A 72,089-nucleotide genomic window follows, 5' to 3' on the forward strand; every position below is an offset into this window, starting at 1 on the left:
GATGGAGGGGGAGCAGCAGCACCCTCGGCGTCAACTCCACCTTCAGCGAAGTCCGACCGCCTCGGACGGCAACGCGGTCGGAGGATCTCCGCTCCAAAGGACGACATCAGCACCACACCCGGGCCATCACCGCCAGGGTCTCCTCCAGGAATCCTGCCCGAGCAGACGGCTCGACCGGCCGCCCCGAGGCCTCAGCCAGCTGTCCCCCGAGGACACCAGCCCGGCTCATGGCCTCGGCAACCCGACTCCGGCGCTGGTCCCGCCAGTGGATGGCCCGGCTAGGCTCCGGCCGACGAAGTCTTCTTTTCGAGCCAACTCTGCCTCTGTCCACGCTGACACCGCTGCCCTCGGCTCCGGCTCACCGCAGAGCGGCCGAGGGTTCCTTTAACTAAGCAAGAGAAGCCTCGGGTGGCAAGGCCGACCGAGCCGAGGGACTCCTACGCCTCCAGGATATGGATACCTCACTCGTCACCTTCGCACGAGGCAACTCACACTTGGTTAAGCGATTCAGTTAGCCGACAGACGAGTCCTAGTGCTCGAAATGAGGAAAAAACACGGCTCCGTGCCAAAAATACATACATGTTCAGGCCCCGACAGCCACAATGAACAGACACCGGCATTCAAGGTGCCATTACAAACGGAACTCCGGTTCCGCCCCCGCGGCACCAGAGAGCCTGCGGGGCGACAAGCTCCGGGCGACTCGCCAGCAACCTCTGCCGCAGCAGCGATGGTCCCAGGACGGACGCTGCAGCTGGAAGGCTCTCGTTCGCGTCCCCACTCAAGGGACGCGAACCAGACATTAAAGCCAAAGAGCCGGAGGTCGGTCCGCGGGTAGCGCTGACGGGCTTGTCGGTGGAGAAGCTTTCTCCAGCTGCCACCACGTCAGCACTGACGGCGGCGTCCACCTGTCCACCAGCGCCACACCAGCGAGCGCCGGCCACCCCAAAGCGCACCGGCAGGTCCTCACTCCCGTCCTCACCACGAAAGCGAGGACAGAGGACGGAATGTTGCATCCTAGCTAGGCAGCAACAGTTCGCCTTCCCCGGCATGGCTAGAGAACGCCTCCTCCGCAGAGCTGGAGGATGGTTTCCACCCCCATAAGCTGGAAGAAGAGGTGGCCAGCCGACTCGTGCAGGAGGTAGAGCTCTGGCTCACCTCGCTCTCCGCCCCAGCAAGGATGATGAAGATCCTTGAAGCTGAGGGCGAGGCAGAGGCCGCAGCCCGGCTCGCTTCTCCCCACCATCGAACTGGTGGTCACCGTCTTGGGTGAGCACCGGCGAGGGGATGCGGCCGGGCTGCCTGATGAAAATCCTTGAAGCCGAACGATGGCTGAAAGGTACCAACTTCCGCGAAGTTGCGTTCCTCCAACGACGACAAGACGAAAGCGACACGAGTGTTCCCCATCCGGGGGCTCGGAAGGTGGAAGGATGCGATGCATGAAGGGAGTACGAAGACATGGTTGCCTTCCAAGGGGGTCACCCTCCTTTTAAAGGCAACTCTCCCCACTTGCGTCCTCAGCCGTCGCGGACCGAGTCTTCTCCAACACGCTCCAAGGTCCTCCCCCTACGACACGGGGGCTGGGCCCCACGCGTCATGCAAGCTGGCCCAAGGCGGAAGAAGCCAAACCGCCGCGCGCGGTGCGCGTAACTGCCCAGTGGTTACAAGCGCTTCTCCACTTTCGCCCAGACCAGCGGGTGAAAGAGCGGACCGCCATGCAGGTGGCATGCAACCGCACCAAGGGGGCACACCCTTTCGACTTCGACGCGTCCAACATGGAGGCCCAGGCCCACGCGTCATGTAACCGGCGCGCCGGTTACTACGTGCGAGAAACTGCACTGCCACTCGCGCCAGTACCGCGCCTCCTCGACCGCGGAACCGGTGCCACGACTCAAGGCGACTCTGCGCATGGCCCGACAGTGCCAACCCAACACATCGGTCACGGGTCAGTCAGCCGCGGGAGAAGGCGCGACGGTCGATACGGCCAGAAACGGGACGGCAGTAATGGCGGTGACAGGCGGGCGGAAGCAACAGTCAAGTCGTCAGCAAGCTCACGCCCCCTCCTGGGACAGCGAGAGAACCCTCTCCCACGGCGTGAAGACGACGCACCCGTGTTCCATTCCTCGAACGGCTCGCGCACGCACAACGGCTACCCCGCGAACCACTTGTCCCGTCGCATTAACTCTGCGGCAGGACAGGTGGCACCTTTGGCAGGTGAAGCAGGCGACGCTTCACCTCCGCCATAATGACCGCGTCAAAAAAGGTGTGCCACGTCATTCGATTTCGTATCCTTTTCCACTTCCTCTTTCTCTCTCTTGCCACAAGGACTGGGAAAGGGGATACTCCGAAAGGGATCCTTCTCCGCGAAGGAAGCGGACCCCGAGCCCCCTACTGATCAGAGGTTCGAAGGCTAGCCCCTCGGAAGGGTTCAACAGCCGCCTCGGAGCACTCGGGCTCCGCGCCCACTACTGGTCAGAGGTTCGAAGGCTGGCCCCTCGGAAGGGTTCAACGGCCGCCTCAGGCCACTCGGGCTCCGCGCCCACTACTAATCAGGGGTTCGTAGGCTGGCCCCTGAAGGGTTCGACAGCCGCCTCAGACGCAGAGCGAGGGATGAACTTGGGTACGTTCGATACATAACCAAGGCTCGGGCTACGCTCCCGAGGTACCCTAGGACATTTCCGAGACCAACGGGAACGATTTTGTAACGGAATCCCACCAGAGGGAGGCATCGAGCCCTCGGACCCCGTCAAAAGGGGACCGGGTCCGGCAAATCACCCGCAGGTACTTTTGGAGCGAGCCTCCGGGCCACTAGACGACCCCTAACGAATGGGGCACGGGCGTCCACTCGGATTACCCGTTAGAAACTCACTGGAGACACCATGTTCGGCGCCCTCCGAGGGCAACATGGCGCTTTCTCCCCCTCCTCCTTGCGGGAAGGCGACGCAGGGGCGTATGAAAAAAGCCGAGTCTGTCCTTGACCGTCCTCTCGCTCTGTGCGGAGGCTCGGGGGCTGCTCTCGCAAACCCGGCTCCGGCCAAACCATTGACAGCGTCAACATACCAGCCCGAGAACTTGGGACTCGACTATGCACCCGGGCTACGGCCAGTTCGCATGAGGGAACAACCAGACCGGTCGAAGCATCACGAAACGCACTAAGACCTCGAAGGAGTCAAACCACTCCTCCGAGGCCTCGGGGGCTACACCCGGCGGGTGCGCTCGCGCGCACCCACCGGAACGAAACGCAACCGAGAAAGGCCGGTCCCCTTGCAAAAAAGTGCGACAAAAGCCTCCAAGCGAGTATCAACACTCCCTTCGAGGCTCAGGGGCTACTGTCGAGGACCATAAATAGGGGTACCCCCAAGACTCCTAATCTCAGCTGGTAACCCGCATCAGCACAAAGCTGCAAAGGCCTGATGGGTGCGATTAAGTCAAGGCTCAGTCCACTCAAGGGACACGATCTCGCCTCGCCCGAGCCCAGCCTCGGGCAAGGGCAGCCGACCCCGGAGGATTCACGTCTCGCCCGAGGGCCCCCTCAAGCAACGGACACACCTTCGGCTCGCCCGAGGCCCAGTCTTCGCCGAGAAGCAACCTTGGCCAGATCGCCACGCCGACCGACCGTATCGCAGGAGCATTTAATGCAAGGATCGACTGACACCTTATCCTGACGAGCGCTCTTCAGTCGACAGAGCCGAAGTGACCGCAGTCACTTCACCGCTCCACTGACCGACCTGATAAGAAGACAGCGCCGCCTGCGTCGCTCCGACTGCTGTGCCACTCGACAGAGTGAGGCTGACAGCAGCCAAGTCCGGCCTCGGCGCCATAGGAAACTCCGCCTCGCCCGACCCCAGGGCTCGGCCCCCGTCTCGGCCTCGGACGATGAACTCCGCCTCGCCCGACCCCAGGGCTCGGGCTCAGCCTCGGCTCCGGAAGACGACAAACTCCGCCTCGCCCGACCCCAGGGCTCGGCCCCCGTCTCGGCCTCGGACGATGAACTCCGCCTCGCCCGACCCCAGGGCTCGGGCTCAGCCTCGGCTCGGGAAGACGACGAACTCCGCCTCGCCCGAGCCAGGGCTCGGACTCAGCCTCGGCTCCGAAAGACGACGGTCTCCGCCTCGCCCGAGCCCAGGGCTCGGACTCAGCCTTGGCCTCGGACGACGGTCTCCGCCTTGCCCGACCCAGGGCTCGGACTCGACCTCGACCTCGGAAGACAGACTCGACCTCGACCTCGGAGGAGCCTCCGCCTCGCCCGACCCAGGGCTCGGACCGACCACGTCACAGGGGGGCCATCATTACCCTACCCCTAGCTAGCTCAGGCTACACGGAACAAGACCGGCGTCCCGTCTGGCTTGCCCCGGTAAACAAATAATGATGGCGCCCCTCGTGCTCCATGACGACGGCGGCTCTCAGCCCCTTACGGAAGCAAGGAGACGTCAGCAAGGACTCGACAGCCCCGACAGCTGTCCTTCCGCAAGGCTCCAGCGCTCCTCCGACGGCCACGACATCACATGAACAGGGTGCCAAAACCTCTCCGGCTGCCACGACGACATGTACTTAGGGCTCTAGCTCCTCTCTGCTAGACACGTTAGCACACTGCTACATCTCCCATTGTACACCTGGGCCCTCTCCTTACGCCTATAAAAGGAAGGTCCAGGGCTCTAGCACGGGAGGGTTGGCCGCGCGGGAGGACGGGCCGGCGCGTATAAGGCTCTCGCTCTCTCCCACGCGGACGCTTGTAACCCCCTACTGCAAGCGCACCCGACCTGGGCGCAGGACAACACGAAGGCCGCGGGCTTCCCCTTTCGCCTGTCTCCTTTTTCCCCCCCTTCGTGCTCCGTATCGCGCCGACCCATCTGGGCTGGGACACGCGGCGACAATTTACTCGTCGGTCCAGGGACCCCCCGGGGTCGAAACGCCGACACTCCTTTTGTGATATATTTGACATGCGAGGATTACCAATGATGATATCTTTGCTTTAGTCTTTATCGGCCATTTTGGGCCGAACTAAGATCTTTTTGCATGCGATATCTATTGTATTAACAGGAAATGACTGTGTGTCCACTTGCATCTCCAGAAAAGCCAACCGGCCCTATTGGGGACTTGTTCTCAACTGCTATGAATTAAGAACAAGGCAACACAAAATGTTAAACGTTGATGTCCTTCGTCCTTCAAAGCATTATTTCCCTTAGGATATAATGATCTTTAGACGAAGGTTATGAACGACATACCTTCATCAACATTATATATGCTAATAAATGAAGAAGCATATGAAACATAAGAGGCAAGATAAGCAATCACATAACATTATTGATTCATTCTCATTATATTATTCCAAAACGACAGAGACAATATTGAATTACAGGTGTACCTTTGACTCGATAGAAGGCAAAAAGTACAAGCGTGATGCAAAAGCCAATACAAGTCAGCGTGAACAGTACGGGGGTACTGTTCATCTATTTATAGGCACAGGACGCAGCCTGTGTGAAATTACAGTCATGCCCTTTACATTTATTATTTACTTATAGATAAATCTATGAGGACTAGATAGCCTTTTCCCCTTTAAGTCGGTTCCTTTTTCCACGATTGACCCGAAGCTCCCTTGCGTGTAGCTTCGGAGCAACGACAACCTTCGTCACGATCATGCTCTTCTCATCATGTATGCTTTTAACCTGAGTCCGAAGGTACCTATCCATAAGCCATGCTTGGAAGAAGACATTGTTAAATTACGTTTTTGAGGACCTTCGGAGGACGAAGGCCCCCAATAGTAGCCCCTCGCAGTATTAATTTGTTTAGGATAACGAATTCAGACTGCGATATGGACAAAGGCCTTAAGCCGAAGGTCCGAAAAAACACCTTCCCTTTGCTAGAATAGCAACAGTCAATGATAGACGGGACCCTCCAATTTGGAGCGTGTCGAGCGTATAAATAAGAACTCGCACCAACCACATTTGGTACGCTGCTTGCCATTTGCTTTGTTTTCTCAATTTTATAGCTCTTGCTCACTAACGCTTGCTAGTTTCTCAAGCTTCCTGAGCTTTGGTTTAAAAGACACATTTTCGTTATTTCCGAAGGAAAAAATGTCTCAAGACAAGAAGATTGCTGCTGAGACGAAGCTGACTGAAGAGGAGAAGCTCTTTGAAGAGAAGAAGGCTGTAAATCCTTATATAGATGGGTTTATTTAATCAATTGCAAAATCAAATACAGAGAAGATTACTAAGGAAATACTGGAAGGCCTGTCTGAAGATACCAGTGACAGTGATGATTATGATGCTGAAAGCGGGGGAGAAGATTCTGAGGATCGGCCGTGGAGGCTGAGTCATACAATTTTTGGGAAATCAATGATTAAACAGAGTCATCTTGACAATATGAGAGGAAGGTACTTTCAAGATATGTCTATTGTGAGAGTTGGTGGAGACAACAACGTCCCTGCCCCCGAGGAAGACGAAGTTGTGATTTACCGAAGCTTCTTCAAAGCTGGGCTTTGGTTTCCATTGAGCAGGTTTGTGGTCGAAGTGTTGAAAATTTATCAGATTTACCTTCATCAGATAACCCCCGAAGCTATTATTAGAATGGGGATTTTTGTTTGGGCTGTGAGAAGCCAGGGACTGGAGCCAAGCGCAAAATGCTTTTGCAGTATGCATGAGCTTGTATACAAGACGAAGGCCATGGGCAAAGAACAATATCATAACAATTTTGGCTGTTATGGATTTATCGCCCGCCCTAACGCAAGCTACCCGGTGCCAACGTACCGGAAAAGGTGGCCCGGAGCCTGGATGGAGGAATGGTTTTATGTGAAGAATGACTTGAGGGCAAGAGAAGATATTAAGTTATTATGCACCCCATCTGGTCCCGCTTCGGCCTCCGAAGGCCGAAGGTTCAAATTGACGAAGCCGCCGAAGCATGTCAGAAGGCATATGGTACTGTCTGCTTCTTTATTGGTACGAGAGATGCTGGGAAATGCCGAAGGAGACCATCACCGAATCTAATGAAGGTGAACTAGTCCGACTGAAGTACACATTCAGATACAGGGATAAATTCGATGAACCAAACGATGACTGGCTAAAATGCATCGAAGTTACCAGTGATGAGCTGCTTGGATCATATTCCAAGGCGAAAGACAATGCATTATCCACAACCTTTGGAGGTCGGGAAAAAAGAGATTGAATAGAGTTTTTGATGCCATTGGTTTCGTCTACCCTGACTACCGCTATCCACTGCGAGGTCAGGGAAAGAAGAGGAAAAGTGTTGCTTCGGCCACTCCAGACGAGCCTGCGCCGAAGGACAAAAAGTTGAAGGTCCTTACCCACCGGTCACGCTATATTGAACCGGCCGTGGTGCCTGAGTTTGGTGGGGAGGCTTCTTCAGCTGCTGAACCAAGAGAACCCATTCCTCCTACGCAGAAGGCTGAAGAGCCGGCTATAATGCCAAAGGCACCTTCGGTTGATCTAGCTAAGTCGAAGACTGATAAGGACAAGGCTGAAGAGTCAAATATTGGAGAAACAAAAGTGTTAGAAATTTTAAGCCCTTCATCAGAAGTAACAGCGCCGAAGACACAAAAAAGTTCTGCCGCAACTCCCAAGAGGAGAAGGATGGCTAATGTACTAGATGTGTTAGAAACGGTAAAGACTTTGAATTCCACTCCTTCAAGGAAAACTGTCGAAGCGTCGAAAGCACAAACCGAAGCTGAAACAAAACCGGCCAAAATTGAAGCTGCAATAATCCAAGCTGGTACCGAAGCTGGGCCTTCAGAGCCCGCTGAGAAAAAGCCTGCGGAAATTGAAGAAAAGGCAACAAAAGAAGAGGCCACAGAGCAAATTTCGCCTGAAAAGGTTGTCACTCCTGCTCCCGAAGCTTTAAAAGAGAGTATTGATTACATCATCCACCATGCTTCGGGAAAAGGACTCTCTAAGGAAGAAGAACGAGAAGCTCAACATTATGCCCAGAAATTGAAATACCCGAAGGGGGCATTAGTGTTTAATGGCAGCGAGGAGGAAGATTTTTTGTACTGTCTCCCGGATAGTAAAGAGATATCCATCTGCCGGGAGATGGGTAGAAGCTTCGGATTTCCGAAGCTAGAAGATGGCCTTTCAATACTATCAAAGGATGAACTGGCTGACAGCTTAGCATATAATAGCATAAAGGTATAAAAGTCAATTTTGTATTTGAAAACGAATTACTTCATTTGTTTATACTTAATCTTGTCCTCCTCCTGCAGGGCTTAATCCTTAGCAATGCCCTTAGAGCACAGAAAAACAATGAAGATGAAGGGTATACAATGGCTCTGAACAACCTTCGTTCAGAGGTGATTGAACTAAGGAACGAGGGCCTTGAAAAAGACAAGATATTAATTTCATTGGTAAACAAAGTAAAAGAAGATGAAGCTAATTCCAAAGCTCAAGCTGAGGTCCAAAGAATGAGATCGAAGACCTTCGGAAACAATTAGCTGAGGCCAAAGAAAAATGCTCTGTCGCAGAAGCTAACCGGGAGGCTAGTGAATATTGGAAAAACTATTTAGAAAAAACAGTTGAAGAACTTCGCGCATCCAAGGAAAGATGTTGTGAAAAATCTTTGGGATGCATGGAGAAGATAAAGGCTAGCTTCGCCAACGTGGGCGCCTATTCAAACGAAGATAACTTCATACGAGGCGACCCTGAGGGTGTTATCGAGTGGATCAGCGGAGAAGCAAAAGCTTTTGAGGAAATTTTAAGTGATCGTGGGGATGTCTGCGCATTTTCTGGTGCAAGAGACGTTTCAGCCATCTTGGAGAAGGCGAGTTGCAATCATGTTAAAACCGTGGCCCAGGCTGAAGCTACCTTCTACGTGGATGACACGAAGGATCCCTCGGCCGAAGCAAGTTTAATGGGCGAAGAAATTTTCACTGACATATAGGAAAATGGCGGCCGAGAAATGGCTCACGAAATAATGAATAAAAGTGAAAAAGATATTCATGACGCTCCAGAAGCGGCGAAAAAAGCTGAAGAAGCTGCCGAATGCGAGAGACAGATATGTATCGTTTAATGGCCTCTAGCTTCGTCGTTTGTTTTCATGACTTCGAACTAATTGATGTTTTCTACCGCAGTTGAATTACCTCCTCCATCGGAGCCGTTCGACCCACTGGCCGACCCAGAAACAAAGAAAGCAATAGAAATCATCAATATGGCCGAAGCTATTGTTGACGAAGTTGTTAACAAATTGCTTAACGAAGTTGCAGAGAAGGTTCTGAAGGAAGAATAGTAGTTATTATAAAAACATTTTAGGCTATTAATGTAACATTTGCTGAACTAAGTGTGTAATATTTGATGTGTATAGTTTTGAATCTAATATGTAAGTTGTTTGTAATTTAGTTCTTTGCGATGCATGAAACTTTATGTACATACCGTTTTTGAGCCTTCGGCGAAAAAACACCTTCCCTTATTTTCATGCTTCGTAAAGAAGAATGTTTAGGCTTCGTGAGAATATCCATACTTCGTAAAGAACATCCAAGCTCCATAAAAACATCAATGCTTCGTAAACAATAGATCTCTTCTTCCATATCAGAGCTGATGAAGCTGTACTTCTCAGCTTATTTTGTGCCTTGGCACCTTTTCATTTTTGTAAAGCATTCTCCGAAGATCGTGTCATTGGTGTGATATGATGTATGATGTGATGCTATGCGAGATGATGCGATGATATGATGCAAAGAATGATGCTAATGCCAAAGACACACACCCACACTGAAACACACAATCTCTGTGTCCCCTTAGGAACGATCAAAATCTCTTTGCCGCTTATTTTTCGGCTTCACCACTTATTTTTTGGTGTAAGTTCTGCATCCCCTTAGGAACTTCTTTTGAACTTCTTTGCCTTCTATTTCAGCGGTATTTTTCGCGTTGACTTTTTGCGCTTCGCCTTATATTTCGGCGGTATTTGGCTCTGCATTCCCTTTGGAACGACTTTTGAGCAGAAAACTTACACTGCGCTCCCTTAGGAACGACTTTTTATAACTTCGGAAAACTTACACTGTGCTCCTTAGGAACGACTTTTTGTAGCTTCGGTGAAACTTGCACTGCTATTTTTAGCTCTGCATTCCCTTAGGAACGTCTTTTGAGCTTCAGCAATTTTAGAGCTTCATAAGTCTGTGAAGAAGATATATTTCATTCTGACAAGAGCGAAGCTATTACAAGAAATTAAAACTAGGTTTACATTGATAGTTCCTTATTAAAAACAAAATGACAATGAATGTAAAAATGTTCCAGAGGTAGGATATCTCTCAATAGATGTGCTTTGATTCTGGCACAGTACTGTTGACTGTACGAGCTTCATATTCCTCCCTGAATTCCCGTTGCTGTTGAGAGTGCTGGTGCCCTTCTGGCTACTGGCTTCAGGAATAGGTCGGTTGTAGTGGTGGTGGAGGCAGAAGTTGTGGCCAGGAAGCCTATGAATGGCTAGCCGAAGCGACAGAAGCTGCAGGATGATTGTTCACATACTCTGGTATGTAAGGAGAGTGACACGAAGTAGTGTGCAAGACCTGCTTCGGCTGATTCTGCCGAGCTTCGGCTTCTGCTATCTCTTTTTGCTTCTGAATGGTGACGTGGCACATTCTTGTATTATGGCCCTTGTCCTCACCACAGAATAAGCAGTAGATCTTTCTAGGCTGATCCCCAAATCTTCCTCCGAAGCCCCTAGCGCCTCTGCCCCTTGGAGCTGGTGGCCTGAAAGAGCTTTACTGTTGCCCCGAAGATTGTGAGGTATATTGTGACCTCTGAGACTGACTTCCTTTGTCCTCACTTCGAGTGGAGTTATGGATTGACCTGACATGCCTTGGATGAATTCTTCCTCCGAAGCCCCTGGTCATTTCGGAGAATCTGTAAGCTTCCTCCCTTCTTTGGCGAAAATCATTGTCAGCTCGGATGTACTCATCCATCTTCTGAAGTAGCTTCTCGAGAGTTTGTGGGGGCTTCCTAGCGAAATATTGGGCAGTAGGTCCTGGACGAAGACCCTTGATCATGGCCTCAATAACAATCTCATTGGGCACCGTAGGCGCTTGTGCCCTCAATCGCAAGAACCTTCGTACATATGCCTGAAGGTATTCTTCGTGATCTTGTGTGCATTGGAACAGAGCCTGAGCTGTGACTGGCTTCATTTTAAAGCCTTGGAAGCTAGTAACCAACATGTCCTTAAGCTTCTACCACGACGTGATAGTCCCTGGCCGAAGAGAAGAATATCATGTTTGGGCTACATTCCGGACTGCCATGACGAAGGACTTCGCCATGACTGCAGTGTTGCCCCCATACGAAGATATAGTTGCTTCGTAGCTCATCAGAAACTGTTTTGGATCTGAGTGCCCATCATACATGGGGAGCTGAGGTGGCTTGTATGATTGGGGCCATGGGGTAGCCTGCAGTTCTGCTGCCAAGGGAGAAGTATCATTAAAAGTAAAGGCATCATGATTAAAATCATCATACCATCCATCCTCGTTGAATAAGCCTTCTTAACGAACCTCCCTGTGTTGGGGCCTTCGATCTTGTTCATCCTGAACAAGATGATGCACTTCTTCAGTGGCTTCGTCGATCTTTCTTTGGAGATCAGCCAGTCGCGCCATCTTCTCCTTCTTTCTTTGTACTTGCTGATGGATGATCTCCATGTCCCTAATCTCTTGGTCTAACTCCTCCTCCTCCTGGAGTGTTGGACTGGTGGCTTTCCTCTTCTGGCTTCGAGCCTCTCGAAGAGAAAGAGTTTCTTGGTTTGGGTCCAGCGGCTGCAGGGCAGCGGTCCCTGGTGCTGAAGCTTTCTTCGGCGGCATGACGAAGGTCAGTGCTTGCCGAAGGTGGTCGAAAAGGGTTCACCGGAGGTGGGCGCCAATGTTGGGAACTTGTTCTCAACTGCTATGAATTAAGAACAAGGCAACACAAAATGTTAAACGTTGATGTCCTTCGTCCTTCGAAGCATTATTTCCCTTAGGATATAATGATCTTCGAATGAAGGTTATGAAGGACATACCTTCATCAACGTTATATATGCTAATAAAAGAAGAAGCATATGAAACATAAGAGGCAAGATAAGCAATCACATAACATTATTGATTCAATCTCATTATATTATTCCAAAAAGACAGAGACAATATTGAATTACAGGTGTACCTTTGACTCGATAGAAGGCAAAAAGTACAAGCGTGACGCAAAAGCCAGTACAAGTCAGCGTGAACAGTACGGGGGTACTGTTCATCTATTTATAGGCACAGGACGCAGCCTATGAGAAATTACAGTCATGCCCTTTACATTTACTATTGACTTATAGATAAATCTATGAGGACTAGATAGCCTTTTCCCCTTTAAGTTGGTTCCTTTTTCCGCGATTGAGCCGAAGCTCCCGTGTGCATAGCTTCGGAGCAACGACAACCTTCGTCACGATCATGCTCTTCTCATCATGTATGCTTTTAACCTGAGTCCGAAGGTACCTGTCCATAAGCCATGCTTGGAAGACATTGTTAAATTACGTTTTTGAGGACCTTCGGAGGACGAAGGCCTCCAACAGGCCCTCAATTATGGCCGATTGTACCTGTCGACGAAAAACATTACAGTCATTGTGGCATGAGAAAAAGAATTATGCCACTTACAATAAGCACGTCTCTTTAATTCATCTATAGGAGGGATAGTATGGGTTAATTTAATATTGCCATTTTTAAGTTGCTCGTCAAATATATTATCACATTTGGGAACATTAAAGGTAAATTTAATATCTTCTTGTCGATTCTTTTGAACCGGCTGTAAGGAAGAACATGCCGAAGATTTGGCCTTTGTTGGCCAAATAAACTCAGCGGTATATACATCTCCGGATTCATCATTTGAACTATCACGCTCTATTAGGTGTATAGTATGGGCCGCCGATTTTGACGTCTCTTTAAATCGGCTTTCACAGGCTAAAGCCCGCTGATGTAGCTGCGCTATCGAAAAGAACTGGGTCCCATCTAATTTGTCTCTTAAGTAGGATAGCAACCCATTAAAAGCTAGCCCTTCTAGCTCTTTGTCTGCGACATAGATCCGAAAGCATCAGTTTCGAGTGTCCCGGAACCTCCGGATATAATCATTAACCGATTCTTCGCGTCCTTGTCGGACTGAAGCTAAGTCAGCTAGTCCTAATACATATTCCCTGGCAAAGAAATGTTCATAAAATTTACTTTCTAACTCATTCCAGGAATTAATGGAATTAGGAGGCAGGGTGGCGTACCATGCAAAAGCGGTACCAGTAAGGGATAAAGAAAACAAACGAACACGAAATGCTTCTCCATCGGCCAATTTGCCTAGGTGTGCTAGGAACTAGCCTATGTGTTCGTGTGTGCTTCTTCCATTCTCACCAGAAAACTTAGAAAATTCCGGTACCCTTGCCCCTTGTGGATATGGGACAGTGTCAAACCGATGATTATATGGCTTTTGGTATGATTGCCCCACTCTGGCTACACTAACTCTGAACTTATCTCAAAATAGTTCAGTCATCTCTTTCCTAATTTTTTCCATTGCACCCGGTGGCAGACCACCGGATCCTGGGCTCTGGGGCTCATTTGGTCGGGCATTAGCATACCGACCTTCTTGCCGTGATCGATCGATAGTGTTGATCGGTCAGTGATTGTATGGTGCGTTATGGTTTAAATATGTAAAGGGCGAAACATACTGCTATGGTGTGTAATAATTTGGTGCATGGTGTGCAACAGCAGGTTCTACATATGTGTATTCGGTTTGTTCGGTGTTAAATCCGAACTGATCGGTTGTGTTCGCCATTATCGGGACGCCACGTGATAGTCCTAGTGCGGCCCCGGACTGTCTGCAGGAAAAGCTGGACGGTCCGCGTAAGTGCCGAATGGTCCGAGCAGAAGCTCGGACGGTCCGACTGCGTCCAGGGTCACCGATCTGCCAATCAGGAACGGCGGTGGTCCTAGGGCGGCCCCGGACTGTCCGGTAGAGCAAGCCGTACGGTCCGTGTATGGGCCGAACGGTCCGAGCAGAGGCTCGGACGGTTCGACCGTATTCAGGGGCGCCGATCTGCTAAGCAGGGACGACGGTGGTTGTATTTGCCCTGAATATGAGTTCATCGGCATACCATACAAAGGCTGGGGTTGCGAATCCACATTTATTGCCGATGCATCAGACATAAATACCCTATTACTAGTTTCGTAAGATGGAAAACTAGGAGCAACATACTTTTCCAACGTACGCGTTAATTTTCTAATTGACTCTTCTAACCCTCCAATCTGTTGTTTCATTTGATTTTGCTGATGATCTACATACTGTTTAATAGATTGGATGTCGTCGGGTTTACTTACGTTGGGGACTTGAAGCGAAGATAGAAGAGATGCGGCGTCGGTCTCTCCATGTTTGATAACTTTCTGGTGGCGATCCACCGTGTATTGTGATAAGAATTTCCCCTTCGCTTGACGCATGTAGTCCTCGTATTGCTGTTGCTCATCGGCCATCAGACTTTCAACAGCCGGCTTTAGAATATTGTCCGGGGAGATTTTTAGTAGATCTAAACACCTGTTCCCCAGCGGAGTCGCTAAATGTATGTTGACACCTTTTTCGGCAGCCAATCACTCAACACGAACCGTGGTGGTGCTCTCTGCATAGGGGCGGACGGTCCGCGGCCTGGCGCAAGGCTAAAGTTTCCTGCCTGACGACCGAACGGTCCGCGCGTGCGCAGGGGCAGCGGAAGTCACCGGCGGCGCCTGGATCTCGCTCCTGGGAGGGACCCCGTCGGGGAGGAGAGATCCTAGGAGATGTCTAGGCTCGGCATGCCGACCTAGACTCCTCTAATCGACGTAGAGCCGAAGAGAAGCGGAGAATTTGTGGATTGGAATACTAAACTAGAACTAAACTAGAGCTACTCCTAATCTATACTATTCCTTAAGGGCGCAAGGAGGGCGTCCACACCCACCCTCACCGTGGCTCCGCCCCCACCTACCCCCATCCATGATGCTACTCGCCCGAGTCCCGCTCCGCCATTCCCGCTAGGAAAGGACTCAGTGTCGCCCCTTCGATGCCCCCATCCCTGCGATGGCCACCATCCCCACCCCTCGCGACGCCGCGATGCCCGCGCCCCCATGCTCCCCAGCGTCGTCATGCCCGGCGCTGTCGGACACCCCCCGCCCGATGCCATGAGCTTTTCCTCAGCCTTGGCTTAGCACCCCACCCCTCCCCCCAATACCCATTGAGGCAGCGCACGCCCCCTCCCCCATGCCTCTCACGCCGACTCTTCATGGCGGTGGTCGCAAGGGCAACCCAGTCGCGCCCCCGCCTGCCCCCGCGCGCCCCCTCCCACGTCCGTATGCCGTGATAGCTACCTTCGCCTCCGCCACCCCCGCATCGCCCCACTCCCGTCTGCTGCCCCGCCAGTCATCGTGGGCTCGGTCAAGCACCTCACGCCTGCATGGGTCAGTCGCCGTTCCGCTAATCTCCTTCGCGCAGGCACCGGAGTCACACCATCCTCGCTGTCAATCTCGTCGCAAACCCTCCGCCCCTCTCTGGTCCAGCGCCGCCATGAGCTTCTAGACCCCCGCCCGAGAAATGTTGTAGCGTCTTATGCTGGGATGGGCGGCATCCGCGCCGTCTCTCTCGCCCTGCTGTGGTTCCTCCTCCTCTGGGTGGAGTCCTGCACTCTCCATGGTATCGACACTTCTTTATTGTCCCGTCTTGCTCGCTCGTCCCCTAAATCATGTCTACGTTGCCCCCTCCATTTTCACGAGTTTGCTCGCGTTGGCCGGGGGACGAGGGTCTCGAGCCTCGTGCCGCACTCCATCAGAGACCCCACAACCTTTCCGTGAGCGCTGTTGTTCCTGCTCCTGCCGGCGGCCTTGCTACCAACCTGAGCGTGCATGTGTTGGTGGAGCGAGGCAATTCCATTGCACGGTGTGGATTCAGCTTTCGATCAGTGAATTGCACATACAACTACCCTTGAGTCAAACTGACTGTATCCGCTTGTTTCTAACATCTCCCTTCCACAGTTCCACCTTGGCGACCGGTGTGACGAAGCAGGTTAGTCTGTAAGTTGTTGGGCTGTGGAGCAACCGTTTCCTAATGGGGAATTCAATCTGGTATGGTCCATGGACAGTGGTTAATTTAAGTCTGCAATGAACAACCTAATTTAAAGCTGCAATGAACAATACATTTTCCTTGGTTCAGAAATTTCAAAGGACCTGATGGTGGAAGTAAATCGTACCTATGCAACCTATATTCAACAAGCCCTAACAATGTGCAATTGCAAAAAACGCCAAAGTCTTAATTCAGGAATTTAAAGAAAGGCGAAGTTAACTTTCAGACAATTGGAGGCGTGTGTTCGATGGGGGGGTATTTTGTGCTGACCACTCATCACACATATGCATGGTACATTGTGTACTAGAGTGTTCATTTAATAGATGTAGAACCCAGTAGAATAATCAATTGCTTAGCAATATAAGAATGGCTCTCACACATCTATCTCATGCGTCGAGAATATTTGTTTATAAGGAAATGGTCTTGACGTTAACATCAGATCTACAAGTCTGATATGCTAATTGTTCGAACAACAACTTTAGATTATTATGTCATGTGTTATCTGTGCTCAAGTTTTTAAGCTTTCATGATACAACCTATCGTTGTTGAAGGGAGCATTGTGCTATTAGGATTTATTGTATCTAAAATTATATTATCTAAAACATGACGTCTGTCAGGCGCGCAAAGATATTATTTGAAGTTTTCGCTTTTCTTAGGTCGATTGCTATCACAGGATAGGCAGATGGTTGACAACGCCTGGATGACGGTGCCGACGTTCAGGGATTGGAACATGAAGAACAGGGCGCTGCTGGACTACTCCATGCACTTCTCCAAGATCCACGAGATGTGCAAGTAGAACAAGAGTCTCGGCAGCGGCAGCGACCTCCTCGCCCACGCGCAGGCCTAGAAGCCACGTCACAGCGACTAGCCGTAGGCCAACAGTGCCCAGCCCAAGCACAGCCGCCCCTACCCCGACCGACGACCGCTGGTGCCGCCCGCTCCACGCCTGCGACCACTCCACAATGGTAAAACTCTATTGTCCCGTTCTGTTCCAGAATCACTAATAAACAAACTTCTTTCTTTCTTTTGGGTGTAAATTCAACATATTATTTCTTAGATTTGTCTGGTCTTGGTTGAATTTTATAAGCATAGGGTAATAATTAGTGTCGAGGATTGAACTTGTTAATTATGAGAGTGACTAGAGTAAAAAGCCAAATTAGCAAAGCTGACAACAGAATAAAAAAACTGCAACTCATGAAACCATTATTTTAGTGTAACATCACAACACGTAGTAAAATTACCTCACCACTTTAGTAGGCAGCATCGCTGCAGTCTTTAGAAGCTCAATTTCCTACTATTGTCCTTCTGAAGCAGATTCCTGAAATGGCATAATGGTTTTGCAGGTTTAATTTAGAAAACTAAGTGTAGATCGGTTGTCCAGTACATGGACTTGTGAAGCCGAGAGCCACCCATTCCAACTCCATGCATTATTATTTTATTTGTTGTAACTGATAGGCAAGGATGGATTTTCCTGTTTTCTTAATCATATTGTCCATATCTATAGGCTTTCAGAAATTCGCTTAGATGCATTGATGTGGCACTGTCCGTAGAAGAATCTTAGGGAAACTAATGATGGGGTTTTGCCAGTTGAGGGGTTGTTAATTACTTTTTACTATTATAAAGCATTAGTCTCGACAGTTCTACGGTCGTCCAGCGTAATCCTTTTACAACCATGGTTAGGCTCCTAAAGTTTTTATTACGGATCTCACTACTCTAACATGGGAATCATTCTTCATTTACATGCTTAGGCTCGAACCATTTACATATCTGCATCTAAATTTTTAGGTTGTCACTTTGCTCATAGGTATCATTGTTTCCTTAAAATTCGAGCACATAGCTATTATTTAAACCATTATTCACGAATTTGTCAATACATAATTTCTCTTGTCGTATTTCACCACAATTCAAAATAAGGGATCTTGTCATATTATTTACATTTATGTTTGTCTGACACTTGTGCAGGGTGGCAAGTTTGACCATGTAGATCGTTTGTTCCAAAGCATGGAGAGCGCTTATATAAATAGCTTATCAAATACAAGTGACGTCAAAGAGCTTATTCCAGAATTCTTTTACATGTCTGAGTTTTCCGAAAATTCAAATTCATATCATCTTAGTGTCCTATAATAAGTTTGGCCCTATCCTCGCAATGAGGTGAAAGCTGGATAATTGGTTCCATTGTCTAAAAATATCATCTTGGTGTCAAGCAGGATGGGGAACCTATAGGCGATGTTGCTCTCTCTCCATGGGCAAAGGTAATAGTTCCTCTTCATGTTAGTTATACTTTTAATAATAGTTTTCTTGAGGATTGATTGTTTGTCCACCAGGATAGTTCTGTTGCTTTTATAATGACGGTTAATTTAGCTTTGCAACCGCATTAGTAAAAACCTGTACTGTTCTCAGATACATAGGGTATATCTAGCTTTCTTAATATAAAATAGATTTTTCTCAAACATTCCAAGCAAATTTACTTCACATAATGTTTTATTTATATTCTGACTTTGGCCATCTTCAGTTCGCAAATACAACCCTAATAGGTTTAGCATTGCAAAGAACAACTTTTGCATACTATTATGTAGCCCAGCTTCATAACTTGAAGGTGATGATGTACTATCTTTCGCATATATGTTACATTTTCTATCCCATTTAATGTTTTCCTTGTGCTATATGATTAATCCATACAAATTGTAGAGTTAACCTGAAGAATCCATCCACATCAACAGAGAAGCTCTTGAAAGTGGATATGTGAGCTCTAATCTCCATAACTGGATTGACCTCATAGGTGTGCGGTTGCTTTCAGTTTAAAATCACTATCTGTCTACTCATGGTGAGCAGTTGATCATCACTTGTTGGTTTAGTTTTCACAAATTCACCCAAAATCTATTTCAAGTCCCCCCTTTGACCAACTCATTATTGTTTCTATTGTTGTAATCTAGATCAGGAGGTGTTGATCAGGAGCAGCTAATCAGGAGCCTCATCAACCAAACTGCAGGGAAAGCATTATAATACCATAGCAACACTATGTGACATGTATGCTTTCTTGGTGTTCCTTTTTGTCATTTTTATTTGGTGTTCTCATCTAGCCATATCTATCGTAACAACACCCAAGAGGTCCGTGAATATGATGGGGTAGCGTTTAGTACTCTATACAAAGTATTTAATCTCAAACCTATTCTGAATTTCTGATATTAGAGATAATTTTATTTTTATTTTTAATTTATTCACCTTATATAGAGTACCGGACTGCAAGCCATTGATGAGATTGTCCCCAAATCTATGACGAGTTCCTCAAGCTCTACAAGTTTCTGGATGGATTCAGTTTTGGTTACATCGGTGTGTGGCTGCCTTCAGTTTTAAATCACTATCTTCTACTGACGACGAGCAGTTGATCGTCATTTGTTGGTTTAGTTTTCACAGATTCACCAAAAATCGTTTTCAAGTCCCCCTTTTGACCAACTCACTGTTGTTTCTATTGTTGTAATCTAGATCAGGTGTTGATCACGAGCCTCATCAACATACTGTAGGGAAAGCATTGTAATATCATAACAACACTATGTGACAGGTATGCCTTATTGTTGTTCCTTTTTGTAATTTTTATCTGATATTCGTTCTTCTGGTATCACAGCGCTGACAACATTGGTCTGTGAGAGGTAAGTTGATAATGGAACTCAAGCCTCCGTAGATGTTAACGGTTGTTTCAGTGTTGTGATTTAAACCATTCTAATATTCGTTCATATCTTGCAGGCAAATGTTGGGGATTGTCGTGCAGTCCTGTGTTGGAAAGGAATAGCAGTGGAGATGTCAAAGGATCACAAGCCGACATATGACGCAGAGCGTCAAAGGCATCAAAGATGGCTACCTCAACGGCGTACTGCCTGTGACCTAGGCTTTGGGGGACTGGGACTTGAAACTACCTCAAGGCTCGCCATCGCCTCTTATTGCTAAACCAGAGATCCGCTGGATGATCCTGATGGAAGATGACGAGTTCCTCATCATTGGCTACGATGGGATATTCGTGATGACTAGCCAGAATGTTATGAGCAATCCGCAAGGGACTCCGGAGGCATGATGATTTGTGTTCTGTCGCAACGTATGTGCACTCTATTATCATATATATAGAAGTCTGCATGGTACTAATGGTTGTAATGTAGTGGTGAAATGGCTAGATTAAGGGCCCGTTTGGTTCCTTTAGTTCAGGGATTAAAGTTTTGTTAGGAGACTAAAGTTTATTCTCTATCCTATTTGGTTCTAAAGACTACAAGTATTCAAAACATATTACATGAATCATAAGAGAACCAAAATACCCCTTAACATTCTCCCTTCTCCCGTCAGTAGTGCAACTAAAATAAAGGAGGGGTAAAAAGTGGAATTTATATGGTTTAGTCCCTTTTAGTCACCTATTGAGAAACTAGAGACTAAAACCGTTTAGTCCCTGTTTTATTCCCATCGTTTGGCAATTTAGGGACTAAATGAGACTAAAACGAAGGGACTAATCTTTAGTCACTCAAACCAAGCGGGGCCTAAAATAAAAAAAATTATGTATGGCTAGAATTACAAATAGACAAAACTTTTTCTCATAACAGTATAACACACATTTGTATAAGTTATCATGGTATTATATATTTCCGTTGCAACGCACGGACACTCACTAGTACATAAGGTAAAAACGAGAAATATACTTTATTTGATCGATTGTTTGGGGTTCAATCGGCCGTAGCCCTTCATATATATAAAGGGGAGGTCTGGATCCGCTTCAAACTGTTTACCGAGTTAATCCCATGGTTTTCGGTAACAAATCATGCGAGAAACTAGGAACCCTAACTGACTCTGTGCACGCGCGGACCGTCTGTGCCACCACCGCCGACTGTCTGGACCGCGGACCGTCCGGCCTGAGGGCGCGGACCGTCCGCGAGGCTCTTTTTAGCTTTCAACAAATATGATCCTCACTTGACTCAAGATGTTAGATCGTACTTTCGTATGTTGGGTGGTCGCAGAAGCAAAGCATCGCGAGGATCTGACAGGAGTGAAGGTTGGACGACTTGCAGAGCACTCTGTGAGACGAAGAAATCGCTAATCATGTACTCATATTACATGAACGACAAATCGTTAATCATGTGGTCATATTGCTTTATCAACCATTTTTTCCGTACAGAAATATCTACTAGTCGGTTGTTTTTGAAACCTTGTTCCATATTGTTGTTCCAAAAATTTATGGTTCACGCTCCAGTTATGGAATAAACCATATAAGGTAAAGTATATCCCTTCGTTCCATGCCTAAAAAAATTACGAATCCTCCCGTCTCTCGATTCCTTCATCTCGGGAACATGGCCTTTTAGGGCAATTGGATGTTATTCCCAATGGTTACAAGATTATGTACACAAATTCTAAGACACAGATTTTAGGCAGCGCATGTGATGAGGATGTCTGACATAATGCTTCCAGAGGCGGGCAGGCAGCCTGCACCACGGAGAGGGCCACTAAAAATCGTCACTAGAGGCTGTCCCGAGACACACAAACAAATAAAAATTTAAAAAGATGGGACCAAGGGAAATTGAGACTCTAACTTGTGAGACATAACACTCATTTACTTGCCGCTCCAGCAAATTAAAAATGAACTGTAATCTTTTAGTGACAATGTTTTGGTGCCAGTCAATTAAATATGCCGACTGCTAGCCAATCTTCCATGAAAGAAATGATAATTATGAAGAGTAAATGTGTGCAAACCAAACAAGTAATATGCCAGCCATCAATACACACCAGCTGTACTGTGATTAAAAAATATGAGCTCCGCTGCAACTGGTAAGTATACCGCCTATATATATAGCGTTCCCACTTCACCCAAATAATTCGTCAACGCAAGCTGCATACCATCTTGTATGATGTTCTGTAGAGTTGGGAAGGAAATGATCCATTCTATTGGGAAAGGGAGACAAAGGAAAAATACACATCAGAGTGAGGAAAACCTAGAGTGTGGTGCCACAGTTGTATGCTAAAACAGTTTTTCTGTATCAGTTTTTCTGATATTGTGTCATTGTATTGGCTGTTGTCATCTTATTTTTTTTATTCTTTTGTCTGAAATGTGACATTAATAAGTTTATTTCCTTCAAATTAATGTCTGACGGCTCGGTGGTTGTATAAGAGCAATCCTCCGTGTTAGAGACATTGGGACAATATAGTGACATTACGAAGAAACTGACTAGTAATGCAACAGAATTACAAGAGTAACGTATGATGTTTGTTAATTGGAATTTGACTAGCAAATAATTAATTGTAAGGATATCAGCAACCCGAGCACGGCAGTCATAGATGATGGGTGATTCAAAAGGTGTCAAACGTGGATCATGCTACGTTAATTATATAAAAAGTATTGTTTAATTACATAAGATGTCAAGTACACTATGGCGCCTGGGTTATATTTGTGTCAATGTAAATGTTTATGAGCATTTCAGTCACACAGATCAATTATTAACTAGATCTTTTCTACGCACTCCAACTGATGATGTCCTCGAACCTCACCACAGCGTGCTACAGTAGGATAGCCTCAGCTCCCCTATGACAGCTTCACGAAGAATCGTTGTTAGCGTATGCCCTCCACACTCAATTTCCGCTACCTTTCGATTTCCAGCACGAGTGAAGCATCCTCAGTCAATGAAAGTAGAATTGGCAAGCACCAGTGGTCGGTTTTACTGGCCAGCATATGGATGTAGAATTGGCTACGGACTACATAATTGCTTGATGCCCCACCAGGCACCAGTTGGGCCTTTTCTTTATACTCCCGCCATCTTCCTGAAGGATCCGAAAGGACTGCTAGATGTTCATCTGTCACCATGATTCTTGTGGTGGGTCTGCTCAATGACTTTCGGGCTCCAAAACCATATGTTCACAGGACCCTATTTCACTACTGGAGCATCAGGCTTCTGTCCAGCACCATATGTTCTGGTTGTCTTAAAACTGGAGTACCGGATTTAAATGTGGAGTTCGTATAGAGGACATTAATACTGGTTGGTGTCCCGAACCGGTATAAGTACTAAGTTTTTAGTATCGGTTGAAGACACCAAACAGTACTAATTTAATGTGCACAAATGTCATTAGTACCGGTTCTAGTAACAAATTGGTACAAAATTTTAATTAATTCCCAGTTGAAAATACCAACTGATACTAAAGATCTTCAAGCTGGCGCAAAAAACAAAGATGCTTTTAGTGCCGGTTCTAGCAAAGTACCGATACTAAAGGCTATTTTCCATTTCTGGCAGAAGTTTTGGGTTCCTGTCCAAATTACTTTAGTATCAGATCTTATAAAGAACCGGTACTAAAAGTGAAGGGTTTAGTACGGGTTCAGTACCAGTTCTTGCCTAGAACCGGTACTACATATATTTTGATTCCCGTCCAGAACTTTCACTTTCCCACTCAAATGTCTTTAGTATATGTTCTTAATTAGAACCTATACTAAAGTTTGCCCCTATAAATATGACCTTCTCCAAGTCGTTCTCAATTGTGACCAATTGCGACCAATACCACTGAGTTTGACATAGCATGTAGAAGATATGCCTCATCCCCCGATGAGTTTTATGCATCATTCTTATGTATCTTTGCTATAGAGTTTTATTTCAACACACTCACGAAATGATGTTTGTCCATGTTTTTCCTTTTTGTTTGTTGCCTATAATACTTTCATCATTTATTTTAAAGTCTAATTTCTCTGTTTTATATAATTTTCATATGAATCCTCCTAAAATTGATTTAGGTGAAATGGAGAAGGGTGGAAGAAGGACAAAGATGAAAGAAGAAGAAACTGAGATGATAAAAATAGGGCCGCAGAAAGAAATAAGACGAAAAAACTTTCTTGTTTATTTGTACTAAAAATATGTAACACTTTTTGGATTTAATAAAGTGTGTCAACTTTATACGAAGAAAAAAGGAACTACTTGTACATTTGGATATATGACCCATTGGAAATATGTGCACATATTATTTAATTTACTATTCAATATCCATAAATATCAATTTGTATGTGGGAAAATAAACATTCCAATTTAGTGCCGGTTTTTTGTTAGAACCAGTACTAAAGGTCCCTCTTTAGTAGCTGTTCTTGCCAATAACCTGTACTAAAGGCTCATCTTTAGCATCCGTTCTAGGCCAGAACCGGTAATAAAGAGGAGACCATTAGTACCGGTTCGAGCCAAGAACCAAAAGTCACTTTAGTACAGGGCCCTACAACCGGAGCTAAAGGTTGATGTCTTTAGTCTCGATTGCTCAGTACCAGATGGGAATTCGTTATTGTAGCCATTGATCCAGACAAAACAATACAACATGGAACTGATCAAGTTCCATAATCAAATTGAAGGTTCTAAATATATGTTTTTTCGATAAGGGAAATTTTATTATCTCAAGATTGTCATAGTCACAACACACCTGAAAACCAAAACATGAAAACTACATCACACAAGATGCACACGGTCTAAACAAGAGTAACAACCTAAACACTCTAATAGAAACAATCCTAAGTCTGAAAGATAGGATTTTATAGCACAACCCGGGAACGGAGCCAGTGGACACCCAAATAAAGAACCTGCAAAGAATGGGTCACATATTTTTGTTCAAACACAACATCATTTCTGTGTCACCAAATGGCGCAACAAACTAATACCGCCCCTAATAGAGCAAACATTTTGAAATCTTTACTAATCCCCATAGCCATGAATCAAACATATTGGCCATGCTAGAGGGAGGGTCAATACATGTATTGGAGGAGTATATATCGATGGACAAAAGAATAAAAATACTTGTGCTCTCCCTCACCAATGTCGTTCTTACAGGTTTGTAAATGCATGAATCAAGCATTAGTTATCTGTTCCATAAATCAAAACAAACATTAAATGCCATAAATATATGGTCTCAATGTTCATATGCTTAAGATGACCTACCAAATTTCCTTGTTCTCGACTAGCAGTTCTGCTACAAGTTGTAACGTGTCTAGGTCGGAAGCACCTTCAAGGCTGATGGTCTACACCTCTTCCTACTGCTGGTATCATGGGTTCGCATCTTAGTTCATGCCCACAGAACAATGATCAATAGCTGATATTAAGGATTCCCATGTTAGTGCATTCCCACATTGTGTCGAACAACTTATCAATTAAAAAAACTCACGGAAATCATTGGCAGCTGCATGTTATGCGAGCACGATACTGATAGTAGCATAAGCATGACATGCTGCTGAATAGACATGGGCGGTGCAAAAAGGTAGTCCAGATGCAGTTCCCGATGCTTCCCATGCTCACACAATGTGATGGTTGCTCAAACGATGTTGTACCAATATTGTTATAGTAAAATGGGAATAGGTAGGTGTGTGCTGATTAAATAATTCACCAGGCTCCATGCTGAATAATACTAGTATAATATATAATACGTCCAACGAAGAGATGTAGCATACGTGGCAAGCATTTAAAGAGGAAAAATCGAGTCACTACTCACGTGACATTAAACTTCATATGCAAGTAGAAGGTTTTGATAAGGAAACCCAATATAGGATTTAAAAGGTGGATACATATATTGGACAAAAAGTATTGCATTTTTTAGTATTTGAATGTAAAATGCCCAAAATCTGTTACAACACTATAATCCATGAAGTTAATGGTAATTATATATAATTGGACAGTCCATGAACCAATCTTGTAGCATTTTTTAAGGAATCACGAGGGGTTGCGCCCTACTATTTTCAGCTTCGTCATCGAACTCCATCTCATCCCCCGCCTCCCAACAAAGGGATAACATCTTCAACAAATTGCTCATCCAACATATCATCATAGTCATCTTAATTCAAACAGTGCCACATCAGAAGTCGATGCTAGGCAATGGTTCCCTGCGTCCCAACTCCCACGTGTCCTATCATCATTCAAATTCATAGCACTATTCCTCTTCTTTGCCATGTTATGCAGATATGATTCTCATATTTAGCTGTACGACAATTCCTGTTCACCAGCCACCTATTTGGTTCCCTGTATCCAACCGTGCAAGGCCCATGGGATGCAAAATTCCAACAGTTCCTGTTGCTTGGTTACCTAAATACAAGTTTGGGCCAGACTGGGCGTGTGCAATACACTGACCTCAGCCAGGCCTGTGACATACGCACGAAATCCACGTTCGTGGGTAGCTAGGCTGGGTGTGTGCACAACCCATTGGCTCTCCTCATCCCCGTTGCATCCGCAAGGCTGCCTCCCCCGTGAGCTAGGGTTTGGGATCCTCAGCCGCTGTGCGCTAGGGTTTGGTGTTGGCGCCCTCAGCCGCCCCTGTCGAGCTCTTCCTTTCTTGTCTCCACTCGCCCTCAAGGTCTCCCACTCCCATCTCCACTCGCCCTCAAGCTCTCCCTCTCCCATCTCCACTCGTCATGAGCTATGGTTTGGTACCCTCAGTCGCCGCTATCGAGCTCCCCCTCTCTTCGTCGAGCTCGCCTTAGTTCCCGTTGTGGAGCTCTCACACCCTCCCCTTGCTGTTGAGGCTTGCTGCTTCCAGGTTTCTTCAAAGGTAAGGAGGTTTGACATTTCCCTCTCCCCTAGACACGAGCTCTTCGTCTAGATCTAAGAATCTTGAGTACTATATCTTGGCCTCTTCCCCTGACCACGAGCTCTTCGTCTATATCTAAGAATCTTGACTACTACTGGTAGCTGTGGTTGTGTATATTCTAGTTTTTTGGTATTTATGCGGTTTTTAGCTCTGGTGTAGCTTGAGGTCTGATATAGCTTGAGGTCCTAAAATACTGCTGCTTTTTGCTAGATAAAGCCACCTTTGAACAGATCTGGTATAGCCATGCTACTTTTTAGCTCCCTCTCTTATTTACTCTGGTATAGCCATGCTGCTTTTTAGCTCACTCTCTTAACAGAATTGGTATTGTGGTAGATTTAGTTCCTCTGATATTTTATGCTATGAATCCCATTCTATGTATTATTTTCTTTGTCAAACCATATGTTAACATATCACTCTCATAACATATCTGGTATTTACTCTAGTATTGATCTTTTGTGGTTATGAAATCAAGTTCAATGCACATTTTGTGGTAAAAAACCCTTTTGAACTATTGATTTGAACCAACCTACATTATTTAAGATGACTTGAAATTGTCTAATTTAAATCTGGTGGTGTCCTGAAGAATGCATTTAATTTTAAGTGCCATAGAAACTTCATTTTATTTCCCATTTTGCTTTGAAGAAAAAAGAAACAATGGTAACAACAACATGGAACTTCATTTTCTATGGAGGGGGGTATGTAACTTCATTTTATTAGTCAGCTGATGTGCATTTAACTTGTTCCATGTAAGAATGGTAAACAACCTGGTGCGGTACATCTGGCGTTTAACTTTATTAGTTAGCTGATGTGTATTTAACTTGCTTTTGTGTTTCTATAAGGGCAAGTAGAAAGTTAATTTCTAATTGATAGACCTGCTCTTAGGTGGAGTGCTGGAATGTCTGGGTTTGTTCTACACTGTTTTGTTGACTTGATAGGTACTAGGGTTAAGACTGACAAGGGTTTTAAGGAAATCCACCTTAACTCTATTCCTAAAATGTCTCTGAGTTCTATGGCCAAGAAGTAACAGGTCAGCGAGTGTACAATGACCTTCGTAAGTGGAGGTCTAGGTGGGTCAAGGTTTGCAAACTGAAGGACATTTGTGGTGCTCTTTGGGATGAGGATACCTTTGTCATAAGCTTAGAAGATGGCCATTATGTTGTTTACATCAAGGTTAGGACCAACACCTTCCTTTTTCTAACTTGTTCTAACTTGAAATTGCTAACCTAGGTTGCTAACTCAATAGGATCACCCAAAAGATGATGATTACCTCAATAGGCTCATAGAGAACTATATGCCTATGCAAATCATATTTGGAAGTGGGGTTGCCACAGGTAGGTTGGCAATGGGTTCAAATGAGCCTTTGGGCAAGCCAACTGACATGGTTGACATCCTAGATGATGGCATTAAAATGACTTCAGAGTTTGTTGAAGGTTCCAATCTAACTGGCAAGGGGAAGACTGTTGACAAGGGCACCCCTGGTGACTCCAATGATAGCAAGCCTATGTCCAAATTAGGGAAGAGGAAGAGGTACATGACTGATGAAGATGTTGTTGTGTTCAATAGGATGAAAGAGGTTGTATCTGATGTTGCTGCTGCTGTCCGTGAAAGCATCCATGCTGAAGCAGCACCTAGGATCTACAATGTTGTAATCATCTATCCTAGGTTATCTTGGGAGGCTCTCATGTATGCCCTGAACCATATGATGGAGCACAAGGCCACCTCCCTGTGTTCCTGGACATGACTCCTGATGATCGTGACCTATGGCTCAAGACTTTCCTAGCCAAGCACTACCACATCTGATCTGTCTATCCTATATAATGCCTAAGAACAGATATGCTACACTTTCTCGGATCTTTCTATCCCTTTATGTTGTTTAAGAACAGATATGCTACACTTGTTGTATTTTGTCCTTTTATGTTGTTTAAAATAGATATGCTACACTTACTGTATTCTGTCTATCCTATATGCTACTTAAGAACAAATATGCTACACTTGATAGAGCAATGATGTTTCCCTGAGTTAGATTAACCTGAGTTATAGGCATTTCCCTATTTGAGAATAGATATGCTACACCTGCATAGAGAATGATGTTTCCCTGAGTTAGATTAACCTGAGTTCTATGCATTTCCCTATTTGAGAATAGATATGCTACACTTGCATAGAGTAATGATGTTTCCCTAAGCTAGATTAACTTGAGTTCTATGCATTTCCCTATTTGAGAACAGATATGCTACACTTGCATAGAGCAATGATGTTTCCCTGAGTTCTATGCATTACCCTATTTGCTAGCTTATTTATTGGTCTGCTTGTAGACTTGTTTTGCTGGTCTGTTTGTTGATATCTGTTTGAGAACAGATATACTAGTTGATGATTAAGAACTGATATTCTACTCTTGTTCTTACAATAATTGACGAGTTTGGTATATGCCTATGATGCTAACCTAGTATGCAAAGACATTAGTCAATGAAAGTTGATGCTAATCTTATTTGCTGGTTCAAAGAAACAAGTGTAAATTGTGTAGACAGTAGCTATTACTACTGTCAAGCTTACTGTGTCAAGCTGTTAAGCTGGTAAATTGTGACAGCTTGAATCAAGCTATCAAGCTATCAAGTTGTCCATGTTGCTATCTCAGCAAATAAGACTACCTTTGTCAAGCTGTCAAAATGGTAAATTGTGTAAATTTTTCAAGCTGTCAAGCTGGTATATGCCTATGATGCTAACCTAGTATGCAAAGACAGTGGTCAATGAAAACTAAGGCTAGTCTTATTTGCTGGTTCAAAGAACCAAGTGTAAATTGTTTAAACAATAACTGTTACTACTGTCAAGCTTACTCTGTCAAGGTGTTACTACTGTCCATGTTAAATTGTGTAACTTGTCAAGCTGATTCTACTCTGTCAAGCTCGTAAATTGTGTAAGCTGTCGATGTTACTATCTCTGTCAAGCTAGTAAATTGTGTAAAATTTTCAACTTGTTTACTGGTAAATTGTGTAAGTTTTCAAGAATTCATTTGTTCCTGTCAAGCTGTTCATGTTACTATCAAGTTGTCCATGTTTAGCTGGTAAATTGTGTAAATTTTTGAAGCTGTTTAGCCGGTAAATTGTGTAAATTTTTCAAGAATTCATCTGTTACTATCAAGCTATCCATGTTTAGCTAGTAAATTGTGTAAATTTTTAAGCTATTTAGTTGTTACTATCTCTGTCCATGTCAAACTTGATAGTTACACACGTCCAACAACCGATCAAATCGTAGCTCATTCGATACAGACAACCAAACATACACCCATCAAATCCTGACTCATTCAATACAGACAACCAAACACACATCCATCAAATCCTGGCTCATTCAATACAGACAACCAAACAATGAAACTAATTATTACTTGCATCCATTTGTTCAAGCTGGGCTCAACCTGCATCAAGATTTCAACCAGGCTCTCCCCAGCCAAGGAACCAAACATGCGGTAGATTAACAGCAATGGCGACCCTGGCGCAAGGCTCCGCATTCCCATCATAAAAAACATCATCTCCTCGCGTGCAGTTATCATCAGTTCGTTGTCACATGACGCCTTCAGAGACCCTCTCCAAGCGGAGGCCTCAGGCCTCCACCTCTGTTTCCCCTACCAATTCGCTGCCGCACGCTTGTGCATTAGTAGAAAAAAGCTTTATGTCTGCATTAGGGTATAATTTTTTAGGCGGTTTTAATTATTGAACGTCAGCTAAATAAAATGGTATGTAAAATCAATTTCTACTCGCGGTTTTACTGCCAGTAGAAATAATTTAAAATCAATTATTTTTAGTTTTTTCAAATGACCTCGCATGAAAAACCGGTAACGTGTGCTGTTGGCTTGCCTTAACAGAATCACAGGTGAAGAATCATGATGTTATATAACGGAGATAAGCTACCGTGAGTGCGGGGTAGCTATTTGAGGTCGATACAACACACAATTTAGCTTTATAGCTCACGTGTGCTGAAGTGGTCAAGGCTTCTTATCATACACGCACAAAAACAAGAAGCCACTTTTGATGAATGGGATAGCCAGTAGCTAGTTCTGCTGGAGACGACTTCTGATCTCAATACAATAGAAGCAATGCTGCTTTTCAGATCACACCGGCATCTATTTGAACACGTTTATCTAGAGAGTACAGAAGATAGCAACACCATTATGCTGGAAGAGAACACTGTAGAAAAACATGTTATGAAGACTAAACATTAAATTACACTTCCTCCGTTCATTTTTATATATCGCCCGTTTGTATAAATTTGAACTGTGCTGCATCAAATAAATAAAAGCGGACTAGTATCTTCTAAGATGACATAAACAATGACCAAACATGAGTATTAACTAATGACTCTAAAGTCAAAGCTCTAACATTTAGAACATTATTATAATATATGTTTATTTGAATCTTATATCAAACTGCACGTTATGCTCTCATGCTGCAAAGCATTCTCGAAGCTCATGTATGTCACTAACGGAACAAAGTTCTTTAATGAGTGCCGCAGACATTTGGCAAAAGCACTAGTAGAAAAGAGCTCTAAGGTGGTGGCACGCAGAAATTTATACTAACGGTTTCAGTTGCAGCACGGCAGTGAAAAAACAGGTGGACCCGTCTTAACGAACCGCCAGTGTAAATATATATACACTGGCGGTTCACTTAACAGAACCGTCTGTGAAAAGGATCAATTTCCACTAGCGGCTGAATTAAGTACACCATCAGTGGAAATATAATATATGCTGACGGTTCTCTTAAATGAATCGTCAGTGGAAAGGATGTATTTCCACTGGCGGATGTATTAAGTAATCCGCCAGTGGAAATATAAAATATACCGGCGATTCTCTTAACTGAATCGTCAGTGGAAAGGATGTATTTCCACTGACGGCTGTATTAAGTAACCCGCCAGTGGAAATACATATACACTAGCGGTTCACTTAACTGAACCGTTAGTGGAAAGTCGCTTAGGGGGTGTTTGAATGCACTAGAGCTAATAGTTAGTGGCTAAAATTAGTTGGAGACATTCCAACACGTTAGCTAATAGTTCAACTATTAGCTATTTTAGTAAATTAGTTAATAATTAGCTATCTATTTGTTAGCTAGCTAATTGCACTAGTAATTTTTTTACCTAACTAACTATTAGCTCTAGTGCATTCAAACACCCCTTAATCTACGACATTACGGGAGATTGTAGATTCTAATTGAAAAATGGAAACAGATAAATACACCGAGCCAACTAGTGAATTACATTAACAAAATGAGACTTCTTTACAACTTAACTATCGCTACAATTCTGAATAAATAACCTACGACACTAAGGCAGCAGCTATTGCATCTCAAAATGCACTCATGTCTAACTCATCAGATGTGCTATTGCTACTCTCACCTAAGTGTACATCATTAACAAGGTTAGTAGGTACAAATTGGTCAAAGTCTCGATCGTGTATAGCACTGTCTCGAATGAAGTTATGCAGTGACATACAAGCAATAATAATCTTCGATTGTTTCCTAAGCGAAAATGAAGGTATATTTAGCAGGATTCTCCACTTCATTTTGACGACCCCCAAACGATCGCTCTATAACATTACGGAGGGAAGAGTGTGCAAAGTTGAACACTTCTTTTCTACCTACCGGTCGCCTCGCATTTTGCCATTCAGAAGTATAGTACCTATGACCCATATATGGTGCAAGGTATCCCTTCCTGTTGGGATAACTAGAATCTACAAGGTAGTATTTACCTGTATCAAAACAAATTTGTACTTCAATACATGTGATACACATTAATAACGTATGGTACAAAACTAAAATATAGTTTTACCTTCAGGTGGATGCGGGAACCTATCTCGATAAGTGATCAAAGTATCCTGTAATACTCTAATATCATGCACTAATCCAGGCCAACCTATGACGACAAATGTGAACCTCATATCGAAGTCACAACCGACCATGACATTTGGTGATGCATAACCGTGTCGACCAATATACTTCGGCTGCTCAGAGGTCGGGACAGAAGCGGGAAAGTGGCTTCCATCTATTGCACCTATGCAATCCTTGAAGTGTGGCCAAAATCTACTCTCTCGCAGCCTAGGATGAATCTCATTGAAATGTATGTCCTTAGGCTTGATGACGTCCGAAGACATCATATAAATTGCGTTAAGGACTTCACTAAATTTGCGGCTAATTGTTTCCAACGAGTGACCAAACTTGTTCCTAATCTGTCTAAAAGATTATGGACCCCCGCATGCCCACAAGAAAATTGCAACCGCTTCCTTTATACTTACTCCACGACTTGGTTGCAGACCATAACTATGCACCAACGTATCATGCAAACGACGAAACACAGTGCGGCACATGCGAAACATGTCATAGCAATCATCACTATTCTCCAATGTACGCTCAACCCATTAGATACCTGTTTCGACCATGCTTCTTCTGGGTACCCTACTTGACGAGCTACCCCAAATATCCAAAGTCAATGCTGCCACTAATAATTCCTCATGATCCCTATCATCATCACTATGGCCGGTATCAGGCTGAAACATCTGCACAGATACAAACAATAACTAGTTTTCTGCAATCAGCAATTTAACATACAACAACTTGACGGTTGTACATTTATCATAAGTCCAACATAGTTCTCACACATATACAACAGTTATTATTGTAAATACTACCTGAACTCGAATATTTGAAATACTTTTCCGACTCAAAAAAATACTCATAGGACTCAATGTTTGTAACAGCACTGGACGACATAAAAAACGACAGATTGTTTGTAAAAAAACTGGACGATGGAAAAAGACTCGTAAGCCTGACATTTTGAAGCATAAGAGGGCTACCAACACCTAATTTGACTTCTCATTCTTCTCGTAAGCACGACGCAGCCAAGCGTTCCTTCCTTCTTTGGTCTTGAGGGTAGCAAATACATCTCTATAACGTTTCTCCATTAAAAGATGAGTCGCAAAGAAATGTAAGTCGCTTCCTTCCTCTGCACCATCTTTGATCACTTGTTCCAATTGGGCAGCAACCTTTTTATGCACGGGGTCGTTTTCAGATGAGGTTATGGACTTGTAAGAGCCCCTGGACTCGAAAGCATCGACAATCCGTTTCATGTATTCATCCCTCATATCCTTTTTCTTCTTAGGTTTAGGAGAGTCATGCAAAACCTTATGCTTTCCCTTAATTGTAGAGCTAGGGTTAGGTGTGCTGTTTTCACCCGCACCAAAAATGTCTTCTTTGTGACCATCAGATGATGAATTAGCATCCTAAACTCTAGGAACAAGGGTTGTCTCATTGGTGCACACAATGGGTCCAAACATTATCTTAAGGTTGTCCTCATTTTTAAGCGGGGCAGTTTTGAGCATAATACACCCTGTCATTGCCTGCAGTAAAATGGAATTTCCTACTTTCAGATGCCGATCAGTATTCCTAAACTAGAAAATAAAAAGGCTAGTTACTTCATTTTGCTTAGCCCACCACTCATCTTGTGCACTGATTGATCTAGTATGAGGGTCTCGACCAACACCTGTTGCCCTTTGATTAAGTGTTTTCCATTGCGTGTACATTCTCTTTAAAGAGTCCCACCTATTCTTCATTTGATCCCAGGTGTACGTGCGACCAATGCGTTCCTTAAACTTCCTAATGAGGTCAGCATACCCTTTTGCATCTAGAAAGTTATGCGGCTTGTTGCCTGCATTGACCTCTTCTACACAAATTTTTGTGTAAATCTTTGTTGCTCTTGTGTCCCACTTTGCAATCACTTTGCCAGACTTCCCCATCTAATGCAAAACAAGTATAAAGTTAAAGAACTAGGAAGTGTACTCGAAAAAAGAAGCAAAATAACACGCTGAAGGTACCATAATACCATATGGTACTAGCAGAATTGCTAAAATTCAGGTTCGACTTATTACATACACTAGCATACTTTAGATGAATCCAACCGATCATGGACACAAAACACTTGGAACAGATGACACCTGCACACTAAGCAAAAGTCTGTTCCTATTTACGTAGGCCTAAACCCTTACTGGCAGGCTAACCATGTACTAACTTAAACCTCATTATCACTAAAGAAAGGCATCTGATCTATTTCGTATTCAACACCCCAAAAATTTTCAAAGTGCTCGGCAAAATCCCAGTCTTCATCGAGGTCATCTTCAGTAGGGATTGGTGAGGACAAGTTTGAGGGTTCGTAGTCGGTGTGAACATGGTTGGTAACGTTGTTGACCTTGTCCAAATGCTCTTGCAACACAAGAGAGTCCTGCTCCATCATGCAAGCAATGTCCTCCAATGCTACACGGAGTTTGGTAGCCTCAAATGAGGTCAACCCTCGTCCAGGACGGATTGTTTCCCTCGCTACAGAAAATATCTTGTCCGCAATCTCTTGCGTACAAACTTGAAATAACCAACAAGTTCAGATTTACATCACCTTTCTTGCAGTGGATCTTTGGACCGAAGATGAAACTGGATTTCTCTCGGATATCTGAAAGGCACATTTCAAAGAAAAATCGTTAGTACAAACCCTAAACTCGATCTGATTCAAAGTCAATAGAGGGTGGGATGAACCCTAAACCCTAAACACAAGAGTGAGGTCGTACGGAATACAAATCGGACGAACAAGCCGACGGCTCAGTTGGAGGAGTACACGGGGAGTACAGGGGGAGAATAGTCTTACCTTGGCGACGTGCGGACGATGGTGGAGCTGGAGCATCTGAAGTGACGACGGAGACACCGGAACAGCGGGTTAGGGATGGGGACGAGTCGTGTCGAATGCGAGAAGTCACCCGAAAGCGGACTTAGTGGGATGTGGTAACTTAGCTGCATACGGAAGCGCTTCCACTAAATGATTTCATAGGCGGTTCCAATAGCCAGCCGCCTGTAGAAATGATTTACACAGCCGGTTCCTAAAGCCAGCCGCCAGTGTTAATTCACTATTTTCACAGCCGATTCCTAAAGCCAGTCGCCAGTGTTAATTCACTATTTTCACAGCCGGTTCCTAAATCCAGCCGCTAGTGAAACTTTTTCACTAACGGTTCCTTAAGCCAGCCGCCATTGTAAACAAGAACTGCTTTATTTATTAGAAAGGATTGTTTTCATCCTAGTACAAACTACTTTTCCTACCAGAATAAGCTATCATGCTGCAGCCGACGACGCTTGCTGGGAGGCATCTCATCGCATTGGCTTGCCCCGCCATCATCATCGCCGTCATCATCGCCACTGCCGTCGCTGTCCTGGTCACTGTTGTCGTCGTCGTTCTCGTCATCTTCGTCGGAGGAGGAGACCATGCCCATCCAATGTCCAGATATCGAGTCGCCATTGTTGTCCAAGGACTCCACATCTGATGATTCTCCATCGTACGTCCAAGACCACTCAGTGCTGGTGTCGGAGTCCAGCTCCCCGTCAACGAGGAACTAGAGGTCGTCCCCGTCGATGAGGTCGACGTCGGATTCCGATGCAACTGCAAAGTCCCATCCATTTGCATCCCAATGCAAAGGTGCCTATTTTTCATATGCCACTATAGGATCCCACTCTGGGGTTGGTTCACGGCTAGAAGAATGGGAGACAAAAGAAGCAGAGGAATCACTCGGTGATGTCAACATGGGTAAAGCTAGGCGCCACCATTTTTTCTGAGTTGCGATGAATGGAAATGTGGCCGATGACCATTTAAATATATTAAAATCGAGAACTCGATCGATGTTTACTCGAACTTCGAGGAGCAAAGAGGCGTCAAAAGTCGCCGCTTCGTGTTCGGCGACATAATTGTTGTTTCAATTCTACAGGGATAGTTGAAAAGACACAACTGTTCAACATGAAACAGTCTCCACAAGCGGCTGAGTTAAGGTGCCGCCAGTGGAAAGAAGATTTCCACTAGCGGTTCCGTAAGACAACCGCCAGTGATCTGTTTTTCATTGACGGTTTCTTAAGCAAGCCGCCTGTGAACTTTGTATTATAAATACCCCTAACCCTTGACAGGAAGCTAGCTCGCAGCCAACTTCCATTGGAGGCGATTTTGGAGGTCCAGATTATAAAAAATACAAGGGTCGAGGTTTTGATCTTCATTTTTTGGAGGAAGGTTGCTAAGAAAGGTTGGTTTTATGTTTCTTTGTCAATTTTTGTTCATATTATTTATCATTTTAGCCAAATTTTGTATCTAGGCTTTTATACCATGTGAGAGAGCAGTGTGTAGCCATTCGTACGTTCGGCTTATGTTAGAAATATATGTCAATTTTAAGTTTCGTTCCTTGGTTGTTAGGAAATTTTAGATTTTTTTCTCTTGCCAATTTACAAGTGTTCTGGTGTGTTTTCTATTACTTTTTACAGGTAGTGATGGAGAGGACATCGTGGATGTATAACTTACCAAGGCTAGATCTATCATATATATCCGAGGTCCATAGGTTTATTGATGTCGCTACAAAACAAGCTTGGAGAACAAAGACAAAGCATATATATTGTCCATGCATGGACTGCAAAAATGTTATTGTATTTGATGACACAAACCAAATCATATCTCATCTGGTATGCTGAGGATTTGTGAAGGATTACACAGTTTGGACAAAGCATGGAGAGGGTAGTGCGCCTTATACGACTGAAGCCGCTGAGGACGAAAGATTTCAGTTTGTTCACGGGACACACCCACCTCTTCCATAGAGTGAACATGTAATGCCAAATGTAACTGACCATGGTTACTGTGGAGGAAGTGAACATGATAGAACTCATGTTCTACCGAATGTTATGGATGAGGAAGATGCAGAATTGTTAGAGGCAATGTTGCGTCGTCATACGGATCCATCAATGTTCTTCAAGAAAGGTATGGAGTCCCTAAAGAAGGCAGCAGAAGAGCCTTTGTACGATGAGTCTAAGGGTTGTACCAAAGAGTTCACGACGCTATGGTATGTGTTAAAGCTGTTGATGTTAAAAGCTAGATATGGTTTGTCTGATGCTGGCTTTGATGCGTTCTTGAATATCATCGCACACATGCTTCCAAAGGAGAACAAAGTGCCTGCTAACACGTACTATGCAAAGAAACTAATCAGTCCGCTCGCTATGGATGTGGAGAAGATCCACATGTGTAGAAATCATTATATCCATTATCGAGGCGATGATTATAAAGACTTGGAGAGCTCCCCAAAGTGCAATGCAAGTAGGTACAAGGCGAATAAAGACTATCGAGAGGATGAGTGTGTTGCATTTGTGTCTAAGGGCAAGAAGCGAAAGAATTCCCAAAAGAAGACCTCAAAGTCCACGAGAAAAGAAAAAGAAGAAGTAGACTATTATGCGCCCAAAAAGAGTCCTGCTTTGGTGATGTGGTACCTCCCCATCGTCGATCGATTGAGGTGTTTGTTCGCTAACCCCGAGGATGCCAAACTTATGTGCTGGCATGCTTCTGATGAGCACAAAAATGATGGGAAGCTTCGACATCCAGTCGATGGGAAGCAATGGCAAGATTTCAATGACAACCATCGAGACTTTGCCGATGAACCAAGAAATGTTAGGTTCGCACTGAGTACCGATGGAATGAATCCATTTGCTGAGAGGAGCAGTAAGCATAGCACATGGCCGGTGATCCTCACCATATACAACCTTCCTCCATGGTTGATGCAGAAACGAAAGTACATTTTGCTAACCATTCTTATTTCTGGACCTACACAACCTGGAGTTGACATGGATGTATTTTTGGAGCCCTTAATGGAGGATATGAAAATACTGTGGGAAACAGGTGTTCAAATGTTGGATGAGTATCAGAAAGATTCGTTCACACTAAGAGCAAATTTTTTGTTACGATCAACGATTACCCTGCTCTCTTCACATTATCAGGCCAGTTCAAGGGAAAGGTTGGTTGCACAGTATGTATTGATGAAACTGCTTATGTGTCCCTTGCTGCATCTAAGAAGATAGTGTACATGAGGCACAAACGCTTTTTATTGGAAGGACACAGGTACCACATGCGAAAAATGGATAAGTACTTCGGCAATAATGGTGAACTACATTCTACTCCTCCATCGGTTAACAGTAGAGGTCATAGAGTTTTTGAAATAGTCAAGAATATCAACTTTTTTTCGGGAAGAAGACAAAAGATGGGAAAACAAGGAAGGATGCCAAACCAACTTTGGGGGCTATATTAAAAAAGAAGTCTATTTTCTTCAAGTACTTGCCTTACTGGAAAGAGTTTGATGTGCGACATGCGATCGATGGTATGCATTTTCAGAAAAAACATTTTTGAAAGCATAATTGGCACCTTGCTAGACATAAAGGGTAAAACAAAAGAAGGGCTCAATTCACGCGTGGACATGGTAAATTTAGGCATAAAAAAGGAACTACATCCTGTTCTTCAAGAAAATGGGAAGTACCATCTCCTGGCAACAAGCTACAATCTTAATGTAGATGAGAAACATGCGATGTGTGTTTTGCTCAATAATTTGAGTCCCATCCGGATTCTGCTCTAGCATATGGAGTATTGTGTCAATGAAAGACCTGACGGTCAGCAACTACAACTCACATGATTGTCATGTCATGTTAACTACATTCCTACCTATTGCCATCAGGGCTATAAATCCTCTGTTTTTAAAGAAGGCAATCACACGGTTGTGCTACTTTTTCAATAGAATTTCACAGCATGTAATTGACCATGATGAGTTGGCATCTCTTCAGGAATTTGTAGTGGAGACAATATCACAGTTTGAGATGTGTTTCCCTCCATCGTTCTTTGATATTATGGTGCACCTTGTGGTGCACTTGGTACCACAAATAGAGGCATTGGGTCCTATGTACTTGCACGAAATGTGGACGTACGAGCGTTTCATGTCAATACTGAATGGTTATGTATCAACCCGTGCTCGTCCCGAGGCATCCATGATAGAGGGGTACTGTACCGAAGAGGCCATTTAGTCGGGAGAACCATTTTGCAATAGTATACTAAAATACCAGGTTGCAATAGGTCTGCCTCCGTCACGACAGGAGGGTAGACTGTATGGAAGTGGTAGGATGGGACGGAAATCCTTCATCCCATCGGATTACAATACAGTACTTGAGGCACATCACAACATCCTACATCAGCTAGAGATAATGGAGCCATTTATCCAACAACACAACAATGAGCTTCGCGAGCAAAATCCTGGGCAAACAGATGATTTGGTAATGAAGCAACATAAGCTGTGGTTCAACACATGGCTAATTGTGAAGGACATTCCACACGAAGATACAATATAAGAACAAACCATTAAGGGGTTCGCATCTGGACCATCACGCCAGGTCACGACATGGCAAACATATGACATTAGTGGATTTACATTTTGTACCAAGTCCAAGGACAAAAGGAGCATATCACAAAAAAACGGTGTTCGATGCGAGGCCATAGACGATGAAACTGGTCATACTATTACATATTTTGGCTTTATTGAGGACATATGGGAACTAGACTATGGTACATTTAATATCTCAGTTTTCCGATGTCAATGGGTTGAAGACAAACATTTCACGATAGACAAATATGGGGTGAAAGTTCTTGATCTAAATAAGGTAGGTTACAAAGATGACCCATCGATCCTTGCTAATCGTGCTGCACAGGTCTTCTATGCTGAATAGATCATCCCTAACAACGAGAAGAAAAGCACCGACAAATTGAAGCATGTAGTTTTTCCTGGAAAACAACAAGCTATAGGAGTTGATGGTGTATCTGATATGGAGGATTTTAACCAATTCAACGACATGTCTCTTTTCATAGACCATCCAACCAAGATAAGGAACGTTGAGCGAAGCATCCCACGTAAAATGTTGCCCTGGGTACGCCACGATGGACAAGGCAGAATAATAGCTGCCTAGATTATAAACATGTCTTGTAATTGATTATTGTTAGGACCATGTCTACTATAAGTATGAGATCAATATATATATTTCTTCAATGTCCTAATTTACTGGCGGTTCTCAACGACCAAGTTGCCCATTGTCGTAAAAGATATAAAAGATACTTATGTAATAATGGACAATGGAAATCCATTGTAAATATTTTATACTGGCGGTTCTCTAACAAAACCGCCAGTGGAAAACTAACTATACTGGCGGTTCTCTAACAAAAACGCTAGTGGAAACAATCTATACTGGCGGATTTCTAAGACAACCGCCAATGGAAAACTATCTATGCTGGCGGTTCTCTAAGACAACCGCCAGTACAAAATGAGCCTTTATAACTAGTGGCGAGCGGGACTCGAAAAATTTACAAGTCCCCTAGATCCAGTTCATCTAATCACGCCGTCAGGCTGTTCGATTTTGTCCCCTACTGTTTCTTCGCCGGCGATCCTTCGCTCCGTCCCCGCACCACCTTCAGGTTTTCCTCTGTCCCTTTATTTACTCTTTCCCTTTCGCCTCTACCACCGCCGCCACCATCATTAGCCGCGCCGGTTGCCGTGCTCACCGCTGGTCGTAAACCCTAAGGCGCACCGCGCCAGTTAGTAAACCCTAGGGCGTACTTGCTTTCGCAGCCGCCACCAGCCTGCAGTATATATAGTTCAAACTAGTCTTTTCCGTCTGTTGGGGGCTTGTTCTCAAGTGCTATGAGTTAAGAACAAGGCAACATAGAAAATGTTAATCGTTAAAGTCCTTCGTCCTTCGAAGCATTATTTCCCTTAGGGTATAATGGTTTACGGACGAAGGTTATAAAGGACGTACCTTCATAAATTCATTAAACAATGACGAAGGATGAAATGTAAAGAATATAAAAGACAGCATGGACAATTATATATTATTATTAGGCATAAACAGAAATATCGTTGAATTACAAGTGTACCTTCAATCGGAAGGAGATGACAGTACAAGTGTGACGCAAAAAGCGAATGCCAAGTCAGCGTGAACAGTACGGGGGTACTGTTCTTCTATTTATAGGCACGGGACACAACCCATACAAAATTACATTCATGCCCTTTACACTTGATAATAATTCTATAGTAATCTGTCGAGGTTTAAATAGCCTTTTCATCTTTAAGTCGGTTTCGCTTGTTGCTACCGCGCCGAAGCTTTCCTGCTCACACCTTCGGCCCTGTATCAACCTTCGTATTACTCTGGTCTACTGTGATGCTGACTTGAATCTGAAGATACCTGTTCACACATTATACTCTAGAAATACTGTTAAATCCTGTTTTTGAGGACCTTCGGATGCCGAAGGTCCCCAACAGTAGCCCCTCGCAATATTAATTTGTTTAAAAATAATAAATTTAGATTGCGACATGGACGAAGGCTTTACGCCGAAGGTCCGAAAAAACATCTTCCCTTTGCTAGAATAGCAACATTCACTGACAAGCGGGGTCTTTCAATTTTCAACGCTCTTAGCGTATAAATACGGCCATACCGCAAACTCATTTGATACGCTCTCTGGCCAACTGCTCCCACTCACTCAATTTTTAGCTCTTGTGCACTAAGATTTGCTAAGCTTTTAGTTTTGAAGCCTCGGCTTTGAAAATAGTTTTTTAGCATCTCCGAAGATGTCCGAAGATAAGAAGACTGCTGCTGAGACGAAGCTGAGCCTCGACGAAGAGAAAAATTTGGGGTTTCTCATAGCGATGTCAAAGACCAACACAGAAAAAATCACCAAGGAGATTCTGGAAGGCTTGTCTGAGGATACTGGTGACAGTGACAGCTATGATGTGGACAGTGGTGGTGAAGACTCCGAAGATCGTCCCTGGCGACCAAGCCATTCAGTTTATGGTAAATCAACTATCAAAGAAAATCATCTTGTCAATATGAGAGGAAGGTATTTCCGGGATTTGTCCATTGTGAGGGCGGACGAAGGGGAAAAAACTTGCCCCCATCCCGAAGAGAATGAAGTCGAAGTGTACCGAAGCTTTTTGAAAGCTGGACTGCGATTTCCCTTGAGCAGCTTCGTTGTGGAGGTGCTGAAAATATTCGAAATCTATCTCCATCAACTTACCCCCGAGGCAATTATAAAGCTGAATATCTTCGTGTGGGCCGTGAGAAGCCAAGGTCTGAAGCCTGATGCAATAAGTTTCTGTAATATACACGAATTATCATATGAGACAAAACCTTGGGGTAAGGAACAGTATCACAATAATTTTGGCTGCTACAGTTTTGTTTCTCGGTCCGGGTCAAGCTGCCCCGTGCCAACCTTTCGGAAGAGATGGCCCGGCGACTGGATGACAGAATGGTTTTATGTGAAGAATGATCTGACAATACGAGAAGATATCAAAGGTATAATTATGCGCCCTATCTGGCAAAGCTTCGGCCTTCGGAGGCCGAAGGTTGAAATGAATGAAGCTGCCGAAGAATGCCAGAGGGCCTTCGGCGCAGTCTGCTCTTTCATTGGAACGAGAGACTTAGTACAAGAGCATATTGCCTTCAGGGTATGGCCGCTCGCGGAGAAATGGGAAATGCCACAAGAAACCGTAAAAGAGGCCGACGAAGGTGGACTTATCAGGTTGAAGTACACTTTTAAATTTGGAGATAAATTCGTTGAGCCAGATGATGACTGGTTAAAAAGTATTGAAAATTTAAGTGATGAACTGCTTGGGGCTTATTCGAAGGCCGAAGATACTGCAATGTCAGCAGCCTTCAGAGGCCGAAAAAAGAAGAGGCTGAATCGGGTATTTGATGCAATCGGGTTTGTTTACCCTGACTATTGCTATCCCATTCGAAGGCAGAAGAGAAAACACACAACCTCTGCAAAAGAAGAAGCTGCAACTGCTCCTAGCGAGCCAGAACCGAAAAGAAAGAAGATAAAGGTCCTTACACATCGGCCGCGCTATATTGAACCAGCTTCGGTGCCTGAGTTTACCGGAGAAACTTCTTCGGCCACCGAAGCTGAAAAACCAGCCGAGCCAACCTTGCTGCCAGAAGTCGCGGAAACGGCCGAAGTGCCAACAAAGATAGAATTGGAACAATCAAAGATTTTGTTATCAGAAACGAAAGAGAAGGCCGAAGCGCCGTCCACAGAAAAAATGGAAGAGGTAAAAGAAATAACTGAGGGATCCAAAACATCAGAAGTTTTGAGTCCTGCAGCAAACATTGAGACAGTAAAAAATCAAAAAGTGCCAGCAGTGACTCCGAAAAGAAAGAGAATGGCTAATGTGCTAGATGTACTGGAAACGATCAAATCTTCAAGCACACCTCCGAAAAGGGCTGCTGTCATTCCTGAAACAACAACTGAAATTTCTGATTCTAAAGCTCCAGGGCAAGAAACTGAAGCCGAAGCTGGGCCCTCAGAGCCTGCAAAGATAAAATCCTTGGAAAGTGAGACAGAAAAAATAACAAAGCCAACTTTTGTTGAAGAAACCGGTGTCATTGCCCCCGAAGCATCCCCCAAAGTTCGTGATTATATTGTTCGTCATGCTTCGGGGAAAAAACTATCGGAAAAAGAAGAGCAAGAGGCCCAGCACTACGCCCAAAAACTGAAATATCCAAAGGGGGCGTTAATATTCAATGGCAGTGGAGAAGAAGACTTCTTGTATTGTCTCCCCGACAGCAAGGAAATTTCTGTCTGTCGGGAGATGAGCAGGAGCTTCGGATTCCCAACTTTAGAAGACGGGCTCTCGGTGCTGTCGAAGAACGATCTGGCCGATAGCCTAGCTTACAATAGCTTAAAGGTGCGACAAATGAAATCCTTGTATTTTTTGTTGAGTCCAAAATTTTTCGCTTGTTTAAACCTATTGACGCAGACATATTTCTCTTTGCAGGGCCTGATACTTAGCAATGCCCTCAGGGCACAGAAAGATGCTGAAGACGAAGGGTGTTCTATAGCCCTGAGCAACCTTCGTTCCGAAGTTATTGAACTGAGGAACGAAGGTCTCGAAAAAGATAAAATGTTGTACTCATTGATAAATAAAATAAAGGAGGACGAAGCTGCTTTTAAAGGTCAAGCTGAAGCTCAGAAGCGGGAAATTGAAAATCTTCGGAAACAACTGGCCAGAGCCAAGGAAGAACGCATACTTGAAGAAACAAAGCGAGAACTCAGCGACCAATGGGCCGATCACCTAGAAATAACTGTTGAAGAGCTTCGTTCGTCCAGAAAGAGATGCTATAACAAATCTATAGAGTGTGTTAAGAAGTTAAAAACTAGCTTCGCCAGGGTTGGCGCCTTCTCAAGCGAAGAAAACTTTACGAGAGGCAATCCCGAAGGTCCCATCGAATGGATCGACCACGAAGCTGAGGCCTTCAAAGAAATTTTAAATAGCCGAGGAGATATATGTGCCTTCTCTGGTGCCAGAGGGATTGCCACCATCTTAGAGAAGAAGGGCTGTGAACATGTAAAAATTTTAGCACAGTCCGAAGCTGCTTTGTCCTTTGAAGATGCAAGAGATCCTTCGGCCGAAGCTAGTATAATTGGTGGAAAATTTTTTACCGATATCTGGGATAATGGTGGCCGAGAAATGGCCGGAGAAATTATTCGAAGAAGTGAAAAGGGCATTCACGATGCTAGAGAAGTAGCTGAGGCTGCTGAAAAGAGCGCAGAGGCCGAAGGTCAATTAGGTATTAACTAATAGTTTTTATTGTGTTGTAATCTTTAGGCTTTAAGATTTGTTTGCGATTTGTAATAGCAATGTAGTCGTATCCTGTCTTACTTCAGATCCTGCTAAAACGTCTTCGGGCCCTCAGCCGAAAGGAGACGACGAAATTAAAAAGATGGCTGAAGATATTATGGATGAAGTCGTCAATCGGCTCCTGAACGAGGCTGCAGAAGTCGTTTTGAGAGAAGATTAAGTATTTTTGTGAAAACTTCTGAAATGTAATATACTGTAACATTTTGTAACCCCAAATGTAATATACCTATTTTTGTTAGTCAATTCTTTACGATGCATGAAACTTTACACGTACCGCTTTTGAGTCTTTGACGAAAAAAAACACCTTCCCTTCTTTTCATGCTTCGTGAAGAAGAATTTTTCTTTGTCACAACAATATCCAATATTCTGATGAATAATATCCAGGCTTCGTGAAAATATTTTCCGAAGCTACACTTCCGAAGATCAATGATGTATCTTTTTGTGACTATGATTTCTCCCTTTTTTTCAAAGCGTTCTTCTGTAGATTGATAATGTGTCCACCTCTTGTGCCATGTGCAAAATGATGTATGATGCTTATGCTATGCGAAATGATGCGATGATGTTATGTCATGTGAGATGATGTTTATTCCGAAGATACATACGCATCCCTGCAATAAAACACAATCTTTTATAAGCCTCCCTTAGGAGCTTCTTCGCCTTTTACTTCAGCGGAATCAGCGTTTATTTTTCGCTGTAAGCCTCCCTTAGGAGCTTCTTCGCCTTTTACTTTCAGCGGTATTCGCGTTGACTTTTCGCGCTTCGCCTTTTACTTAGGCGGTATCAGCGTTGACTTTTCGCTGTATGCTCTGCATTCCCTTTGGAACGACTTTGGAGCAGAAAACTTACACTGCGCTCCCTTTGGAACGACTTTTTTGTGACTTCGGCAAACTTACTCTGCGTTCCTTAGAACGACTTTTTGTTGCTTCGAAGAATTTTCGATAGTTCGAAGGTCCTCTTTGTTATCACAAGTCTTTGAACTTTAATCAATATAAGCCTGTGAAGAAAATATATTTTCCTTGTAGGATTCAACGAAACTAATTACATGAAATCTAAACAATGTCCTTTATTACAGAAAATAAGACTGAATGAAAAAGATTGCTATTAAGGTAGGATATTTGTCAATAGATGTGCTTTGACTCTGGCACAGTGCTATTGACTGTACGAGCTTCGGACTGCTCTCTGAAGTCCCTCTGGTGTGGAGCATACTGGCTCCCTTCTGGCTGCTGGCCTTGTTGCAACGGAGGTGGAGGCGGAGGCTGTTGCCAAGAAGCTTGAGGCTGACTCGCCGAAGCAACAGAAACTGCAGGATGATTGCCCACATATTCTGGAATGTAGGGCGAATGATACGAAGCTGTATGCATGACCTGCTTCGGCTGAGCTTGTTGTGCTGCTGCTTCAGCTATTTCCTTTTGCTTCTGAATAGTAACATGGCACATCCTGGTAGTATGGCCTTTGTTCTCACCACAGAATAAGCAAAAGATTCTTCTCGGTTGATCGCCAAATCTTCCTCCAAAGCCCCTGGCGCCTCTGCCTCTTGGAGCTGGTGGTCGGAAGGAGCTTTGCTGTTGCCCCAAAGCCTGTGAGGAGCATTGTGGCCTTTGCTGTTGGCTTCCTCTATCATCATTTTGTGTAGAGTTATGAATTGATCTCACGTGCCTCGGGTAGAACCTCCCTCCGAAGCCCCTGGTCATTTCAGAAAACCTGAAAGCCTCCTCCCTTCTTTGGCGAAAATCATTATCGGCCCGAATGTACTCGTCCATCTTCTGGAGCAGCTTCTCCAAAGTTTGAGGAGGCTTCCTGGCGAAGTACTGAGCTGACGGTCCTGGCCGAAGCCCCTTGATCATGGCCTCGATGACAATTTCATTGGGCACCGTTGGTGCCTGTGCCCTCAAACGCAAGAACCTTCGGACATACGCCTGAAGGTATTCTTCGTGATCCTGGGTGCACTGGAACAGAGCCTGAGCAGTGACCGGCTTCGTCTGAAATCCTTGAAAGCTAGTTAACAACAAGTCCTTCAGCTTCTGCCATGAAGTGATCGTTCCTGGTCGAAGGGAGGAATACCAGGTTTGAGCAACACTTCTGACAGCCATAACGAAAGATTTGGCCATGACTGAAACATTGCCACCATACGAAGATACTGTTGCTTCGTAGCTCATCAAAAACTGCTTCGGGTCTGAGTGGCCATCGAATACGGGAAGCTGAGGCGGCTTGTAGGACGGAGGCCAAGGTGTAGCCTGCAGCTCAGCGGACAGAGGAGAAGCATCATCAAAAACAAATTTCCCATGATGGAAATTGTCATACCAGTCATCCTCGTTGGGAAAACCCTCCTGATGAAGGTCTTGGTGCTGAGGCCTTCGGTGTTGCTCATCCTGAGCAAGATGACGGACTTCTTCAGAGGCTTCGTCTATCTGCCTCTGCAGTTCAGCTAGCCTGGCCATCTTTTCTTTCTTCCTCTGTACTTGTTGATGAAGCATCTCCATATCTCTGATTTCTTGATCTATCTCGTCCTCTGGTGGTGTCAGACTGACAGCCTTCCTTTTGTGGCTTCGGGCCTCCCGCAGGGAGACTGTCTCCTGATTGTGGTCCAGTGGTTGCAGAGCTGCAGCCCCAGTCGCTGAAGCTTTCTTCGGCGCCATAACGAAGATCTATGATCGCCGAAGGTGTTCAAAAAACTTCAAAGAGTGGAAGTGAGTTCACCGGAGGTGGGCGCCAATGTTGGGGGCTTGTTCTCAAGTGCTATGAGTTAAGAACAAGGCAACATAGAAAATGTTAATCGTTAAAGTCCTTCGTCCTTCGAAGCATTATTTCCCTTAGGGTATAATGGTTTACGGACGAAGGTTATAAAGGACGTACCTTCATAAATTCATTAAACAATGACGAAGGATGAAATGTAAAGAATATAAAAGACAGCATGGACAATTATATATTATTATTAGGCATAAACAGAAATATCGTTGAATTACAAGTGTACCTTCAATCGGAAGGAGATGACAGTACAAGCGTGACGCAAAAAGCGAATGCCAAGTCAGCGTGAACAGTACGGGGGTACTGTTCTTCTATTTATAGGCACGGGACACAACCCATACAAAATTACATTCATGCCCTTTACACTTGATAATAATTCTATAGTAATCTGTCGAGGTTTAAATAGCCTTTTCATCTTTAAGTCGGTTTCGCTTGTTGCTACCGCGCCGAAGCTTTCCTGCTCACACCTTCGGCCCTGTATCAACCTTCGTATTACTCTGGTCTACTGTGATGCTGACTTGAATCTGAAGATACCTGTTCACACATTATACTCCAGAAATACTGTTAAATCCTGTTTTTGAGGACCTTCGGATGCCGAAGGTCCCCAACACCGTCATCGACGCAACCTCAAAATGGACCCAACGGATGCCATTGCAGCGCGTCTCAAGGCACGTACACTAGCGGAGCGGCTCATGCATCGCCACCACCTCGAGCTCCGGCGCCAGTCGAGGCTCAATCATCAAGACGCCGTAGGCCGTATTTTCATGTGCGCCTCAAGAGTTCTCTCGAAGCGTCGCCACCGCCGTCAACGCGCCGTTGTGGGTTCCTCGGTTTCGACGAATGCACGTGAGGTTGTCTCCGCGCCCTTGCATCTGGAGCCGGTAGCGCCAGTCATCATCCTCTCCGACAATGAAGATGGGGAGATCGATTGGACGACACTGATGGATGACGACGACAAGTAGAAATTACGATATATGTTCTAATCTTAGTATGATGGATGATGTACTATATGTCTAAGAACTTAGTATGATGGGCTACGTATTATGTAAGAACCTAGTGTGATTATAAATATATATATATATAGTGTTCTAATCTTATGTTCCAAACTTTGTTTCTTTGTTGCAATCTTTTATATATATATAGCTCAATGAGTTCTGTAAACAAGGACCAAGGGTTAATGCCCGACCACATGAACAAGGGTGTTTCTCAAGAACATTCAAGTGATGAAGGATATGAAATGTCTACCGACCCTTGTCCTAGCATAGATAGGGCCGCTCGGCGTCAATTGCATCGTGACCCGAATTATGATCCACAAGAGTGTGAGGTAAAGTACACATCTTTAGTTTCGTTTGTGTATACCTAATTAGTTGATTTCACAATGTCTATTACACATGAATAGGAGGTCCTGTCTCAATATCGTGCGATGCTTGATGAAGCCGTGGCACATTACCAAGACGCACCAGGGCTGAACCAAGACGAAGACGCACCGGTATCGACCGATACAACCACCGAGAGGTCAAGGAAAAGGATGCAGAGCGACTGGAAAAGAGGTGACAGGGGACTGAACAAGTTTCCTGACAAAACATATAAAATCTCATATGTGAGCCCGAAAGGTCAGCCCCTAGCTCCAGAAGAGGCACTCCCTAAGTTCCGGAATGCACTTGGGTTCTTAGTTAGGGATAATCTTGACATCACAATCCGACAATTGAAATATGTGTGAGATGATGCCAAGAATCAAATATGGAATAAGCTATTAACGAGGTTTGTTCTACCTCGGGGTTCAGAAGAACTCGTGAAGGAATACACGATGAAGCAGCTTGCAATCAATTTTCGAAACTGGAGTTCTGAGATGAATACAAAATTTGCAAAGAAAGGCCTAGACCCGATAAAAAAATATAAAATCTCATAAGGTCAGTGGGCAGTATTTCTAGAGCAAAGGAGCAGCCCTGAATTCATATCTCTAAGCGAGGCAAATTCAGAACTATCTAAGAAGAACAAGTACCACCACCACTTAGGCACAGGTGGTTACAAGAGTCAAGTTTCTAAATGGAGACAAGAAGACACCGAGAAGAAGGCCGCAGGGTTGCCGACGCTTTTCGAGCAACTTGGTGAAAGGACGGAAAATTGGATCCGTGCTAGAAAACCCAGGGAAACTGAGGCTGGTGTATCTTTTGATGATCCAAATATCGAAGAAGTTGCGAAAAACATATATGCAATGGCAGCTAAGCAGAGCCAAGGATCATTTAAGCCACAAAGGGAGAGAGACATCCTAACGGCTGGTCTCAGTAACCCTGAGCATCCAGGCCGTGTACGAGGAATCTCGTCTAAGGAAGGATGGAAGGAAGGATTCGGACCACAGTGGGAAGGTTTGTATAAGAAACGTGATCGATACAAAGAAGAGTTGTCGGATTATTTTAAGCAAGAGGCAAAGAAAAAGTTCAAAGACCTGATGTCTCAAATGCTATCAAAACCTCCACCAGAATTGATGCAGCAATTGGCAAGTGCGATGTCTGTTCAACAGATGACCACTCCACAGCTGCAAATAATTCCAACAGCTCAACCACCGGCTTCCACCGATTGTACAAATGTCCCAAGCTCTGTCGCTTCAACGGGAAATAAGGTCCGTTATCCAGTTGATGACATAACAAGGCTAGTGACGTGCACACTGGCTATAAGATATGGTATTAACAATAATCGCACGAAGAAAGTAGGAACATGCATTGCGATCAAAGGATGTAAGTTTCATGGAAGCGACATTCCAGATGATTATTGTAGGGTAGAAGTGACGGTGGTCTTAGATCGACATGCTAGACATCCCTGGGCTCGAAGGAATCGAAACACTTGGATAAGCCATAAAAAATTTCATCCTTTGGCCTCGAAGGGATGTCGAATTGGTTGATCCGCCAACGCCGTCATCATCTCATCCCCAACCATTTCCGCCTCCTCAAACTTTAGAACCTTTACATCCATCATCACCTCCACAATCTTCCCATGCTGCTCCTCATCCTCTTTCTAATCCACCATCTCCACCACAAGCATCAACATTTTGGACACCACCACCTTCTCCACAGCCATCAAGGGATTCACGACAATCAAAGAAATCTAAATTCCCTCTACCAAAATTGGTGTCTACATTCGATAAAAAGAAGAGTAAAGGTACTACTGCTGGCACAGCTCGATTTTTGAAAGGGATTGGACGGGACCTCACGTCACATACTTTTGATTTGGCCGAGCACGACGAGTCTGTAGAAAAGGCTAAGGCAATGGCTGCAAAGATAAAGATCCCAACTAAGGCAGATTATAAAAATGTGCCTAAACAATATGTGCCGGCCAGACCTCTACTAACTCTTGAGAAACTGAGGAAGGTCCCTACTGGTATTAAAAGGTTGCAAGACTCATACATGTGTGCATCATCAGTTGGCACTGACACCATTTGTTTGCATATACCAGACGATGCTTTTATTGGTTCGGACCAAAAGGCCTTTCTTGCATTCGAGGATATGTGGTTAATGATGAACCTTTAGAAACTCGACGTGCAACTTGTGACTCTGTTTGCACTGTAAGTGTCGGTCATATTTCCACATATATGTGTTATTATTATTAGTGAGCCATATAAATTTTCAGTATCTGACACATGCACGTGCGACTTGTAGAATGCAACATGATCAACAAGAGATCCTTCACGGTACCAAGCCCCATGCTAGTGCCGGTAAAAGGATTGGGTATCTGAACCCAATACTAATATGTGAGGAAAGCCACACTTTCAGAATTGGCAAAGACAATGAAGAGTTAAGGGGAAAGATGGACGAAGAAGTTGAGCATCGTATAAATACTATGAAGAAGGATTTTGAAGCAAGATACGCCACCTACATAGGAAATGCATTGCTTAAATTTCAAGACAGGGAAGCCGTAATGGCCCCATACAACTTTAAGTAAGTGTGATTTTGCATAAAAAATAATTTCAATGCACATGCATGACAAATTAATTTGATTCGTACAGTGACCACTGGATATGCTTCCTCATTTATCCTAAGGTTAAAAAGGTGCTGGTGCTCGACTCCTTGAACTACGACCCTTCAACCTATGCAAAATTCCTCAGTATCTTAGAGCAGTAAGCCTTTTCTATGCATGCATGCATACTTATATCGTTGAGAATTTTAAAATAACATGGAGATTCTACTTGATATCATAGAGCATTTAGGTTCTATAAGCTTAGAGGTGGAAAGTATGACAAGACCAAAAAATATGTGCCACTAGACATCCATCATCACTTTCCGGTAAGTATGTGAATTTATGAATACATGTCATACGCAATGTTGCAACTACAAATCTCCTGTTATGTATGTAGTGCCATAAGCAACCACAAGGATCGGTCCTATGTGGGTGACGATACATCACAAACCCTAGCAAGGTATTATTAGTAACAGTCATGTTTGTATTTGTAAATTCATGCAAATGTGTTATCGAGTGTGAACAGATGATGTTTATAAATTTCCTTTACAGGAATTTCAAAAAGGAAATCCGGAGAACTTGTCCGAAGGTGCCTTGTATGGTATAGTTGAAGACCTATGCACATTCATATTAAAAGAGGTCATTCCAGGTGAAGGGAAATATCATGACGCTTCCAGTACATTAGCTATGCCAGAGTTTAGAATATTAACAGAAGTTAGTAGACTATCTCTTAAATGAGATAGTTACTAGCTAGAGCATAGGTGAAAACTTATATGTTCAGTTTTGATGTATAGAATGTATCAAATTTAATTCAGTTTTCATTGATTGAAAATTTATGGTTGTTGTTGGGGGTATGCTTCGTAGCCGAAGATCCTAAAGAAAGAGAACACCTTCGGCAGAACCTCTCAGGAGCAGCGCCGAAGCTATTACCCATAGAGCTTCAGCATAGTGACAGATCTCAAGACGAAGGGGCGAACCGACTTAAAGATGGATTGACTTAAAGACCCATGAAGTTTTGTGTCATTATTGTAATCGATTGTAAAGGACATAAATGTAATTTTACATAGGCTGCGTCCTGTGCCTATAAATAGGTGAACAGTACCCCCTGCACTGTTCACACAATCCTGTAATCGCTAACGCATTATGCTGGAATTATTATTTTCTATCAAGACGAAGGTACAAACGTACCTGAGTATTATGTTTTAATATTTAGGTTCGTATTATAAAATATGTGAATAATGTTATTTGTTTTCAATAAGATCTTTCTATAATGTTTAATATTTTATATTTTATTTCGCATTGTTTTATGTCTGATCACGAAGGTATGACCTTCGTGGTAGCCTGCCCGTGGCCTTCGTCCGAAGTTCATTAAATCCTCGGGGAGTTAATGCTTCAATGGACGAAGGGCATTATTATTTAATATTTTATGTTGCCTTGTTATTGATTCATAGCATTTGAGAACAAGTTCCCAACATTGGCGCCCACCTCCAGTGAACTCACTTCCACTTTTTTGAGCTGATGGCTTCGTTCAACAACCAAGTTGGAGTTGCTTCGGCTCCGAAGCTGGTACTCCCGATAACAGGCGGTTCATGTTCAGAGCCAACCAACAAGAAGCAGAAAAAGGAGGCACAGAGAAGGGTACAGCATGTCGAGGTGCAAGGACCCTTCATCAAGTCAAGATGGTCCCACATCCCAATTACCTTCTCCCAAGAGGACCTTCAGCTCAAGGATTACCCTCACAACGATGCTATGGTTATTTCTTGTGTTATCAAAGGATTTCTGGTCCACAATGTTATGGTTGATATAGGCAGTGCAGCAGATATTATATTTGCTAAGGCCTTCAGACAGATGCAAGAGCCAGAGGATAAGATTCATGATGCTACACACCCTCTTTGTGGCTTCGGAGGAAGGCAGATTGTAGCGCTCGGCAAGATCACGATGCTAGTGACCTTCGGATTTGTCAACAATACAAGGACTGAGCAAGTTGTGTTTGATATTGTCGACATGGAATACCCTTACAATGCAATCATTGGTCGTGGGACACTCAATGCTTTTGAAGCAATTCTTCATCCGGCATATCTTTGCATGAAGATACCTTCGGATCAAGGGCTTATTGCTATTCATGGAAGTCAGGAAGCTGCCAGAAAGGCCGAAGGAAACTGGACAGATTCAAAAGCAATCCATAATATAGATGGAGCCAAAGCTTGTGAGCAATACAAGTACAGAAGGGAGAAGGCTGCTTCGGCTGATCAGCCAAAGCCCATGCTCTTATGTGAGGATATAGCAGAGCAGAAGGTACTATTGGGATCTCAATTGTCTAAGGAGCAGGAGAAAACCCTAATAAGGTTTCTGTTCAACAACAAATATGTCTTCGCATGGTCAGCTAATGATCTCTGTGGTGTCAACAGGGATGTTATTGAACACTCGCTCAATGTTGATCCATCCTTTAGACCCAGAAAGCAGAGGCTTCGAAAGATGTCTGATGACAAAGCCGAAGGTGCTCGGAATGAAGTGAAAAGACTCCTCAGCGCTGGAGTCATCAGAGAAGTAAAATACCCAGAATGGCTAGCTAACACTGTTATGATGAAGAAGGCTAATGGTAAATGGAGAATGTGCATTGATTTTACTGATCTCAACAAGGCTTGTTCGAAGGATGAATTTCCATTACCAAGGATAGATTCTTTGGTAGATGCAGCAGCTTCGTAAGAGCTCATGAGTCTACTAGATTGTTATTCAGGCTACCATCAAATCTAGATGAAGAAGGAAGATGAGCCAAAAACCAGCTTCATCACCCCTAGTGGTACATATTGTTACCTTCGGATGCCTGAGGGGCTCAAGAATGCTGGAGGAAGCTTCAGCAGAATGACAGCAAAAGCTCTTCATTCTCAGATAGGCAGAAATGTGCTAACATATGTTGATGATATCATAGTAAAAAGCACGAAGCAAGAAAATCACATTGCTGATTTACAGGAAACATTTGCTAACTTTAGGCAAGCTGGCCTGAAGTTGAATCCAGAAAAATGTGCCTTCGGAGTAAAGAAGGGCAAATTCCTTGGTTGTCTAGTTTCAAGAAAAGGGATCGAAGCTTATCCTAATAAATTTGAAGCCATCCTTCGGATGGAGCCACCAAGCACCAAAAAGGGGGCTCAGCGGCTGACAGGAAGATTGGCATCTTTGAATCGATTTATATCTAGATCAGCAGAAAGAAATTTACCATTCTTTGAAGTGCTGAAGTCGGCCGAAGTCTTCCAATGGGGATCAACTCAGCAGAAAGCCTTCGAAGAGCTAAAGCAGTATCTAATATATCTAACGACGCTAACTCCACCAGCGCCAGGGGCTCCTCTGCTGCTGTATGTGGCAGCTTCGCACTCTGCAGTGAGTGCGTCGCTTGTCCAGGAGAAGCTTGAAGAACAAACTAAAAAGCAAGCCGCATGTGTACTTTGTCTCCGAAGTTCTCAGTTTATCAAAGAAAAACTATACAGAATTGAGAAGGTGTTATATGCTGTCTTAATGGCCTCCAGGAAGCTTCGACATTACTTTCAAGCATACCATATAATTGTTCCTTCATCACAGCCCTTGAAGGATATTATGAGAAATAGAGAAGCTACTGGAAGGATTGGAAAGTGGGCTGCGGAACTCAATGAATTCAGCATTGATTATGTCCATAGATCCTCGATTCAGTCCCAAGCGCTAGCAGACTTCATCGCTGATTGGACGCCAGGGGCTCAGGAGGAAGAAGCAAGTAAAGACTCTGAAGCTTGGACAGTGTTCTGCGACGGTTCCTAGGGAACCTTCGGGGCAGGTGCAGCTGCTGTTTTAGTTGCACCTTCCAAAGTTAGAACATGCTATGCAGTGAAACTTGATTTTAGCTGCACAAATAATATTGCGGAATACGAAGCTTTGCTTTTGGGGCTTCGGAAGTTGAAGGCAATGGGGATAAGAAGGGATGTTCTCAAAACTGATTCCCAAGTTATTTCTGGTCATGTTGACAAGAGTTGTAAAGCAAGAGATTCGAAGCTTGAGAAATATTTGGATACAGTTCGAAGGCTTGAAGCTTCCTTCGAAGGATTTTCTGTCAAGAATATTCCACGAGGAGAAAACGAGCACGCTGATCTGCTAGCCAAGTCAGCGACACAGGGGCTGCCTTTGCCTTTGGAAGTATTCTTTGAAACAATAAAAGCACCTTCGGTGGAACTTCTTGAAAGAGCAGTGCTCAATATATCTCCTATTTATAGTGAAGATTGGAGAACCGAGATCATGTCTTTTCTCTAGGGCAATTTCCTTTCAGATGACGAAGCTTATAATAAGAGAATAGAAGCAAGAGCCCGACCATATGTAATAATAGAAGGGGAGTTATACAAGCATGGAGTATGTTCTCCATTGCTCAAATGTTTATCCAGAGCTGAAGGTATAGAATTGATGAAGGAAATACACGCAGGCCTGTGTGGATCGCACATCGAATCCAGGCCCTTGTTGGGAAAAGTTTTTCGTCAAGGATTTTATTGGCCGAAGGCAGCTTCGGATGCAGCGGAATTAGTCCAAAAATGCGAAGGCTGTCAAAAATGTGCAAGAGATCAAAAACAGCCTTCGTCTCTAACCCAGTTAATACAACCCACTTCGCCGTTGCAAAGGTGGGGTCTTGATTTGATAGGCCCACTTCCGCGAGCACAAGGAAATTTAAAATATGTTGTGGTGGCGGTAGAATATTTTTCTAAGTGGATCGAGGCGAAGCCTTTAGCCACAATAACTTCGGTCACCGTTCAAAAATTCTTCTGGCAAAATATTGTTTGTCGCTTCGGAGTGCCGAGGGCTATTACTGTGGACAATGGAACATAGTTCGATGCCGAAGCTTTCAAAGAGTTTTATGAACAAATTGGCACGGAGATTCATTTTGCATCGGTTAGACATCCGGAGTCAAGGACTTGTCGAAAGAGCTAATGGTATTATAATGACAGGAATAATGAAGTTAATCTTCAATCAGCCCAGGGAAAAGTGGCCAGATGAATTAATCAAAGTGGTGTGGAGCCACAACACAACAATGTCAAGGTCAACAGGCTTTACACCATTCAAATTATTGTTTGGTGACGAAGCAATAACCCCAGAAGAAGCTAAAGCTGGGTCAATAAGAACAGTGGCTTCGGCGGAGGAGGAAGCTGATTATTCTGTGGAAAAAGATGCTATAGAAGGGATCTGGCTTCAGGCTGTGGAGAACATCAATAAATATCAAGCCGAAACAATAAAATGGTGTGACAGAAAGGTTCAGTTAAAAAATATCATGCCAGGGCACTTGGTGCTTCGAAGAATTGCTAACCCAGATACAGTAGGCAAGCTGCAGTTAAAATGGGAAGGACCTTTTCTGGTAGTATCTTCGTCAAGACCCGGTTCTTACAGATTGAAGGATATGGACGACAACGACATTCCTAGATCTTGGAATGCGGATGAGCTTCGGTGATATTATGTGTAGTTTGATGTAATCATTTTTATTCTTTTTTCCTATGGCACCCTTTTCCTTTCCAAAGGGGGAGAAAGGTTTTTAATGAGGCCATAGCATGTAATTTTTCTCTTTCTTATTTCAGCTCTACAAGAGCAATATCCCCCAAAAATGTAAATGTAAAAGATGAGCATGCACCATCGAGTGCAAAGAGAAAAGGAAAAATAGGGAGAAGCTCGAAAGACGTCCCTAGAGGGATGCAGAGCACGACGAAGCTACAAAAAAAGCCGTTCCTAAGGGAGTGCAGCGTAAGTTTTCTGCTCAAAAGTCGTTCCAAAGGGAATGCAGAGCTTATAGCAAAAAGTCAACGCTGATTCCGCCGAAGTATAAGGCGAAGCGCAAAAAGTCAATGCGATACCACCGAAGTAAAAGGCGAAGAAGTTCAAAAGACGTTCCTAACTTACAGTGAAAAATCAGCGCTGATACACCGAAAAATAAACGGTGAAGCCGAAAAATAAACGGCAGAGACTTTGGTTGTTTCTAACGGAACGAAGGTTTTGGTTGTGGCTTCGTATGTGTGGGTTTGGACATTCATTTGCACGATACATTACACCATACATTTGCATTCATAAACATTCATTTAGACATACATAGGATCATCATCATAGCATAGACAGTTGTTTCGGCTCTAAAGAGAAGGCTTCGGAAAAAAGAAACAAGTTTTATGCTTCGCTGTGTACGAAAAGAAGGGAAGGTGTTTTTCGCCTTCGGCTCAAAAATGCTAATTTCGTCCACACCAAAGCACTTTATACATTGATGGAAAGGTAAGAATATATTACAAGGTATGGATAAAGTCCATGAAGTGAAATTTAATTACATCATTCTTTACACAAGTTATTACAAGAGTTTTTTGAGCTATTTCTACAAGACTACTCGAGCTGCGTCAGTATTCATGGAGCTTTGTCTTTTTACTCCGTAGCTTTGGCCTCGGCTTCGTCATCCTGTATGTAAGTATTATAAGCAAAATTCAAATTCAAAGGAAAAGGTAAGTATAAGGTATGATTTTGTTACCGGCTTAAGATGGCTTCGAGCTTCGTCACCAGCTTTGCTTCGTCCACCCTTTGTCCATACTAATTTTATAAATCTATTTGCAATATTTCGGGAAAGGTTGGGAATGTTATCCAAGTCTGTCGGTGATAAGCTAAAATTGGGTCTATTGATGACCTTTCTGTGTTCGCAGCCAGACTTCAGGAAGGCAACAGCTGTGCCCCGAGAAGCTACCAGGGCACAGAAGTCACCATGTCCAGCTATAACTTCGTCAAGATCATCAATTTCACCTTCGATATGTTCGAAGGCACCTAACAGGTCTTCAGCCGAAGGAGTAAATTTTTCGCTACTGGCTCCAACTGAATAGAAGACCTGCTTCAGCCGTTGAACGCATCGATTGCTGAATTCCAGACATTTATTCTGAAGGCTTGTCAACGATTTCTTCAAGTCTGAACTTTTTTGGACTTTGGCCTCAAATTTTGCGTTAAGCTTCAATTTTTCTTGTTCGAATTATTCTGATTGAGAGAGAAGCTTTGAATTTAATTCTGTTATTTTAGCTTCAGCCTCCGCCAATAAGCCTTCGGTTGTTTGAAGCTCGAAGTCTTTCTTTTCAATAACAGTTGTTTGCTCTTTTATTTTACTCTCTAAATTTTCAATTATAACCTCTTGTTTTTTATCTTCCAAGTCCTGCTGCATTTTCAAAGCTTTGCTTAGTAGCAAACTCTGCACACAAACAACCTTCGTTAGAAAACATCTTCGTTATTAAAAACAATAAAAGTTAGAGAAAAGTTGTTTACCTTGAAATTGGAATAAAATAAACTACCAACAATGTGTTGTCGTCGGTAGCGGCTGATATCTGTTTCAAGCTTCGAGAAACCGATACTCTTTGATAGAGTACTGATAACCTTCGCTCCAGTTTGATCCCGCACGCAGCCCAACCTTTCGTTATCAATGCCACCAAAGAGAAGCGCTCCCGGCCGATACCCGCAAGATATAGCATATTCTTTTAGCTCTTCTTTTTCAGCTTTTGTCAAGTCTTGACCAACTAAGTTTTGAAAATTAAAAGCTTCATCTTCCGAAGTATCTTCGGTCATTTCTTCCTTCTCGGGCTTTGCGGCCGAGGTCTCCTCGGTGGCTGCGGCAGCCTCTTCTGCGGCAGTTTCTTCCGCGGCCATGTTTTGTAGTATTTTGTCTATATCAGCAACCATGCTTTCTAAATTAATATCTTCGGCTCTGGCCTCTTCTGCGCCAGCCTCCGAAGGTGCAGTTTCAGTAGCTGTCGTGCTTTCAATAGCCGGCGCCTTTGGAGCTGGTGGTGTTCCTTCGATGACTTCTGTCACCGTAATAATTCTTTGCCTTTTTGGCCTAGCTGCCTTCGTTTTTGCGGGCTCCTTTTACTTCTGAAAAAGCTTCGTCAGATGTGGCCCTAGTGGACTTAGTTTGACAGGCAAAGATTCAGTCATTACCTTTAAGATTTCCTCTACTTCAGTAGCAGAGGGTGTTGCAGGAGTTCCTTCTTCTTCATCAATTGCTTTTTGCTTTGAAGTCGAAGCTTTTCTCTTCATTGAAACACCTATTTTTGGCTCAGACTCCAGTTTTTTCTTCTTTGGTTGTTCTTCATCATTTTAATTCAGAACACTAGCTACTCTTTTCCTTTTTTGGCCTTCGGCACCCTGGTCCAGCCGCTCGTAGTCAGGATATTCAAAGCCCAGAGCATCCATTACTCGGTTTAGCCTTCGCTTCAGACGAGTGCCGAAGGCTGCAGTCATCAATTGGTCTTCTTTTCTAGAATAATTTCTGAGTATTTCATTGCACATCACTTTGATTGTGTCCAGCCACTCTTGGCAAGGCACTTTGAAATGTTTCTTGAATCTGTAATGGTAAGGCAACCGAATAAGTTCCCCCTCCTTCTTTTTTCCTTCAAGCTTCGGCATGGCCCACTCTTTCATAGTTGGAAATACTTTAAAAGCTAAGAATTATTGCACTAAGTCCCTAGTGCCAATGTGTTCCGCAATAACTCTAAATTCAGCTAGAGCAATTTGTGTTGGACCCTCTGGTGTCATGTTGCATGGGGGTCTGGTCTCTCCGAAGATCAATTCTAACGGACTATGTACCAGCTTCTCCTTGTCATCGTCAACTTTGACGTAAAACCATTCAGATTTCCAACCAGCTGGCCACTTGCTTCGGTAACTGATCACTGGAAATTTTGTAGTCTTGCGGTAGGCAAAGTTGTAGCAGCCAAAGTTTTCATGTAGCCCATCACCTCTAGCCTTGGTCTGATAATGAAGCTCGTGCACTCGGCAGAAACCTTTGGCAAATGGTTCCACCCCTTGGCTTCGGAGAGCCCAAATATAAACACTAAGCCTAACGATAGTGTTAGGAGTTAGCTGATGAAGGTAGATCCCAAACTTCTTCAGCACATCAGCAATCATCTTATTCAAAGGGAATCTTAAACCAGCATTAAAGAAACTTTTAAAGATCACTACTTCATCTTTTCCTGGCTTCGGAGTAGTTTCTTCTCCTCCAAAACGAACCAGCTCTTTCTTTGCTTCACTTAAATAGCCCAAATTCAACATCTTAGGCAAGTCACCTTCGGAGATGGTGGATTTTCCGAAATCCAGATGGCTGGGTTTACTTGGCATCGCGCTGCTGTAATCATCTTCAGACTCGGTCTCCTCAACATCAATCTGCTCTGCTTCAGCGGCAGGGACATCCTTCGATGTTACCAGCCCAGACCGCTTCATTGCTTCGGAAATTGGAACATTCTCAGTAGCTTCGGTCTCATCTCCCTCACGATCAACCCTGGCAGTGGAACGAACTCTGGCCATTTGATTATGACTTTTTTGAAATTTTTGTTGTTGACTTTTTTGATTTTCCCGAAGCTCTTCCTCTTGTGATGAAGCAGAATCAAAAGTGGCATTTCGTTTGAACACGATGATTAAGCTTCGGCTATGGCTAAATTTTTGGCAGCAAAACAGTGCAATAGCAATGAATGCTGTGGTAACTTCACACCTTCCCGTCTGTTTATATGGTGTCGCAGGTGGAAGGTGAATCATCAAGGTCTCCCGCACCGAACAAACAATCGCCCGCACTCGCTGAACGGTGGGCCACAAGGTCCGAGAAGGCGAATCGCTGCATCGCGCGTAACTGCTGCAAGATGGGGCCACCTTGCGCGCGGATTATTTTAATCGTTTCTCGCCAACGAGCTCAGGGAAGGTGTTTTTCGGATCTTCGGCATCCCGAAGCCTAGAAGACTTTATCACGGATCAAGCTCGTTACGAAAAACGATCTAGCACCGCGAAGGGGCTACTGTTGGGGGTATGCTTCGTAGCCGAAGATCCTAAAGAAAGAGAACACCTTCGGCAGAACCTCTCAGGAGCAGCGCCGAAGCTATTACCCATAGAGCTTCGGCATAGTGACAGATCTCAAGACGAAGGGGCGAACCGACTTAAAGATGGATTGACTTAAAGACCCATGAAGTTTTATGTCATTATTGTAATCGATTGTAAAGGACATAAATGTAATTTTTCACAGGCTGCGTCCTGTGCCTATAAATAGGTGAACAGTACCCCTGCACTGTTCACGCAATCCTGTAATCGCTAACACATTACACTGGAATTATTATTTTCTGTCAAGACGAAGGTACAAACGTACCTGAATGTTATGTTTTAATATTTAGGTTCATATTATAAAATATGTGAATAATGTTATTGAAAGGGAGTTAGGCTTACACCTATTTCCTAAATGATTTTGGTGGTTGAATTGCCCAACACAAATAATTGGACTAACTAGTTTGCTCTAGTCTATAAGTTATACAGGTACCAAAGGTTCACACTTAGCCAATGAAAAGACCAAGAAATGGGTTCAACCAAAAGAGCAAGGGATAACCGAAGGCTTCCCTAGTCTGGCGCACCGGACTGTTCGGTGTGCCACCGGACAGTGTCCGGTGCACCAAGGGACTTCAAGCCAAACTTCGCACCTTCGGGAATTCTCAGAGACGCTTCACTATAATTCACCGGACTGTCCGGTGTACCACCGGACTGTCCGGTGTACCACCGGACAGTGTCCGGTGCTCTAGAGGAAAGCAACTCTGAACTCGCCATCTTCGGATTTCAGCTCCGCTATAATTCACCGGACTGTCCGGTGAGCCAGCGGAGCAACGGCTACTTCGCGCCAATGGTCGACTGCAACGCATTAAATGCGCGCCAGCGCGTGCAGAGGAGCATAGCACGCGCGGGTGGCACACCGGACAGTCTACAGGACTTGTCCGGTGCACCACCGGACAGCCAGGCGGGCCCACACGTCAGAACTCCAACAGTCGGAACCCAACGACCAGATGACGTGGCTGGCGCACCGGACACTGTCCGGTGCGCCATGCGACAGCAGCCTCCACCAAACGGCTAGTTTGGTGGTTGGGGTTATAAATACCCCCAACCACCCCACATTCAAGTCATCCAAGTTTTCCACCTTCCAACTACTTACAAGAGCTCTAGCATTCAATTCTAGACACACTCAAGTGATCAAATCCTCTCCCAATTCTGCACAAAGCCTTAGTGACTAGTGAGAGAGATTTGTTGTGTTCTTTTGAGCTCTTGCGCTTGGATTGCTTCTTTTCTTTCTCAATCTTTCTTGAGATCAAACTCACTTGTAATTGAAGCAAGAGACACAATTGTGTGGTGGTCCTTGCGTGAACTTTGTGTTCCAATTGTTTGAGAAGAAGAAGCTCATTCGGTCCGAGGGACCGTTTGAGAGAGGGAAAGGGTTGAAACAGACCCGGTCTTTGTGACCACCTCAATGGGGAGTAGGTTTGCGAGAACCGAACCTCGGTAAAACAAATCCACGTGTCACACTCTCTATTCTCTTGCGATTTGTTTTGCACCCTCTCTCTCGGACTCGATTATATTTCTAACGCTAACCCGGCTTGTAGTTGTGATTAATTTTGTAAATTTCAGTTTCGCCCTATTCACCCCCACTCTAGGCGACTTTCAATTGGTATCAGAGCCTGGTGCTTCATTTATCGCTCGAAGTGATGTCGGGAGAACACGCCAAGAGGGAGATGGAGACCGGCGACAAGCCCATCGGCGACAAGCCCACTACAAGCCACGAGAAGGCTTCATCAGAAGAGTCCCGCAAAAAGGGGAAAGGGAAGGAGAAGAAAGCCTCTTCCCACAAGTCGCATCGGAGTGGGGACAAGAAAAAGAAGATGAGGAAGGTGGTCTACTACGAGACCGATACTTCATCACCTTCCACCTCCGGCTCCGACGCGCCCTCCGTAACTTCTAAGCGCCATGAGCGCAAGAAGTTTAGTAAGATCCCCCTTCGCTACCCTCGCATCCCTAAACATACGCCTTTACTTTCCGTCCCATTAGGCAACTACCAACCTTTGATGGTGAAGATTATGCTAGGTGGAGTGATTTAATGCGGTTTCACCTAACCTCACTCCACAAAAGTATATGGGATGTTGTTGAGTTTGGTGTACAGGTACCATCCGTAGGGGATGAGGACTTCGATGAGGACGAGGTGGCCCAAATCGAGCACTTCAACTCCCAAGCCACAACTATACTCCTCGCCTCTCTAAGTCGAGAGGAGTATAACAAGGTGCAAGGGTTGAAGAGCGCCAAGGAAGTTTGGGATGTGCTCAAGACCGCGCACGAGGGAGATGAGCTAACCAAGATCACCAAGCGGGAGACGATCGAGGGGGAGCTCGGTCGCTTTCGGCTTCGCAAAGGGGAAGAGCCACAAGACATGTACAACCGGCTCAAAACCTTGGTGAACCAAGTGCGCAACATCGGGAGCAAAAAGTGGGATGACCACGAGATGGTTAAGGTTATTCTTAGATCACTTATTTTCCTTAACCCTACTCAAGTTCAATTAATTCGTGGTAATCCTAGATATACACTAATGACTCCCGAGGAAGTAATCAGGAATTTTGTAAGCTTTGAGTACATGATCAAAGGCTCAAAGAAAATCAATGAGCTAGATGATCCCTCCACATCCGAAGCACAACCAGTCGCATTTAAGGCGACGGAGGAGAAGAAGGAGGAGTCTACATCGAGTAGACAACCAATCGACGCCTCAAAGCTCGACAACGAGGAAATGGCGCTCGTCATCAAGAGCTTCCGCCAAATCCTTAAGCAAAGGAGGGGAAAAGATTACAAGCCCCGCTCCAAGAAGGTTTGCTACAAGTGTGGTAAGCCCGGTCACTTTATAGCAAAATGTCCTATTTTTAGTGACAGTGACAGGGGCGACGACAAGAAGGGGAGAAGAAAGGAGAAGAAGAAATACTACAAGAAGAAGGGTGGCGACGCCCATGTATGCCGCGAGTGGGACTCAGACGAGAGCTCCTCTGACTCCTCCTCCGACGAGGGCGCCGCCAACATCGCCATCAACAAAGGCCTTCTCTTCCCCAACGTCGGCCACAAGTGCCTCATGGCAAAGGACGGCAAAAAGAAGAAGGTTAAATCCAAATCCTCCACTAGATATGAGTCCTCTAGCGATGATAATGCTAGTGATGAGGAAGATAATTTGTGTACTCTTTTTGCCAACTTAAACATGCAACAAAAAGAAAAATTAAATGAATTGATTAGTGCTATCAATGAGAAGGATGATCTCTTGGACTCCCAAGAGGACTTCCTTATTAAAGAAAACAAGAAGCATGTTAAAGTTAAAAATGCTTACGCTCTAGAAGTAGAAAAATGTGAAAAGCTACCTAGTGAGCTAAGCACTTGCCATGAGACTATAGACAACCTTATAAATGAGAATGCTAATTTGTTATCTAAGGTTGATTCAAATGTTTGTGATGTTTCAATGTCCAATCTTAGAAATGATAATGATAATTTGCTTGCTAAGATTGAAGAATTAAACATTACTCTTGCTAGCCTTAGGAATGAAAATGAAAAATTGCTTGCCAAGGCTAAAGAATTAGATATTTGCAATGCTTCCATTTCCGACCTTAGAAGTAAAAATGATATATTGCATGCTAAGGTTGTAGAATTAAAATCTTGCAAATCCTCTACATCTACCGTTGAACATACTTCTATTTGCACTAGATGTAGAGATGTTGATATTAATGCTATACATGATCACATGGCTCTAATTAAACAACAAAATGATCATATAGCAAAATTAGATGCTAAAATTGTCGAGCATGAACTTGAAAATGAAAAATTTAAATTTCCTCGTAGTATGCTTTATAGTGGGAGACGCCCTGGCATTAAGGATGGCATTGGCTTCCAAAAGGGGGACAATGTCAAACTTAATGCCCCTCCTAAGAAATTGTCTAATTTTGTTAAGGGCAAGGCTCCCATGCCTCAGGATAACGAGGGTTACATTTTGTACCCTGCCGGTTATCTTGAGAGCAAAATTAGGAGAATTCATTCTAGGAAGTCTCACTCTGGCCCTAACCATGCTTTTATGTATAAGGGTGAGACCTCTAGTTCTAGGCAACCAACCCGTGTTAAGTTGCCTAAGAAGAAAACTCCTAGTGCATCAAATGACCATAGCATTTCATTTAAAACTTTTGATGCATCATATGTTTTAACTAACAAATCCGGCAAGGTAGTTGCCAAGTATGTCGGGGGCAAGCACAAGGGGTCAAAGACTTGAGTTTGGGTACCCAAAGTTCTTGTGTCTAATGCCAAAGGACCCAAAACCATTTGGGTACCTAAAGTCAAGAACTAAAATTGTTTTGTAGGTTTATGCATCCGGGGGCTCAAGTTGGATCATCGATAGCGGGTGCACAAACCACATGACTGGGGAGAAGAAGATGTTCTCCTCCTACGAGAAAAACCAAGACCCCCAACGAGCTATCACATTCGGGGATGGTAACCAAGGTTTGGTCAAAGGATTGGGTAAAATTGCTATATCTCCTGACCATTCTATTTCCAATGTTTTCTTGTAGATTCATTAGATTACAATTTGCTTTCCGTTTCTCAATTATGCAAGATGGGCTACAATTGTCTATTTACTGATGTAGGTGTCACTGTCTTTAGAAAAAGTGATGATTCAATAGCATTTAAGGGAGTGTTAGAGGGTCAGCTATACTTAGTAAATTTTGATAGAGCTGAACTCGACACTTGCTTAATTGCTAAGACTAACATGGGCTGGCTCTGGCATCGCCGACTAGCACATGTTGGAATGAAGAATCTTCATAAGCTTCTAAAGGGAGAGCACATTTTAGGATTAACAAATGTTCATTTTGAGAAAGACAGGATTTGTAGTGCATGCCAAGCAGGGAAGCAAGTTGGTGCCCATCATCCACACAAGAATATCATGACGACTAACAGGCCACTGGAGCTCCTACACATGGATCTATTCGGCCCGATAGCTTATATAAGCATCGGCGGGCGTAAGTACTGTCTAGTTATTGTGGATGATTATTCTCGCTTCACTTGGGTGTTCTTTTTGCAGGAAAAATCTCATACCCAAGAGACCTTAAAGGGATTCTTGAGACGGGCTCAAAATGAGTTCGGCTTAAGGATCAAGAAAATTAGAAGCGACAACGGGACGGAGTTCAAGAACTCTCAAATTGAAGGTTTCCTTGAGGAGGAGGGCATCAAGCATGAGTTCTCCTCTCCCTACACGACACAACAAAATGGTGTAGCGGAGAGGAAGAATAGAACTTTTTTGGACATGGCAAGAACCATGCTTGATGAGTGCAAGACTTCGGATCGGTTTTGGGCCGAGGCGGTCAACACCGCTTGCTACGCCATCAACCGATTATATCTACACCGAATCCTCAAGAAGACATCATACGAACTCCTAACCCGTAAAAAGCCCAATATTTCATATTTTAGAGTCTTTGGTAGCAAATGTTTTATTCTTGTTAAAAGAGGTAGAAAATCTAAATTTGCTCCTAAGACTATAGAAGGCTTTTTACTAGGATATGATTGAAACACAAGGGCATATAGAGTCTTTAACAAGTCCTCGGGACTAGCTGAAGTTTCTTGTGACGTTGTGTTTGATGAGACTAACGGCTCTCAAGTAGAGCAAGTTGATCTTGATGAGATAGGTGATGAAGAGGCTCCATGCATAGCGCTAAGGAACATGTCCATTGGGGATGTGTGTCCTAAGGAATCCGAAGGGCCTCCAAATACACAAGATCAACCATCCTCCTCCACGCAAGTATCTCCACCAACTCAAAATGAGGATGAGGCTCAAGTTGATGAAGGAGAAGATCAAGCAAATGAGCCACCTCAAGATGACGGCAATGATCAAGGGGGAGATGCAAATGATCAAGACAAGGAGGATGAAGAACCAAGGCCGCCACACCCAAGAGTCCACCAAGCTATTCAACGAGACCACCCCGTCGACACCATCCTCGGCGACATTCATAAAGGGGTAACCACTAGATCTCGTGTTGCACATTTTTGTGAGCATTACTCTTTTGTTTCCTCTATTGAGCCCAACAGGATAGAGGAAGCACTGCAAGATTCGGATTGGGTGGTGGCGATGCAAGAGGAGCTCAACAATTTCACTAGGAACGAGGTATGACACTTAGTTCCACATCCTAATCAAAATGTTGTAGGAACCAAATGGGTCTTCCGCAACAAGAAAGACGAGCATGGTGTGGTGACAAGGAACAAAGCTCGACTTGTGGCCAAAGGATACTCCCAAGTTGAAGGTTTGGATTTCGGTGAAACCTATGCACCCGTAGCTAGGCTTGAGTCAATTCGTATATTATTGGCCTATGCTACTTACCATGGCTTCAAGCTTTACCAAATGGATGCGAAGAGTGCCTTCCTCAATGGACCAATCAAGGAAGAGGTCTATGTTGAGCAACCTCCCGGCTTTGAAGATAGTGAGTACCCTAACCATGTTTATAAACTCTCTAAGGCGCTTTATGGGCTCAAGCAAGCCCCAAGAGCAAGGTATGAATGCCTTAGAGATTTCCTTATCACTAATGGATTCAAAGTCAGAAAAGTCGATCCTACTTTATTTACTAAAACTCTTGACAATGATTTGTTCGTATGCCAAATTTATGTTGATGATATTATATTTGGGTCTACTAACGAATCTACTTGTGAGGAATTTAGTAGGATCATGACACAAAAATTCGAGATGTCTATGATGGGGGAGTTGAAGTACTTCTTAGGATTTCATGTGAAGCAACTCCAAGAGGGCACCTTCCTAAGCCAAACGAAGTATACTCAAGATATCCTAAGCAAGTTTGGGATGAAGGATGTCAAACCCATCAAGACACCCATGGGAACCAATGGGCATCTGGACCTCGACACGGAAGGTAAGTCCGTGGATCAAAAGGTATATCGGTCGATGATAGGTTCTTTACTCTACTTATGTGCATCTCGACCGGATATTATGCTTTTCTGTATGCATGTGTGCAAGATTCCAAGCCGACCCTAAGGAAGCTCACCTTACGGCCATAAAACGAATCTTGAGATATTTGGCTTATACTCCTAAGTTTGGGCTTTGGTACCCTCGGGGATCCACTTTTGATTTGATTGGTTATTCCGATGCCGATTGGGCGGGGTGTAAGATTAATAGAAAGAGCACATTGGGGACTTGCCAGTTCTTGGGAAGATCCTTGGTGTCTTGGGCTTCAAAGAAGCAAAATTTCGTCGCTCTTTCTACCGCCGAAGCCGAGTACATTGCCGCAGGCCATTGTTGCGCACAACTACTTTGGATGAGGCAAACCCTTAGGGACTACGGTTACAAATTAACCAAAGTTCCTCTTCTATGTGATAATGAGAGTGCAATCCGCATGGCGGATAATCCCGTTGAGCATAGCCGCACTAAACACATAGCCATTCGGTATCATTTTCTAAGGGATCACCGACAAAAGGGAGATATCGAGATTGCTTATATTAACACTAAAGATCAATTACCCGATATCTTTACCAAGCCACTAGATGAACAAACTTTTAACAAACTTAGGCATTAGCTAAATATTCTTGATTCTAGGAATTTCTTTTGATGTCTTGCATACATAGCTCATTCATATACCTTTGATCATGTCTCTTTCATGTACTATGACTAATATGTTTTCAAGTGAATTTCAAACCAAGTCATAGGTATATTGAAAGGGAATTGGAGTCTTCGGCGAAGACAAAGGCTTCCACTCCGTAACTCATCCTTCGCCATCGCTTCGAGCACCTCTCCGGCTTTGGTATAATCTCCACTCATATGTTTCATTTGCCAAAGGGGAGAGAGTAGTTATAAGAGGGCTCTAATGACTCTGTTTTTGGCTATTTATGCCAAAGGGGGAGAGAGCATGAGCCCAAAGCAAAAGGACCGCACCACCACCTCGTTTTAAAAAAAAACTAATGATTTTCAATTGATTAATTTCAAATTGGTATCTTACTGTGTTCAAAAGGGAAGAAAGTAGTATTTTCAAAATTGATATCTTAAAACCCTCTTGAACACTAAGAGGAGGATTTCATTTAGGGAGAGTTTTGTTTAGTCAAAGGAAAAGCATTTGAAACAGGGGGAGAAAATTTCAAATCTTGAAAATGCTTCGCAAAATCTTATTCATTTACCTTTGGCTATTTGCAAAAAGACTTTTAAGAGGATTTACAAAAGAATTTGCAAAAACAAAACAAGTGGTGCAAGCGTGGTCCAAAATGACAAAAATCAAAGAAACAATCCATGCATATCTTATAAGTATTTATATTGGCTCAATTCTAAGTAACCTTTGCACTTACATTATGCAAATTAGTTCAATTATGCTCTTCCACATTTGCTTTGGTTTGTGTTGGCATCAATCACCAAAAAGGGGGAGATTGAAAGGGAATTAGACTTACACCTATTTCCTAAATGATTTTGGTGGTTGAATTGCCCAACACAAATAATTGGACTAACTAGTTTGCTCTAGTCTATAAGTTATACAGGTACCAAAGGTTCACACTTAGCCAATAAAAAGACCAAGAAATGGGTTCAACCAAAAGAGCAAGGGATAACCGAAGGCTCCCCTGGTCTGGCGCATCGGACTGTCCGGTGTGCCACCGGACAGTGTCCGGTGCACCAGGGGACTTCAAGCCAAACTTCGCACCTTCGGGAATTCTCAGAGACGCTTCACTATAATTCACCGGACTATCTGGTGTACCACCGGACAGTGTCCGGTGCTCCAGAGGAAAGCAACTCTGAACTCGCCAGCTTCGGATTTCAGCTCCGCTATAATTCACCGGACTGTCCGGTGAGCCAGCGGAGCAACGGCTACTGCGCGCCAAGGGTCGACTACAACGCATTAAATACGCGCCAGCGCGCGCAGAGGAGCAGAGCACGCGCGGGTGGCACACCGGACAATCTACAGGACTTGTCCGGTGCACCACCGGACAGCCAGGCGGGCCCACACGTCAGAACTCCAACGGTCGGAACCCAACGGCCAGGTGACGTGGCTGGCGCACCGGACACTGTCCGGTGGCGCACCGGACTGTTCGGTGCGCCATGCGACAGCAGCCTCCACCAAACGGCTAGTTTGGTGGTTGGGGTTATAAATACCCCCAACCACCCCACATTCAAGTCATCCAAGTTTTCCACCTTCCAACTACTTACAAGAGCTCTAGCATTCAATTCTAGACACACTCAAGTGATCAAATCCTCTCCCAATTCTGCACAAAGCCTTAGTGACTAGTGAGAGAGATTTGTTGTGTTCTTTTGAGCTCTTGCGCTTGGATTGCTTCTTTTCTTTCTCAATCTTTCTTGAGATCATACTCACTTGTAATTGAGGCAAGAGACACCAATTGTGTGGTGGTCCTTGCGGGAACTTTGTGTTCCAATTGTTTGAGAAGAAGCTCACTCGGTCCGAGGGACCGTTTGAGAGAGGGAAAGGGTTGAAAGAGACCCGGTCTTTGTGACCACCTCAACGGGGAGTAGGTTTGCGAGAACCGAACCTCGGTAAAACAAATCCGCGTGTCACACTCTCTATTCGCTTGCGATTTGTTTTGCACCCTCTCTCTCGGACTCGATTATATTTCTAACGCTAGCCCAGCTTGTAGTTGTGATTAATTTTGTAAATTTCAGTTTCGCCCTATTCACCCCCTCTAGGCGACTTTCAGTTATTTGTTTTCAATAAGATGTTTCTATAATGTTTAATATTTTATATTTTATTTTGCATTGTTTTATGTCTGATCACGAAGGTATGACCTTCGTGGTAGCCTGCCCGTGGCCTTCGTCCGAAGTTCATTAAATCCTCGGGGAGTTAATGCTTCAATGGACGAAGGGCATTATTATTTAACATTTTATGTTGCCTTGTTCTTGATTCATAGCATTTGAGAACAAGTTCCCAACAGTCGTAAACAGAAAATATATGTTGTAAACAATATATTGTAAACAGATTTGTGTTAATAAATATAAAATTTAGTTCTGTTTGAAAAATTGAAAAGGCAGGAAAATTTATACTGGCGGGAAATGGTAAGCAGACCGCCAGTGCTAAATATTTCCACTGGCGAGCTGCTAAGAAAATCGCCAGTGATAAACATGTTTCAACAGGCGGTTTCTTAAGCAAACCGCATGTGCAAATAACATTAGCACTGGCGGTTTTCTTAAGAAACCGCATGTGGAAACATTGTTATCACTGGCGGGCCACTAAAGAAAACCGCTAGTGATAATCATGTTTCCACATGTGGTTTCTTAAGAAAACCGCCAGTGCTAATGTTATTTCCACTAGCGGTCCGCTAAAGAAAACCACCAGTGATAAATCATGTTTCCACATGCGGTTTCTTAAGAAAACCGCCAGTGCTAATGTTATTTCTACTGGCGGTCCGCTAAAGAAAACCGCCAGTGATAATCATGTTTTCACATGCGGTTTCTTAAGAAA

General features: G+C 44.2%; 1 protein-coding gene across 1 annotated transcript; it reads left to right on the top strand.

The window, feature by feature from the left end:
- The first annotated feature begins 27,351 nt into the window (after window positions 1–27,351).
- On the top strand, window positions 27,352–28,715 carry LOC109944554 (uncharacterized). The gene has a single exon (XM_020549325.2). It carries the CDS (start codon window positions 27,901–27,903, stop codon window positions 28,348–28,350), a length of 450 nt encoding a protein of 149 aa, XP_020404914.1. The 5' UTR covers window positions 27,352–27,900; the 3' UTR covers window positions 28,351–28,715.
- Window positions 28,716–72,089: the final 43,374 nt, after the last annotated feature.

The sequence above is a fragment of the Zea mays genome, chromosome 2 (genome assembly GCF_902167145.1).
Source record: "Zea mays cultivar B73 chromosome 2, Zm-B73-REFERENCE-NAM-5.0, whole genome shotgun sequence".
NCBI lineage: Eukaryota > Viridiplantae > Streptophyta > Magnoliopsida > Poales > Poaceae > Zea > Zea mays.

Coding starts and splice junctions, on each gene's coding strand:
- LOC109944554 (XM_020549325.2), top strand. CDS start 27,901: ATGCCTATGCAAATCATATTTGGAAGTGGGGTTGCCACAGGTAGGTTG.